A 72,089-nucleotide genomic window follows, 5' to 3' on the forward strand; every position below is an offset into this window, starting at 1 on the left:
AAGTTAGCCTGCAATTTAAGACAGGAAACTTTAAATTTCACACAAAAAATGGCACTTGTTTATACCAGCACATTTGGCATATGACAAGAGCACCAGCTGCGGGTTCTGAACGCTCGTCTGATTGTATCCTTTCATATTGTACATTTGAAAGTGAATATTCCAATGTTTAAAAGTGATAGCTCTGATAGTTTGCTTGTAAGCGGCCGTCTAAGCACATTATTTTATTAAACTTAAAAAAATTAGACAATAATCCACAAATACTAAAATATCCCCCATCCTCCCCATTCCCTTCCAAATGAGTTTGATATATGGCATAATCCTTTCATTTTCTATGAAGAAGCTTAGTGTCCATTTCTCAAAATCAACCAAAATTCACGTTTTTTACCCTAAAAACAGGTGAGACTCAATATCTTTAGGGTATAATGTGAATAAGGGTATTAGATGTACAAGTTCCTCAAGTTTCGAAGTGACAGCTTTGATCGTTTCCATGTAACTGACCTGAATGCAAAACTTAACCCCAAAGCAAGGATAACAATCAAGTGATGACAATTGCTGCTTGTCATTTTTTTCAATAATGTATAAATTTAACAGTGTTTATTAAAGGGACTAGACACCAGATGATACAATTGCAAAAAATAGATAACTGTCAAAAACTTACATACAATTGATATACTAGTGTATAGCTTTTAATCTTACTTTAATATCTATATAACATTGCTTAAGACACATAATTTCACAGCTTTTGCACATTTTGTCGATATGAAACTTTCTGGGGTGTGTTTACCACATATAATATCCCAGTAAGTTTAAAAAAGCATCAGTATATTTATCTGTATTCATAAATGGATATAATATAAACTTGGAAAACTTAATTCGCTATTTTTACACAAGGAAACCCAAATGAGTTAAATGATTGCTCTGTTAATTTTAATCATGTAATATTATTTATTAATATATACCCATCATTTATCCACACGTAATACATTTATCGCAAATACAGTAGTCTGTATTCCACTCAAGTGCACTACAGCCGTTTCTACAGCCGTTTTACAAGTGTCATTGCGTGATGTTAAAATGATGTCATAAAACAAAATAATGTGTCCTTAAAGGGACTGTGTCAAAGATTTGCACCAAAAAAAGTTTTTTCTGTAACGAATCTCAGGACAATTATCTAATAGAATGTGTTACGCTTTGATGTCATAATTGTAAAAAAAGTACCAAAATGTAAAAAAAAAAAAGATTGTGTCGGAGACCGGGTCAAACCCGCGTCGCCAAATTGAAGTCCAACTTCACATGATAACACCTTCTAGCCAATCACGCATAAGGAATGAATTCTACCTTATACACATACCCAGTAATCTTTTTAATGGAAAAATACGAAGTAACTGTTAAACTTAAATAAATTGTAAACTATGTCGTACTTCAATTAGTACGTTTCAATGCATTGTACACATCGATGCCAAGTTTATGTCATTTTTCGACATTTTGTTTTTTTCGCTATTTCATCATCTGTGAGACAGCCCCTTTAAAATGACATTTATTATGAAAACATGCGGCTTTTAAGTGATGTAACAAGTAAATTAGTAATTTATATATAATAAAAGGGTTATTAGTATGGCGTTTTGATCCAGGAGGCTTGTGCCTTGTGAAATCCGAATCTGCAAAATTCCACTCAAGTTAAATACAACCTCCCGGATCAAAACACAGTACTAATAACCCTTTTGTATTATCAGCCTTCTAAATGATCACATCGACAGTTCTAGGCTTATTTTGAAGAAATACTGTACTTGCCAACCTGGTGTCTAGTCCCTTTAAGTTTATGGCTACATTGCACACAAATAAAGTAGGTATGTTGCATGAACATAATCTTCAATAAAAAAAGCCTATTCAAAATATATTGTTGAAAACTTCAATAATGTTTCAAATCTAATGGAAATCAGCCAACTTGAGGTATAGTCATTCTTTTTTGAAACATTAACAAAATAAAAAGACAATAAAAAAGTCATATGCTCATTGACTTAAAGAATCCATGATAGCAAATTGATTGTTTAGTTTTATTCAATTACATAATTTAATCAATGACGTTCTAATGAGTAGGTCATATTTATGGAATAAGACAAATAACTATATCTTATACATGAGTATGTCAAAACTTTACATTCATATATACAAACCATTCAACTGTCTTTGGTGTGTGTTGCAATTGCAAGTCTAGAGGAAGATGATGATGCTGGTGTTCTTAAAGAGTGTGTTGCTGGTGTTCTTGTGGTTCGAGTATTTTTATTCGGGTAGCTGTTGTTGCTGATGTTTGTGTTTAGGATGAATTTGTTCTTGAAGCCAATGTTTTTGTAGTTGTCCCTACAGGAAGTGTTGATGTTCTGGGGTTGAAGTTGTTGTTCTTGAAGATGGGGTTGGTGTTCATGTTCTAGTAATCAGAGTTGTTCATAAATCTGGAGTTGCTTTTGTTTGTTTTTGTCAGAAGTATTGTAGTTCTTATACGCAGGGTTGTTCTTGTAAATGAAGTTGTTGTGTCAGGGGTTGTTTCAGGATCCTACTCAAATATGTCGAAGGCCTTAAAAATAAGAGAATGTGAAGCTGTGACAAGTTTTTTTAAATGACAAAAAAAATTAATTATATTTTTTATTATTAAATTTAAGTTAACATTTTATGCTAAAGTTTAGAATGTTACAGAATATATATATATCCCTCCTTAGTCGAACCACCACTTGAAAGATTAAAACTTAAATTGTCACTATCAAGATGTGTTTTATTACCCCCAATTAACCCCTAATTCCGTCCATTTGTTAGGTTTAGAAGTGTTACTATGGAGACCTTTAAAGCCAATATTCTTAAACTAGTATTTTCCTTCAAACACTTTCAACAGAACCTACCATAAATCAAGAGTTGAAGTGGGCCCCCAGGGCCCCTGCCAGCCTGAAGAAAGAACTTTACATTTGCAGGGCTTGTGGGCTTGTGATTATTTTGATCACTGATATGACAACATGGTCATAATAAGGCCTATACAAATCTTTGTTTACACCAATCTGAATTTATTTTTTTCTTCCTATATTATTTTTTTTGCGTTTTGATCAAAATGCGTTTTTTCAGAGACCTAAAATAATACCCTGATACAGGTCAATTTGCTTTTTAATTATGGTCATCCAAAAAAAAGCAATGCCTACCTATCTACCCTTTTTTGGGGGGATGTTAGTAGAAACTAAGAATATTTGTTTGGCCTAATCAAGGATTTAATTTGAAGACAGTTTTGCTGCATACTGTATATATTTTTACTTTATTACATTGCATTGTGTGGGAGTATGATTTGATATATTGGTGCAAGGTATTTTGATTATAACAATTCCAGGAAGTTTATCAAAATGCTAATCTTTATGGAAGATGTGTCATGTTTGGTGTCATTATTTTGCTTTTATAATTCACTTTTATATTGTATCAATGTAAAAGTTTAATTTTTATTACAATTAAGCAAATGAGGAAAATCAAAATAGTTCCTCAGTTGGTAAGATCCATCTACATTTCATGTCAGTATTTATCTTAGCTCCGCCCCTTTCACTGGACTTGACATTGCACCTTTTACTGATTTTGATATCTGATTGGCTGTGTGAGTTAAAGTGCCTTTTAATATTTCTTTATGAATGACAGTTTTATACAGGGAAAGCCTGGTTAATAATGTGACAATCATTATTCTGAAAATGGTGCTATAAATATGATTATGAATGGGCTTATAATTTATTTAAGATAATAAACATAATCTGCAGTTATGCACTTTAATTGGTCAAAATACGAGTCGAAATTCCTTAATTATGCTTAAAATATAAATCCTTATAATATTGGAAGAAATACATGGCTGTCAATTTAGAATTTAACTTCAATTTCATAGCATTTCACAGAATTGATTAAAATAATTGCTTATGGTCATGTTGATTAATTATAGGCTAATAGCAAAGAGGGAAAAAATAAGAAATATATATAATCATATGGAAAGGAAAAATTGAGGTGAATTTTATGTGAATATCTTAAATGTATAATTCTCCATTTTGCTAAAGTGGCTAATTGTTATTTAATTCAGATGTTGTTGTTTTTTGTACATTTCATTTTGGCATTTTGATATTATTTCAAGGATATTCTGGATATGCCGTTTTAATGTCCTTTGTTTGATTAAAAAATTAGTTTCTATTTGTGTAAGAAAAGCCAGACAAAACTATAATTATTGTTATTATTTGCAATTGTTTAAACCTGGGAGTAAGATAACATATTATTGGTCCCAGTTTAAACACAATTTGGCTTCAAGTGTAATTTATTCAATATTTTTACCAGCTTTCTTTGTACGGTGCACTGAAAGCTGCACTCTCACAGATTGAACATTTTGACAACTTTTATTGTTTGCCTTGGAACCAGCCAATTTTTGCAAAAATCCATGGAACCAGTTATATAAATAAAACTACTAACAAAAAATCCAAAAATCATATAATATGCATTTTCCTTAAAATTCATCAATTTTGCAAACAGAAAAATGTGAAAATCTAAGATCTGATTTTGTCAGCAATCTTATATCATAAATTTATTTGCAGATATCTAGGCAGAAATTTGCTCTTTCCAAGTCAAACAAAAAAAAGTTGTCAAAATGATATATCTGTGAGAGTGCAGCTTTAAGGTCATCTAACACCTAGATTTTAGAGTAATTAACAAGTCTTACTTTTTGTTTTTAATTTTAAGTTTAATTGGCTATTATAAGGGCCCTTTCCATATCTTGATTAAGATTTTTTTATTGGAAAAGTTTAATTATGTTCTCTCCTACCATTTTCTAATTGTGGACTTTTTGTTAATAGAGAATTTTAAGGGCATTAATGGTACAAAAATACTCCTTTAGCAAAAGTTCCATCAACGGATGGGGGTAAAACTCCCCCCTTTGGTTTCAAAATTTTGTTCAGTCACACTTGGGTATATATGTAAAGGGATCAAGCCATCATAGGGCATGTGCAGACCTTCATTATCTCAACAACAACAGGATCAGAGTGCCATAAATACAGCCACAGAGACAATTATAAACAAAAGACTTCTAAAATAGACCTGCCACATATGAAAAATTGATATAACTATACATGAAATAGACTTTAATCATACTGGATTTGCAATTGCAATTGTGTTATTTGTTATCGCTGATTTAAAAGGAACACTATTCTTAGAATAAAGGAATGGAAATCCTGAACAGAAGTCTCTGACTGTTGAAAAAACTACATCAGCCAACCTCAAATACTCTAAGGCTGACCAACAGTAATCTTTCAGTAGGGACTGAAAACAAGGAGGCACACTAGGGGCACTACTGTGCTATTCCCCAGTCATTCAAAGTACCCCCTGTGAACGCGTTAGCGGACTTGCGCCCAATTTATAGCAAAATATTGTGCATGAGTGTAGACATTAGACATATATATATATATATAAGATATATATAATCCAAATGTGAACTTATTTGACAGCTTCAAGGAACAGAGATAACTCAGCGGATTATTTTGTTTCGCCAAGGCATGTAGGAAAATGAAACCCATTTCATCATAAATTCTGTTTATTCCACACTTTAACAATAGTAAAATCTTCCTACTAAAAAAGATAATATCAGTGTCTGTAATTTCAGAGTACCATCCACTCATGATATATTATCATTTATCATGGTGTATTTAATTAATTAAGTCATTTTGACATCCTACTGTTAGTTTTAAAATAATATACTAAAGTAATAATTATGGGTACATATGTACATTACCATGACAGTCACGCCAATGGGAATACTTATTTAGGGACTGACATTATAATTCACCAGTCAATTGTAACCACAACCCCCCCAGGTCCGGGGAATAGCCAGGACTTTCGGTCCAGCCGACCCCAGGTAATATCCCCGCCCTCTGGGAACGAACTGATGGTTAAACCCCTGCCAAATGCCCCTGCACCCCAGAGACTCTATATAAGGCCCAATCTTGGCTTAATTTGGCCCTATGACAAAACCACCGCAGTCACCCTGCGGGACCACTTGGAAAGTAAAAACACTGCCCTTTTCCCCGGCTATCCCCGGTATACCCCCGGACCTGGCTGGGGTGGGCCGGTGCCGTGGTTACAATTGACTGTTGCATAACATTGACAATATAGAATTTAGTTATAATACCCTGACATGTACTGACATTGAATCACTACATGGGGACATTTATTCAGGGTGATGGACATAACATTGACATACACTATTGTAATAGAATTTCTGACATTAACTTTGAAAAGACACACACCATGAGGACAGTTCAATACAGGACCAAACATAATGTTCATTGACATACACTTAAGTAATGGTTATTCTGACATGAACATTGCAGAGACAGCCATGGGGAGACGTATTTAGGGAAATAACATTGGCATACAATTATATAGTAATTAGTTATCCTGACATGGACTTTACACAGAATCGCTACATGGTGACAGTTACACTGGGACGGACATTACATTTACATACACTATACTAATAGTATTTCTGACATGAGCATTGTAAAGACACACACCAGACACCCTTAAGGTGACTTAATTAGGGACAGACATAACACTGATGTAAAATACCGTAATTAATTATCCTGATGTGTACTTTACATAGAATCCCTACATGGGGACAGTTAATCAGGGACGGACATTACATTAACACCACTATAGAAATAGTAATTCTGAAATGAACATTGCAAAGACACACACTATGGGGAAAGTTTATCAGGGCCTGTCACACTAAATTGACATACACTATATATATAGAAATAGTTATTCTGAAATTTATGAACATTGCAAAGACATACCCCATGGGGACAGTTAATAAGGGACGGACATTACATTGACATACACTATAAAAATAGTTATTCTGATATGAAAATTGTAAAGACACACACCATGGCGACATTTTAGGGATAGACATTTCATTGACATACATTATAGAAATAGTTATTCTGCCATTATCATTGTAACAACAAATGCCATGGGGACAGTTATTCAGGGACGGACATTACATTGATGTATACACTTTTATAAGTACTAGTTATTTTGACATATTAACATTTTAAGACAAGCGCCATGAGGACAGTTATTCAGGGACGGATGTTACATTGACTAGACTTAATTGACACACACTATAGTAATAGTTATTCTTACATGAACATTGCAAAGACACACACCATGAGGAGACTTATTTATGGACAGACATCACACTTGACAATAACCATATACTAATAATTATCCTGACATTTACTTTACATAGAATTGAACCATTGGGACAGTTATTCAGGGACAAACATACATTGACTAAATGACATCATACTATATAGTAATAGTAATTCTGACATGTACATTGTAATGACACACCCAATGGTGACAGTTATTCAGGGACGGACATAACATTGACACACACTCCACAAATTGGTATTCTCAAATGTACCTACAAAGAATCTCACCATGGGGACAGTTATTCAGGGACAAGCATTACAATTACATACAATATAGTATAAATAGTTATTCTAAAATGTACTTTATAACAAAAAATGACACTATAGTGACATTTATTCAGGGACGGACATTACATTTGACTTTCAATATATATTAATAATCATAATAGTCATTCTAAAATGTATGGTACATTACAAAGACACGTGCCATGGGGTCAGTTATTCAAGGACGAACATTACACTGACATATACTATAGTAAGAGTTATAAGGACATTTAGTACAATGAAGAGATACACCCCATGGGAACAGTTATTCACGAACAGACATTACATTCATGTATACAACTTACAAATTAATAATTCTGAGGACAGGTACATTGAAAGTAATCACATCTTTGAAACAGTTATTTAGACCAACATAACAGTGACATATACTATAGTTATAGTTATAAGGACATTTACATGGAAAAACACACACCATGGATACAATTTTTCTGAGGGAAGAATTTTACATCTAACAAGCACAACTATGCTACCAGAAAGTCCAAACAGTAACAAAAATATGCACATACTGAGTCACAGTCATCCAATTAGACTTTTGGAGGTACAAGCCCAAATTCAAACACTAATGCTTGGCATTGATTTTTTTAACAAGCCCTGCTACAAAAAATTTGGGCTGGTGTCAATTTTGACCACTGCAGTCAGCTAAATATGTCATTAATATATAATTATCTTGCGCCAACCTGCAGATCATATACAGTATAGGCAAAACTGTTGTCTGTGTCATAAGAAGCTTAGGCCTAAAAAAAAAAATTGTTTGGTTAGGGTTACATCCTTAAAAAAATAGGTAGGGTAGGTAGGCTTTTTATTTTTTTTTTATTTTTTTTTTTTTATTAGGTTTTATATAAGAAAATAATTTTCATCATTGGAGAATGGTGTTAAAGCTATCTTCTGTATAAGCATTTAAGGTTTAAACTTAATATTAAAAAGCAATTTAAAAAAAAAACGAGATTTTTTTTTTTTTTTTTTTTTTTTTTTTTCATTTTTCATTTTTTTTTTTCAAATTGACTATAAAAACGGTAGGGTCGGCGCCTATTCCGTAGGTAGGGTCGGGTAACCCGAACCAAATGTATTTTTTTTTTAGGCCTTACTAAATCTGAAATCTGGGGGCAGATCATGACAGTTTATATTGCATTAGGATGTTGAATGCGCAATTACAGGCAAAAGACTTTCATGAAAAGAATAAATACTTTTAATAATAATGTTGTTTTTTCTGGACGTTTTTTTAGGAGGGTGGGGAGGCCGTGAATACCGGAGGCCTTACCTAGGGTCCTTGGGGTACTAGTCTAAAATAATAGACGTGTTATACAGGTTTCTTCCAATCCCTAATGTCTAAACGGGTTTGTGCAAAAACCGGAGGTGTTTATAAAATATTGAAATTGTATTAAGTGAAGTATTTTATGGTTGAAATTGATCATAAAGGTTTATATTCATAATTTACCATGTAAAAGAAAAGTTATTTTGCACAAAACAAGCATTTAATGCATTAAAACACATTATTTACCTTTCCAATAAAACGAAAGTTGACTCACACAGACAACAATTATGCCAAACGGAACAACTCGACCCAATTGTAATAAGTCGGCCACCTCCGACAAGCTTCGAGATAGACCGTCAAACTCATAATTATTCGTTGGATACTTATTTTTGTGTATGGAACTAATATAAAATAACATAATCTGGTAATATTACTTGTTTTTATGATATTTAATGGACGCAATATGCTTTAACCCGGAACAACTACCCACTTTTGGTACAAAACAATTTGTACATTAAGGATTTGCCATATCAAAAATCACAAAAAAATCTGTAAACATACAATTATTTGGACTACTTGGGGTACGGGATCATTTGGCAGGGATTTTACCCGCAGTTTGTCCCCGCAGGACAAGGATTTTACCCGGGCTTGGCTGGACAGAAAGCCAAAGTCCCCGCTTTTCTCCGGACCTGGGAAGGCTGTGATTACCGGAGGCCTTACCTAGGGTCCTTGGGGTACGGGATCATTTGGCAGGGATTTTACCGGCAGTTCGTCCCTGCAGGACAAGGATTTTACCCGGGCTTGGCTGGACAGAAAGTCCAAGTCTCGCTATTCTCCGGAACTGGGGAGGCTGTGATTACCGGAGAGTGGGTGTATACCGGGGATAGCTGGGGAAAATGGGCCTTTGCCCGGGCTTAGCTGGACCGAAAGTCAAAGTGCCTGCCATTTCCCGGACCGGGGGGGGGGTGTTGTACAACTGACTGTAGTCATTCTTAAATGACTACAACTGACTGGTGCATAACCAAGAGTTGTCCTACTTCTTAGCCACAGGTGCAAGTCACATAATCAATAATCGCCTTATATATGGGATATGTGTATTAAGATATTCTTATTAAAATTGTTTGTGTCAAGTAGATCTACCTGATACATATTCAACAAGCCACACAAAAATGCAATAGAATAAAATATATATGACTTACCATGGAAGTTTGGGATATATATCCATTTTGCAAAACTTAGTGTCATTCAGTCATTCTGATTCATCGTTCTGCAAAGCTCGATGATTTTGTTTATCTTCTATGAAAGACGAAATAATTCGTCTGACACATTCGTAATTTTCCAGCATGATACATGTCCCTGGTATTGATTATTGTAATTGTATGTTTGTGTTAAACCGGTTTAAAGTCAGATTCAAGTACCAATAATTAAACAATTTTAAGCAATATTATCTTTTTAACGTTACAACTCTTTAACGTCACATATAATTTTCATTCCTGCAGTATTTTTAAAGACGGTTATAAAAGGAAGATTTTTTTTTTTAAAAAGGTTACATTACACTATTTCATAAGTTTCGAAATTAGTTAAATTACCTTTAATAATATCATTTACATAACTAACATGGTTCTTATATTAAACATATAAGATACATATGTAGTAACATTTGTTTTTGCTTCAAATGAAGTGAAATAATCGCGTTTTAAATCATAAATAGTCAAAACAGGTATTGCTGGGTTTTTCTCCCGTAAAAAACACACATAGAATTTCTGTTGTTCTTTAATTAAAAAGCAAGTATTTCAAAATCCTTAAACAAGTGATAATTAACATCATAACAATAATATAATAGCTCAGAAGTGGGGGTTTTACGGATTTTGCATTATCGGTAAAATCTTGGAGTTTTATCCCGCAGGAGAAAAACCCCGTACTGAAAAGCGGTTTTTTTTTGTTTCGCGTTATTTCACTTCCGGTGTCGAAGCATAATGCTCCTTTTGATATAAGATGTTGTTTTGAGCTAAAATAACTTGAATCTTGTATTATTGAAACCCTGCGGGATTTTTCCCCAGCTTTTGAAAAACGGGAGAAAAATCCCGCGGGAGTGTGAAAAACCCCGTGTTTTTCTGCAAAAACCCCGCTGGGGCCCGAAGTTGGTGGGTCAATTAGACAAACTTCCAAAAACATTTCGCAAACAAAAAACACCAAAATCATACCTTAATGAAGCCTTCTAAATAAATTATAGGTCAGTATTTGATTACACCGTATTTAAAGGGTACTTGAGTTTGCGAAATCTAGGATTTGCAAACACAAATTGGAGGTCGTTTCAAAAGGAATGAAAATATTTAGAATCTGGGGCACGTGTTACATTTGGACTATTAAACATCAAGAGGAAATTGTGAGAATGTCAATACGGCAATTGAAAGGTTAATATGGGAGAAGAAATATGTCATAAAGCCGCATCTTATCGAGTGGACAAAATTGCCTTTTGTTGTCCGTTGACAGTAATGGCAAGTTATTGCAAATTTTCTGCTTTTATTGCTTTCCTTCCTTTTCTTATATCGCGACCATTGACATACATTCGGAAATGAATTAAGAATCGAGCTAGTTTATAGGGTATTTTTATGACAAGTCTCAAATTAACGTTTTTTTAGAAAGTCTGACTTATTGATTAGTTACGGTATTGCAAGCATTTGCGGTATATTTGTTTTGTTTGTAAGTTATTGGTCGTTTAGTGCCTTCGTTAAATGTCAGCATTACGGGCTGGAACCTGTAGTTTCAAGTGTATGAGTAAGCTTTTTTACTAAATAATACAAATTTGTACAAGTAACTCCTAATTCACTTGTTTAACTTGTCCGGCATGGATATTACTTAAGTACTTATATACATATATACTGAGCATGCCCTGAACATTTGAATGCCTTCACAACAAAAGTTGGATACCTTAATGGTACTACAATATTATTATAGTATACTATTGGAGTTTTAATTCTTAATTTTAGGGTATTACTTAACTTTAACAATTCACGATATTTATCACATGTATTCGATACCTAAAGATTGTGAATATATAAACTTTTTTATCAACATTATATGATTAACTATTTCAAAAAAATTCAAAAGATGACTAGCATCACCACTTAAATAAACAATGAGTACACTGAGTACTCTGAGCAAGGCTTGTCACTCAAAACTACTTGGAAAATGTAATAATATTGTAAAACTAATTTTTGAACAGCAAACAAATAATATTGTTTCATTCTGTGCGAAGCATGTAACTTGAAACTTCTTGAAAAATGTAATAATATTGTAATACATAATTATTAAACATCTACATAATTAATATTGATCAATTCTGAGCAAAGCATTACATTCAAACTACTTGGAAAATGTAGCTGTATATCATAATACATAGTTATTGAACATTTTAAGAAACATTGTTTATGTGCTCAAATATTTATTTCGAAGCCGTTTACAAACAAATATTATCTATTTGTTGCTATTGCTATTAAAGCTACAAACCCTTGTCTAGACCGGAAGCGCGCTAAGACATGTCCTTTAAAACACCCCATTTAGCGAAATAAAATATAGATAAAGGTTATAATGTAAAATTCAGCTATATAGTTATCGTGTGTATTATTAATACTTTATTTTTAGTCGCCAAACGTTGTAAAGCGAAAATAATACAGTGTTACATAAAACCATTCAAAAGATTTTGCCGGAAAGGTGGCTGCGAAAGTGTAAATAATCATACACTTTAATATAAACAACCCTCAATTTCTCGCCAAAATTACTTAGAGTAAGGAGTTTTAATTCCAACGTTATTATATACATTTTACCCATCCAAATTTCAGAAAGCTACATTGAAGTGCTCAATGTTATTTAAAAGACATTTCAAAGTAGTATCTGTATAAATTTTTGTGACGTTGTCTGACTGGCCATAATTATTTTGGATATTTTAAAATTTCCAGCCGTAAGCCAATTTCAGTTGATAAAAAACGTCCGAGAAGATAAGGCGAATTATCGAATAAAGAAACCAGATTCATATTTACAGTTCTATTGTACTTCCTAAGATGGGCGCATACTCTATCAATTGCTTTACTTTTTCGAAGAAAAGCAATAAACCGACGCTTGTTTCGGGTAAGACAGCTTTTATTTCGGCAAACATATAACATCGATGAAAAAAGGTCGTCACTGATTAAGCCGCTTTCAAACATTTTCATTTAAACTACGTTCAATTGTCTTAGTAGAGTCGTTTTTCAGCGCTACAGTAGTTGATTAATCAAAGGGAAATTTTGCAAAGCATGAGTGTACATTGAATATTTATGAATTGAGTTTCGACTGTGTTTAATAGCATTTGGACAGTGTACAGATACAAGCAAGTCCTTCTTAAGTCCTGACTTCATGAATCGTGTACTGATCTGAAGTTTTCATACATAGACGAACCCCAACAACAAAACATTTAATCCTAGACGAACGCCAAGCGCGGTAAGGCTTTGGCTTATTTGACCATAAAGATATCAGAGCAAGTACATATAAATGTACTTGTCCGTTGTTTATCGCCCCATGTACCCAATCTTTCCTGAATATATTCTTGTAACTAGCAGGCAGAATTTCTATTCAGTATTTGTGAAACTGTCAGATTGATGTCAATTATATGATATGTCGTTTCGGAGACAAGACTTGCATCCAATGCGTGGCGAAAATAATATATCAATATACATAGTTTATATGGTGCTTTGTCTAAGTGTTGTACCAATGTTTCCGTAGTAATCAACTAGTTCCTTATGTTAAAAGGGGCTATGCATCGTATTATAAAATAGCGAAAAAAGAGAACATTGTCGAAAACTGACATAAACTTGATATCTAAATTATATAAGTATCTTTCATAGCTGAGAGTGTATGTAGCGATGCCAAGTCGATTGTAGTAATCTCCCCTTATGAATCTCATGCATATTAATTTTTCACGGAAGGCGACCCAATGTTGGTACCGTTTTTATACACCCTTTAAACCACAGATATCAACATTTGCGGAGAACCATGTGGCTATTTATAGTTAATTAGATGTAAAATATTCCGGGAACCAGTCTGAGTTCACTGAAAACGTGGTTTTTCTAAAATAAAAACGAAAGTGAAAATTTCATTAAACGTTTTTTTTCATGTTTTAAGGCAAGTACAAAGGATTATTTGGTTTGTTTTTAAGCATGGGAGGGGTCTAGTTTTTTTTATCACTTTTAATACGAAAACAACTGGACTATGAACGTTCTAAGACCATTTATAGACTTCGCCAAAATGTAAACAAAAATCCAAAATGGCTGCCGCGATGCAAAACTACAGTTTTCACTCAGTCAGATCTTTGATGATTAATGCATGAAACAGTTGCTGATAGCTTCAAACTGCAAGTACACCTTGTGTAAATAGGTGTAAACATTAAGAATGAATGCATTTTATGTCTATTCTTTAAATATTTGTAAACACAAAAAAAATGTTTTTTTCACAAAGTTTGTGTTCGTCCCCAGTTTCGTACCGTTTCGTTACCAAATAGGTTTACAGTATGTAATAAAGACGTGTTTATATAATTTAAAGCCCGAGAAAAATGCCAGATTTAGGATACATCAGTAGTTTTCTAACTGAAAGGTTGTTTTCTTGTAATATAATAATTGGTTTGATCAATATCACATTATTAAATAGCAGTGTAATAAATAAAAAACTGTAATTGTAATTAATGTACAACTCGTTTCAGTTTGTATTTGTGTATCATGAGTATGAGTGATACGGAAGAAAGACAACAGGTTGTCCTATCACTATCAGAAGATTCCGACGAGACCCAGCCACCATCCAATGCAAGCACAGAACTACCATCAGATTGTGAAGAAAGCCAACAGGTTATTGTCCTATCACTATCAGAAGATTCCGACGAGGCCCAGCCACCATCCAATGCAAGCACTGAACCACCATCAGATTGTGAACTTGGCGACGGCATTGATGCTTTTAGTCAATCATTGAACTTCAGTTCCCAGGTACAATTTTTAATGATTTTTTTCCACTGGATTTTTAATCCCCCGCCACAGAATGGGGAGAGGATTGTAGGAATGCGCTTCGTCCGTCTGTAAGTCCGTATGTCTGTTGCATTTCGTGTCCGTGCTATAACTTACTTATGCATTGATGGATTACCATATAACTTGGCACAAATATTGACCTCAATGAGTGACCTTCTTATTGGAAACTTTTGTTGTGACAACATAAACATTTTTCCTGATCTCATCGATTTCATTATGTAAGTATTTAGAAAAAAAAATGTTCTAAAAAAACAATGGCGGGAATATAGCCATCCTTTGGACTGCCTTGTTTTATTACTTTTTTAATGCTTTATGCAATTGCATCATTGCAAAACTGTACATTTCGTTAGGGATTTTCAATATTTCCAGGCATTGCAGGGCCTACCATATGCCACACAACTTCTTGGACCAGTGTTTGAAACTGGGACTGGGAGCAGTTTTCTCGATCTTAGCACACAGGTAAGCAGTTATGTTTAAAAAGTGTTATCATTTAAAACTTGAAGCCTTTATAAAATGATATAGAAAAGTCACAGACGGTATATAATAAAAGGCTCAGTTCAGCAGTAGCTTGCTCACTAGATATTCATGTAGTATTCGGCTCTAGCCCATCTGTGATCGGGCCTGGCAAAATCCAATCGAGCCAAATACAACATTCCATTGATGAAGCTTTTTTTATAAGAAACCTATTTATTTTTCCAGGCTTTGCTAAATGTACCAATAAAAAAATATTATTTAATATATATATAGCCTGAAAATAACCAAACAAATATATTGTTATATTTTCATTGATTAATTACAGGCAAAATTTCAGATCGTAGATTTTTATATTTCCGTTCGAAAATTAATGTTTTATGGCTTAAACCTTTACTAACGTTTTAAGAAAAATGCATAACACATCATTTTTTTAACATATACATAAAGATCTGCGATCTGATTTTTGTCAGTAGTGTTAAATAACTAGTTTCCATGCCGTTTCGCAAACAATGGCTCGTTCCAAAACAAAAACAAAAATAAACAAGTTGTCAAAACGTCCAGTCTGTGAGAGTGCACCTTTAAATGTTTTCAAATAAATACAATTTGCAGCCTAAGGAAGATGCAGAACTAAGTCAGGGCTTAATCAAACAGTACAGAAAGACTAAAATCACTAAAACACCGGTTGTTGGTTCACTAAACAAGATCAACTCTGGCATGTTATTTTATGATGAACATGTCGACTGTGTAGACTTTCAAACCAAAGAGACTCAAACTGTTGTGTCTTGTTTCACATGTTCTAAGCAATAACCACATTGCTATTAATTGTAAGTTATCACAATGGACACTTATTGCAAATAAACTTGGCATTAACCTTTCCAGTATACTAGATAATGATCCACCACATGTATCAGAGCTAACTTATGGGAGTGTTATTGAAATATTTTCATTTTGCCATAGTTGTAAAATAGATATTAAAAATATTACCCAAATTTTAGGCAAAATTACTAATACTAATATTGCAAGTAAAGCATGTCTTACTAAAATTACTGACTAATAAGAAGTGATAAGGAGAAACGACGAATGTTAAAGAACAATACAGACAGCAGACATTTAGCCTGCCAACAAAAACTGCATTATCTGCACATCTCAGCTGAAAACCGATGCAAAAGATGGGGGAATAAAGCTTGATAAAGCGGAACATCTTCAAAATAATGGTAGAGAGAAGACAGAAAGTTGAACAGTTTAGGGAAGAAAACAAGCAACTAAAAAGGAAACTGAAAAGAAGAGAGCCGGCACTGCTAGCCAAGGAAGTAGAAGACAACGAGACAGAAATAACTATTAAAAGTTCACAAGCAATAAAAAAATGAGAAAAAGTATAACATCTGTTTGTACTAAAACTAAAAACAGCCTTGCAAAGACATGAATTTCAAGTCAGAATATTGGCGGCTCTATTTGTAGATCATGAAAAGTGAAAGAATTTCGGCACACTGCACATGTACAGAATATGCTAGACAATGAGATGTATGCCAGATACAGATATACTGTTAGACAGATGATTCTGATTACGTTGCGCTTCTTCGCCACAGGAGCATTTTTTAACATCATTGGTGATAGCATCGGCTACCACAAGTGCACTGTGTCACGTGTTGTAGCCCAAGTAACAGAAGCAATTTGTGGTCACATACATCAGTTTGTGATGTGGCCTGATGCCAATGCTCGAGCATGGAATATGACAGAATTTTTTAAGAAAGCTGGTTTCCCGAATGTTGTTGGATGTGTAGACGGAACACATATCCGAATCCAGGCGCCATCCGAAGACGAACCAGCCTTCGTGAATAGGAAAGGCTTCCATTGCATCAACATGCAGACTATATGTGACATCAAAGGTATAAAACTTTGAGTTTTCCACTTTTGTTTTCAGTATTTCCATCTTTTCTTTCGAACGCTTAACATAATAATTATATTGTCAATTCGGCCAAAACACGTCCGGTTAAAGGGCGATACTAAAAGGCTGACTGGAGCGCTGACAGTATATATAAAGAGGGAAAATGCTTACCAAAAATGTTATTAAATAGTGATTTTACATTTCTATTAATTAATACAATAATTCAAGTCGACGTACTATACTATTTATCATTTTTTTATTAAATAAATAACTCATAGACATAGGTAACATATGGTACCGTACTCAAAAATATTTTGTATACAGAGTCTATGCATACAGATTGTGAAAAAATTGGAGGGTGCAGGACGAAGTGAACCATTACCCAAGTGAACCACTGCCATTTGCGGATTCAACTCTGATTATTAATGCACCGTTTAATTGTTTAATCATTTTACAGGAAAATTTACAAGTGTAAATGCAAGCTGGCCTGGGTCGTGCCACGACGCGCACGTCTTCAGAACGTCGGGATTGGCAGCCAAACTGACCATTGAACATGTGGCGTTTTCAGATGGTGTCCTTTTAGGTTCATACCCAATGAACATGAAAAGTTTGTTTGAATCCAGTAAATTTCCAACTTTATATAGCGCAGTAACTTAGAGCTAAGGGATGTAACCGATACTTTGAGTTTTAACAGTACTTTCATTTAGTTTTTCTATGCGTTCAAATCGCTTTATGATGGCGGACGGCCAGGGGGGACATCGATCAAAAAATATTTGATTACCCTGGATATCGGTCGTCCAGGTGCTGGAAAAGTGCAAATTATTACAGCGAAATGGTTAGGGTCATTCAAGCCCAGATTCTTATAAAATTTAGGCTTGATCGACCCCAGCTGTGCTCACATATTGAAATGAACGTCAAGTTCAGTCGATGTAAAAACTGTTTGACGAATGGAAATGTTTATCGTCCAACTCCGAAATTACGTGAGAAACAAAAAATGTTTTTTTTAATTTCCAAGTACTCGTTATTTTTAATAGCTAATGCCATCCAAAACCCATGTGTTATGTCTCATTGTTTTCAATTTAATTTTCAAAACCGGTTTAATAATGCACCAGTCAATTGTAACCAAGCCCCCCCCCCCCGGTCCGGGGAATAGTGGGGACTTTGACTTTCGGTCCAGCCAAGCCCGGCCAAAGTCATCTCCCTGTGGGAAGGAACTGCTCGTGAAATCTTATGTTAGGCCCATTCCCGGGAAGACAAAACCACCGCATTCACTCGGCACTGTAGAGCCACCTAGAAGGTAAAAATACGGCCCATTTCCCTGGCTTTCCCCCGGTATACCCCCGGAACTGGGGGGCTGTGGTTAAAATTGACTTGTGCAAAAGTCATTGACAAATTTGTTCAAATGACAAAACATGTGTATCATACAGGATAAGACATGGTTGAAAAATGCCTCTGGCAATTATTCTTCACACTGGGGCAATTATCAACCAAAAGCCATGGTCAACCATGTATTATCTTTATAATTTACATACTAATGTAATAATTATAAATATATAATATTTTTATAATATTGATTTATTTGTCATCTTAAGTAAACCTCACCATGAAGTGTTCCCTTACTTCATAAACCTTGGAATATTTTTTTTTAATAATTTTTAGAATTATTCAATATGCCAGAAATAATACCTGTTTTCTGACTTAAGCAAAAAAAAAATGAAATACACATGAAAACAAAGGTCCTTATTGATATATACATCAGAAAATGATGCTTTTGTGATACTGTCGGATTACAGCTGATTAATCGGATAATGGATCGATCAGGGTCTCCGATTAATCGATTATGAAAATCCAAGCTGATTGCCCATCACTACTACATAGATAAGATTTATTTTGTAAAAGTAATAAGAATATGTATTAAAGGTTCTTTAATTGGATATATTACTTATTAATCAGAGACATCCATCCTTGCCAAGTTGCATTATTATGTCTTATTATATGCAGGTACGCCCTGAAGCCATTCCTCATGGCCCCTTTTATTAGGGTTGACAGTGAAGCAAAGGAAAGATATCAACATGCACACACTCGGACAAGGGCCTGCATCGAGAGATCATTTGGCAGGCTTAAGAGGAGATATCATGTTTTACATTCAGAGGTACTACTTGTGTATATGAATAATGGTTGTATATTAATTAATGTTATTTACTAGTGTTTAAACTACATGTTGTGTGCCTTACTGTTGCCTTCATTTAATTTCCACTTAATGTATTGTGCTAGTATTTAAATCATGAACATATTTTATCTTGTAACTTTTAATGTATCTGGTTATTTTTATAATCAAGCCTATAATCTTATTTCAACCTATGCATTTATACTATAACATGTGATATTATGATCTTGAATCTTTTTTGGTCTTTTGTTTGTCTGTTATTGGATAATCTATTATGTCGGAAATAGCTATCAGCTAGTGTTATTTATGATTATCATAACCGATTTTAAATAGGATTAATTTATCTTATTGTATCGTTTCTTAATAGTTATAGTATTAGTACACGCGCTTAAACAAACACCAAACCGATCATGCATGTACGCGCACACGTTCAAATATTCACCTTTTTCAATTAAATTATATAATTTTACAGATACGCCTCAGACCAGAAAAGGCATGCAAGGTAGCTGTGGCATTTGTAATCCTACATAATATTGCAGTGGACATGAACATGCCTATGGACGACGATGAGTTCATTCAGCCACAAAATGGGAATGATGGAGTACATCAAGATGGTGGTACTGGCGTTGCCACTAGAGACTTCATTGTGGAAAACTTCTTCTCTGTGTAGTATCGATATGGACTTATATATACCACTGCTATCATAAATGATCGTTATTCATCACCACTGCTCGTTCTTCATCACCACTGCTCATTCTTCATCACCACTGTTAGTTTATCATCACCACTGTTAGTTCATCATCACCACTGTTAGTTAATCATCACCACTGTTAGTTTATCATCATCGCTGGTAGATTATCAACATCTTCATACACCCCTTGAAGTAAAAACTAATAATTCTTACATTGTTTGCTCTTCATTCATAATTGTATGTGCATTGTGTAAAGGCACTTATTAATGAAAAACAACACCGGTTGGATACATGGATTTTTTACGTGCTCACTTTATTTTGGCAAGTAAGGTAAATCGCTCAGAATGGCCCAAATATTGCAGACAGACGATTCACACTGAATTAAAAACATCATGTAGGTAACTTAACAAGCTCGTACATAAATTGCAAACAGTCAAAAAATAAATAAACGCCATGAAAACCAGGATGAAATAAACCATATCACATGTTCATGTTTAACTCTCGAAGAATGTTGTCCGGATGAATCCGTCTAACTCCTCTGTATCAAGTTTTTTTTTCATATTTTTCCATCACTCTCAGCTTCACCCGATTGATTTCCTTCTGTAAAACAAAACAAAACATAATCAACTTTGCCGATTTGGTAATACAATCTTTATTCTTTGGCATAAATAATTCATCTAACATATAATTGTTGTGGTTTAAACCCCTTTTGCATTGAACTACATGTACATTTATACTTTTTGTAACATCCTCCGTACCCTTAGTCTTTTTCATACCTCTTGCTGTGCCAATTCCACCTGATTTTGAAAGTATATAATTTGCCAATCAATGAGTTCCTCTGCTTTGGTCTTCCTTCTCTTGACACTATTAACAATAAGGATTATGATAATAAGGATCATAATAATATGATGTTATAACAGTGAACTGAAACTATTGCTAATTGTGACAAAAATTATCAAATGACGTGTGGATTCAAACTGTTAATGTTGAAGTTTACTCTATTGGTGTATATTTCATAGATCGTATTTTTACAATGCAGTTGTTTGAATACATGGCAAACACTTACACACGTTCCTGTTTGTGTTCTTGGTAACTGCTCTTTGATGGTCCTGCAGTAGGCTGTGCCGCCATTATGATCTTGGATGGCTCGGGTAACTTTGATGACCTATGGCTTTCACTCTCCGCATCTTATTCATCCGTTAAATTTGGTATAAACGAAAGACCATCTGCGAAACACAATAAATGGTGTAACAATTAAGATAAGGGAGGCAACTGTGTTAACTAGAATTATAGTCAGAGTCGATTTTTTTCGGACGTTTTAACTTGGACGAAGTATTTGAAGGTGAAGGATGTGAACAACGAGGCACTTCTAATTTACATTGGAATAACGACTTTATAGCAAAATCACCGTTTGGAAATAGATTAAGGTAAGAAAACAATATCGTTTTATGCCTTCTAAATATGTATCTTAGCCTGTTACCCGCCTTCTTCAATTATAATCAATGTTTTCCGTTCGAGGATTTTGTTACTAAAAATAGAAACAAAATCTGTATACGAGGCTATGATTTGTTTATTTTAACTAAGAGATTCCCTTTCATGTATCAGACGACATTATGTTTTATATATCAAATTATCATGTTTATCACGAAATAACCTGGCTCATCAGAGTCCATTCCACCTACAACTCCATTGAAACTGGCATCAGCATGTATAAATACAATTCTATTGGCTTGATCTGTAGCCTTCTTTAGCGTGTCAGTACCCCGCCCTCTCTCTCCCCGCTGGAGCCTTTCACTGTTATGACACAAATTAAAGTATCAATAAAGAGTTTGAATAAACAAATTTAGTGTTCCTGGCCAAATTTTAAGCTTTACTCTGAATCAAAAATAACCTTTTCATTTAAACATGTATATTAAGTTGTTTTATGAATAAAAAATGCATTTAATTCAGTACATCTGTCATGCTGAATATATTTTAAAATATTAACAAAAACACTTTTTAAATATAATATCAGACTACCTTGTTATCTCAGCCTTGGCAATTTTTCGCATGTTCTGCCATTTAACACTGATTTCATCGCCAGTCCGAACAGCACACCCCAGGGCAGGACATTTGACACCTATTTCTTCCCATTTTCTTTTCTTTTTCTCATTAGAAATTTTATCTGTAAATTTGTTAGTCAGCATTTCCCTCGTCTCGAGGTCTCCCATACATTCCTCTATAATCAATGTTTCACTAGCTGTGAAATAAGGGTTTTTTTTCCTTTTTTGTTTTTCAGTATCATAAGCAGAAGACTTTGGGATGTCGGCCATCTTGGATGCTGAATGATGGTGACAGATGAATTATGGGACAGGAAGTTGGATTTTATTGACTGTTAAGCATTTAACGCTAGCGTTACTAAACGGCAGCGTTAAATAGCTATGAGCAACATTAATTAAACTGACCGTTAAGTAACAGTCAGTTATGGATTTGTTAAGGTAAAGTACTGTTAAATTTAATTGAGGTTTTGAGCAACCGGCCCCAGGAGTATACTAAACAAAATGTTGCACTGCAAATGGACAATGATAACTTGAATGCTTCTGTAACATATGTAGAAAGTTTGGTCAATGAAACTGAACCCATAGATTTCATGGACTCAGAGAAAAATGCATAATCAAATGCTTTGGTCGAGTGTGCCATAAATTTGACAAACTTAAAAGTTGCGACTAGGAATGTTGGTCCAGTAATTAAAGTAGTTGCAAAATTGTGCGGTAAAAATGTGAAGAATATCCCATCAAGGCAAGTAGTAGATACATTTGTTGACAGGAAGCTTGCAATTACACAAAAACATGTTGGAACAGCTGCAGCTGCTTCTTCTAATACAACTTTGTACTCTGATGAGACCAGAAAACATGGTTATACGTATGAGACTTACATTATCAGTGATGACAAACAAAACTCTTACATTCTTGGACTCCGTGAAATGGCCAACAAAAGTGGAGCCTCCACTGCCGAGACACTGCAGCAAATAATACAGGATATATCAGTGTACTGCACTCAAAGTGATAACTTGGGATTAGGCTATGATTTATTGACAAATATTAAAAACACAATGTCAGATCGAGCTAGTACAGAGAAGACATTCAATGGTCTACTTAATGCATACAGACAGGAATGTTTGACAAAGTTATTGACAATTATGATCAACTGTCAGAAGATGAAAAGAACTTATGTGGCCAAATGAATAACTTCTTTTGCGGTCTGCATTTACTTGTAACAATAGCTGATGTGTGTGAAACATCTACTTCAAAATTTGAAAACAATTATGAAAGTGGAGATTTAGGATCAGCTTCAGATCCCCATCTGACACGGTACCACAAAGCTGAGAGTGGAACTCTTCGATTATTGCGGACATGAAGCAAGGTGTGTGCTGTAGGCGAAGATGAAAGAAATGGAGCTAGTAAGCAATGGAAAACTTACTTGCAAACAAAGAATGACAAAAACCGTATCAAGAGATTTAATCACAACAGATACAACATAATGTTCATGGAAGGAAGTGCATTATTCTATCATTCTGCAGATATAGCTGACTTTCCGGATAATGTACATGGAGCATCAAATGACGCACTGAAAGCTGTCAGCTTGGACATCAAAGAAGATCTTTATCTGGCAGGAGCAAAGGCACATGGACTGATATCCAAGTTTAGCTTATCCCCGTTGTGGAGGTTTATAGAGGCCCCTGGTCATATCCTTGACATGAAGACTACATTTAACACACATATCAATTTTCTTGAACGTGCAGCCAGTGATCAATCAATGACAGAGCACTTTATTACAGGAGAAGTGTCGCCCTTTGAAACTGAAGTGAACGAGAAAGATGTTGTAATGAAAAAGTTGATTGAAAATCACAGGGTTGATGAAATAGTTATGCCGTTAATGCAGAATATTTTCATTGCAATCAAACAACTACTGCAGCGAATGATACCAGAGCATTTGCAAGGTGGAAAATGTTGGGAGCCTAGTGATGAACTACGCAAAACAACAAAGTCAGCCAAAAAACAATAAAATGCCAGAGTTTGTGTTTGGACAACTTGACCATTTAACTTCATACAGACCAAATGCATCAATCCTGGCAAATGAGGCTAACATCATGTACTCGTTCAATAAAACATCAAAATGGTTAGAAGAACCTCCTGAAGATGAAAGGAACCAGTACATAGAGGAGTCCAGGAAAGACGGTAGAAAAATTAGACAAACATTTAAGGAAAGGACCAGGGTCATTCAAGAGAAGAGATTGGAACAACTGAGACAGAAGCAAGTAGACCTGGAAAGAAGGGAGGCAGAAAGAATAAGGAAATCTGAGAAACTTAGAAATGAAGAATGTTATTATGGCTTTTGGCAGTCTAAATTACAAGTTGAAAAAGGATTAAACTATATGGATTCCAACAAAGAAGTAATGTCAGCTTTGAAGTGCCAATTTCAGTTTCGTAAAAATGTTCTTAAACAACAGTACCATGATAAAACAGTTTACAACCTGTCGAAAAAGGATGCAAATGGAAAATATATAAAACTGAATGCTGAAGTATTGAAGCAAAAATTGTTGTTGCTTGTTGAAAATGTTCCTGATGTTGAGACAAAGGAAGTGAAAAAGGGGAAAATACCACTTTTTGTTGGCTAGCACATAGACCACAAGTTTGATGATGGCAAAACACATAGAGGGGAAGTTATAAATGTTGTTCCAGGGTTTGGTGAATGGTATAACATAAAATACAGGGGAGATCCTGCTGTTTATGTTTTTAATTTGAAAGCAGACTATAAAAAGGGAGCTGTTCAAATAGTAGTTGGACAAAATTGATGTGGATGTAGTTAAAATAGAATGTTATATGTTGAAGATAGTGAATTCAAGACAATGTATAAATGCTTTATCAAGCATAAAGCACCTTTTAAAACCTTTTTTAGGATTGTAGGATGATGTATTTTTTGCGGTTGTTTAGAATGTTTTACTGTGTTTAAGTATACTATTGTAGAACTCTGGTGAAGGCCAATATTATCTTGTAAGCAACAGTTCAAACTGTTGTAAATTAACAAAGTTCAAGCTCTACTTATACTAATATGATACTAACACCGTTGGTTAAGTGGTTTCTAGCCAAATAGCCTTTGGTTGAATTATGCATGGGTGTTGGCGTTACTACACTTAAAGAAAAAGGAGTTTTCGGCATAAAACGTCCATTTCTGAACCTAAATATGGTCAATCTGTGAGAGTGCAGCTTTAATAGTTGCCTTCTTAGTTGCCTTTGATACCTATTTAAGTCACTATTTATAAATTTGATAATTAAGTAAGTTCTCTTTAGCATATGTAAAAACACTTCTTTTGAATATGTTATTTTGACAACTTTTGCTTAAACTATGCATTTTTTGGTGTCATTTCAAGTTTTCTGTCCTGTTTGACGACATATAAAGTCGTCTGTAAGTAAAATTGTAACACCTTTTCGATATTTTGTTAAAAAGAAGAATGTTTATTTCACTAACAATTAAATGCTCAATACTCATTTTGGATGGTTGAGTCCCAGAGTATGATTTTTATATTGTGAATTGCACAAAATATACAATTGTCACTAAAATGCACAACACTTATTTATTAACAAAAGGTCATTTTTGGGTGGTGGTGTTGAATATTAACCTTGTTTACTTTCAGCATAGAGGTTTAATGTAGTCTAAAGCTTTCTGTAATTAAATATTTTGGGTAAGCTTATAGTCAATTATTCTTGCAGGTGTTTGTCCATTACTTCGTACGAAAAATTGCTCGGTCGAAGGGATACTAGACAGAAAAATCCCCAAGCTGTGACTTGTAAGTACAATTTATGTGCTGTGTTTTATTCAGTTATTATGTTTGCATGTAGTAAAAAAGTATTTTGAGCAGTTCTATATGCCTTACAATGAAAATAAAAACTTGGGTCAGGATTTCGTGACTTTTCAGTTAGTGCATTTTAATGGCGGTGAAGGGTGGGTGCATATAAATTGCTATATCTTCACTTTGAAAAAAGATATTTGAATAATTCTTGCAATTTTATACTCACAAAATATGTATATTAACAGGAATGTAAGGTTTTTGCATGTCAAAATATTTAAAAAAAGTCATGTTGCAATGCTAGTGTATGATAGGTTCATTCTGACCCGAGCGTAAGGTGTTTTGTGGAAACGAGATTTACCGAGGGTTTGGATGAGATATTTTACACGAGCGGCTATGGTAGATAATTTGTCTCCCACCTCAGTTAAAGAAAATTAAGTAAAAATATATTTTTGCTGGAACTTTTTTGTGCGTTATGAAAATAAATGTGTATGTATATGCGATAATTCGTGGTTGCCATGTATATGCGCGAAGTGATTCAGATTATGCTAATAGTCAACTCGATCTTTAAATAGTTGTAGGAAGAGTGAAGCATTATTTTTTAAAAGGTGGATGAAAACTGTTTTATGGTGACGTTTGAAGCGAGAAATAATTAATTATCATTTTTAATAATGCCACAAGACAAGGTTTCCATGATGCTACAGACGACAGTCTTCAAAAAGGAGGTAATTACAAAGTGGTGACCATTTAAAAGGAGTTCCATACGGGTATTTTATCTTAGACCATGGGCAAGATTAGAATTTCTAGCATGGTCAAATTATTAAATCTACTTATCTGAGGTGAAAGAAAATTGACTTTTGGGATAGGAATATAGTTGTTATAAAATATACATAATGTTTGTGAGTAACTATTGTCTGTTGTTGTTTCTGGCCATTTCTTTAATATCTTGCTTTTATCGCTTTCCGTGTTTTATTATTTCCCAGCCATTGACAAACAATCAGAAAGAAACTACCATTCGCGTTTGGCCACGATATCATGTTCACGTCAATGCAAATCCATTACCAACACTTTGAAATGGACAGGCCAGATGGCCAACACTCATAGTAATACATTCTACAATGTATCAATATAGCCTTAAAGTTTTAAACTAGGGTCAGGATCATCACCTCTTTACATAGGAAGTAGACACTTATGTGCTTGACCCATTCTGCATATAACTGTTTATTCAATCATTGCTAAACATTACTTTCAATTTTCTCCTGTATAATTATGTTTCTAAATAGTTGTATGCCTCAGAATTCCCTATGCCCTTAAGAATTCTGTCACTATAACAAATTTTAGAGCTAAACAGGTCGGTGACGCCATTTCTTGGCATTACCTGTCGATTTCTTACCAGCTTTAAGAAACACACATTCATGGAATGTTATACTCACGTTTCATATTAGCTCCTAAACTATATCAGTTTTATTTCATGCATTTCGTACACTCATTACGCCAAGGAAAGAAAGTGTGCATGCGAAAAGTAATTAAAACATGATGAGTCACAAAAAATAGAGACCACATTAATAAAAAAACATGATTTCTAAAACAGAAAAAATATACATAATATTATAGTGGAAAGCTGAGCTATTGTTGAAGAATTCATTTGTTGTACTATTCTTTGGTTTTTAGAAGCTTCTGAAAAGCGAATCCACTTTTTACATTACTTTCTTTATTAGCGTCAAACTATGATTTTGGTAGAAAATCAACCACCTATGTTTGTAATGTTGCGCTAGTTTGTAACAAACAGTAGATATATTTAAGAATTCGTCATGATAATATTCTACGTCATTTAAATCCTGAGTCAAGGAGGTATACTCCATAAGTACTTAACTCCTATCTGAGTGTAATATAAACCAATAGTGCATTACCAAGAACCGGTTACATTCCATAAGACTTTTCAAGAACAAGCTATGTCTTTCAATTGTTTCCATATTCCGTGCCTTTAATGTATACTTAATGCCCAAAAGCGATATATTCCAAGTTTTCGCGTGTTCAATTTCCGAAAATCAAAATTTTAATCTTCTCAATTAACTTAAGCTTTATTCATAAATTAGTTGTTTTTTTTTCTATTTGGGATTTTGGATTCTTTGGATTTTGAAAGTTTTGTTTTAATATATTTCGTGTATAAAATAAATGTGTGCAATACTACATTAAGTTTTTCCTGGTAACAAATGTTTCGTAACAACATTTATCATGGGAAAGTTACGAAATGTTCTTTCTAATGTGTGAACATCCAGTACGTAAATTAATCGTTGTTCAAACGGTAACGTTTTTTAAAACATATGGATCATAGTATATCACTAGATAGAACATCTTGACTTCAAAACATAGTCCCATAAGACTTATCATAATACGGAACTATGCTTAACTAATTCATCAGTTACATTCACAATCATTCACCATAGTTTTTTTACATGGCCTTTTTAAGTGCTTTAAAACATGTATGCCAACACCGCATATAATTAACTGGTAGAGAAAACACAATGTCGACTTTAATCACGAGCTATACGGGCTCTTATACACACGACAGTAATTATTTACCAAATCGTTCTACTTGACAGTATGATTGAATCGAGTTAGTTCACACAGTGATCAGTAGGAATATCAGGAACATTTGCCAGTTTCGGCCGCAGGAGTTTCAAAAGATGACACCATGAGGTCAGTCTAGTATATTAACAGCTCATTTTTAAGTCTCGGGGCAGGGGAATTGAACTAAACTTCAAATTCCTTCTAAAGGTAAGTTTGACTAAAGGATACTCAGCACAAAAACTTTGTTTTGTACCTGTATCAAATTAAGTTGTTACTTCCTCAACAAATTGATGTTCACTGAAAACACTAAAATGTGATAAAGGATTGAAGAATTTTAACTGGAAGAATAAATATATGCAACAATTTATAAAGGGACAAAACAAAATTGTATTAATCCTATTGAATGTTGTTTTCAAGAGTGACGACGGTAAAACCTTCAGGAACCTGGGTTTTAACAAATCGATATAACTAAATTAGTAGTAAAGCCATAGAGCAACATCTTGTTATTGTTTATTTGAGGGCATTCGGCTAAAACTGAATTAGTCGGCAAATTGAATTTTCCACAACGTCCGTCAGTACAGACTTTTGTACCCAAGCTTAATATGTTCGCTGAGCTAAATTGAATAAAAAGCTTTCTTAGGACCAGGAATCTAATAGTTTTACATCGTTCCACTGTTAATATATTATTCTTTATTTTCATAATTAGGGACATATGCATTTTAATCATTTTTAGGAGAGTATTGATATTCTGGGCCCTCAAGTAAAAATCAAGTGCAGAGATCTAATAGTATATGGTCAGCTGTATTAGTCAGTTTAAGTGGACAGGTCCCAACTGAGAGATAAGGCTTTGACACATCAAAATCTAATCAGTTATAGACAATACATACAACATCATTTATGTTGCTGTATGCTGTAAGTGTGTAAAATTATCTCAAATGTTTATATTGTTGTTGTTGTTGTTGTTGTTGTTATGGTTGTTCTTGTTGTTGTTGTTGTTGTTGTTGTTGTTGTGAAAACTTTATTGTAAATAAATGGTGCGATTTGATATAAGCAAATCTTGACACCTTTATATGAACACTCAAAGGTCACGTTCGTGCATTTCAAGTCAATGTTTGCTAAAACAAAACAACTCGTGTATGACACACTGTGAACGTTCCTCTGAATTAACTTTTACAAAACAATCGATCATGAAATGACATTTCCACACCATGTTTGTAATACAAGTTATTTCCTTTATATTACTGCGAAAGCACTTTGTAATTCAATTTAGTCAGGTGTTCATCTGCTCTATTCTATTCGTAACTGTGTGAAGGCTCTTGTCTACCGTAGTGGGGGAATAAAGAAAATATTTTAAGAGTTTCTGATGTTCTGAAGAACGCCATTAATAGATTTTGGCTTGAGATAAAATTCAGAACGTTGAAGGTAACTCGGTAACATTATGATGCCTTGTAGGATCTTGTAGTACTAGTTACATTTATGAATTCAATGATGAAAATCTTTGAAGCGAATAAAATGTTGTAGAAATTCTAGATTATATGTAAGAATACTTGTACATCGCCTGGACAAGACAAGCATCCATCGTACACCTTCATCCTGAGTTTAAGGTAAAGAGGAAGTGGTGTTCTTCACTATTTTTTGTGAAATTAAAAAAAACCACTTCATCGCAAACGGTAGTTCTTCACACAAACATACTAAGAAAACTTCGACCTTATTTAATAACGCTTCGATCATATTAAGAAACAAGACGAGAAACAAACAATGCCCTAATTAATCAATCACATATCAAAATAACATAAGGCTTCGGCAGCAATAAAGTTTGGATCACAGTATTAAAATTGCATTGGTTAGTATAACCAATAGAAAAATGGGAATAATTCGGTTTACGACGACTTACGTTCGTTCTTTCAATTTTCTTTGACCTACTTCCATCGACTTTTAATGATGGAAATGTTGTCTTGTACGATGTAAATTTCATTAAGTATAACGTGGACATTCGTTTGGACGTTACATCATTGTTAGATATGGCTAGATGTTCGATACATTCCCGGTAAACAAGACGTTAATTTAACACAAGATGCAGTCATCTAGCTATTAAAAGTGACAAGATAAGATGTCAGGTTGGGTGTAATGCCTCAGTTTAAATGTCATCAATGTGTTGTATGTACTAGTATGCTGTCTACCAACAGGTTAAAAATCGTGAAGGAATTCTTATTTCCTTAATAACATTCAATGCTAGATGGATTTAAAATCGTCTGTTTTCTACAAGACCTTTTTCATTGCTCTAGAAAATTTATGCTAACACTGCATGTCATTTACAGGTCGAGAAACACAACGTCATCGATTTAACTGTCATGAGACATAAGGATATTTGATGAGAATAAATATTTGCTATAGCGTTTTGATCCATAGTTTAATTGCCAAATAGCATTAAGACACACATTTTTTTTAAATTTATTCATATTCGTAATTTGAAAACATTTGTCTACTCATTGAATTCGCACAACGTCCGTCAAATAATTATTGTAGATGCGCATAATGTGTAAGCATTGATCATGTTGAAATGATCAAGTATGACCTATTTGTGATATAGTTGTTAAGATTGATTTGAATTTGCTATTAAAAATGAAAATGCTTTCTTCTAGCAATACGCTGGATATTTAAAAGTTAAGATTCCGTTGTTAAACGTTTCGAGTTTAACAAGTCAGATTAAGGTTGATAAAATTTGATTTTGATAAAACATGCAAACCGTTTAAGAGCAAATCATCGAAAATTTCACGATCAAAAGTTTACAACATTGTTGTTAATCACGCTATTTACTTTAACAATCGGCCAAATGGGTTATATATTTTCTAAATTTGAGTTTCTGAAACACGCTGCCATTTCTCTAGAATTTATACGTTTTCAAGAATGAAATGTGTCTTTATTTTCGTTGTACTTTCAGCGCACTGATGATATCTCACAAGTGAGACACGTATTCAAATTTCGATACCCATGCACAGACCGTTATATGTGGTATTCTTCTGGGAAATCACAACATCACTTTATGTACAGATATAATGGATATCCCAACATGAGACACATGATAAGCAAACCCTAATTTGGTGTAATACAAAAATTGGCACGTAATGGCTATGAGTATCAGATTGTAGTCTGCCGTTGCGCTGGCCTAATATCACCCCGTTGTAAATTATCGAACACAAAGAACCACGCTCTATATCTGAACACAATGTTCTGCTGTATTGGTCAGCATACGTGGATAGACAGCAGCTGTGATTTGAAGGCATCGACGCATCAAAATGTTATCAATTATAGACAATACATGCATTGCGTGTAATGTTACTGTATGATGTTAGCGTGTACCATTTTGTCATATGTTATGACTTTATTGTTGTTTCTAGTTGTTGTTGTTGTTGATGATGTTGTTGTTGTTGATGGCCCTCAAACGAATGCACGTCAATTGTTCTTCAATTTGTGATTCAGATTATAGAAAAGGAGTATGATTGTTTATTTGAATGTTGTATACAGAATGCTGGTATTCGAACTTGTAAGCCAAATTCCACATCTCTAAAAATGAAACTAAAAGCTCACGTTGGTGCACTTCAGATTCCGATAAACTAAACCAGAACTCGTGTATGACATAATGAGAATGTTCCATTGCAGTTATTTTTGCAAAAAATCCCAAATGGAATGCCATTTTAGCATTCAGGTTTTTAATAGAAGTTATTTCCGTTCATGTTATTCAATTTAGTCATGTCACAAAAGTATTTATTCGCTCGTTTCCATTTGTAGTGGCGTGATAAAGCTTGCATGTGTCTGGGTGATGAAATTACGAAAGGGTATTTGTACTTGTGAAACAATTTAATGAATAGTATTAACACAATATTCTTGATGAGAGTAATGATATTTCACTACATGCCTTCCTAAGGAAACATGTCGATCAGTCATGTTTCATCTTAACAGTTTAAAAATAGATCTGTAAATAAAAATGTATAATTAGCACCTATAATATGCATTGCATAATGAAGTACAACACAAAGCACTTCACAAACATAAGAGCATGCTCAGTTTATAAAATGTTAAAATGGGTATTAAAAACCATTAATACAAACTATATTAATACAACAACATTAACAATGAATCACAAAACATATCAATGTCACATAAGATAAATCACTAATAAACACTCAGTATATTGAACCATTTCTGTTTCTTTTGTTTCGAAATCTAAATAAGGCCTGTAATCCAATGGAGTGTTTTTCTAAAGTTCAAAGTGAAAATTCCATAAATGAAATTATTTAAATCCCTTGGGAATTTATACTCCTACTCAATTTAAATATATTCAAGAGTCATTTACTGAAATGTTTGATTTTATCAGTAATCTTTATGACTAAAAATCAAAGCAATATTACATTAAAGTTTCTAATACTGAATCTTTTTCGTGAAAATTCTTCGCGTGAAGAGATGTATCGAATGAATCAAAACTACAACCGTAATTTAAATTAGAAATATAATAATGTAGAAAATAAAGTTCTTACATGAACATATTATTTTTAATTTTAAAAATAGAGTTTGTTCTTGATAATGCAATACATGGGGGCTATTGGTTGATTTCATTGTAAGATCCTTTTTTTATTTTACGAGTGAATGTTCGAGCAGCTGTTCGATATAATTCTAATTCTCGTCTGTGAATTGTACAATAATAAAGTTTTTTAAAAGGGCAATTGTTGTAATAGTTCTGTAATTAAACCATTGAATGACATAACCATTTAAATATTTCATCTGGTAGATTCCCTATGTTTCATCAACACGTCATTAACCATTAAAATATTTTCATTGTTTACAATAACACATGGTGATGTTGATGCGATAAAATGGCTAGGTGTTAGAAGAAGCATGCTTTGTTGATCCTAATATGGATTCTGTGTTTAGCCTTCACGCAACCTATGAAGATAAATGGAGTTATGCTAGTGAACGTGAATACACACTATTTACAGTATTTCCCAGTAGTCTGGTTGTAGACGTAGTTTTCTGTTTGCATTATTTATCAACATTTTCTCTATTTGTGAAGAATATGGCATTTCAAAGAGTAATGACCCACAAATAGGTTGAATTTGCAATTATAATGACAAATGTTACTCTCGTATTACGTTTGCATGAGTTTTTTGCTATATATTTTGAATTTGCATGGCATTTCTGCCGGTGCATATGTACTATCTAATCGAAATCGGAATACTGACAGGGGAACAGTTATGAAGCATGTTAGCACGCTATGATAACGCGACAACATGCTTATTGTAAAACATTTATATGGTGTACTGCAATTTCTACGTAATATTTTTATCGAAAGAATATAACAATTGATGAAATCCCACCGATTCATCAAATATACTAACGAAAAAGAAGTATTCATGAACATTATGAGTGGGGTTTTCGTTTAAAAAATTATGATTTGATATGTGTGTAAACCGGAGAGTAACAATTTTATCACAAAACAGAACGTAATAGGCTCGAGTCCCATAGCAAGCATTTATTGTGTGCATATGAATTCTTACAAAACCTTTACAACGAAACTTTCAGTCATGTATGTCTCGGTAAGTATGTGTTGTTTATCTTCCGACTTTGTTCCTTTTAAAGGATTTAAACATGCCAATGTTATCATAACGCATACTGCAGTAAACGGTCAGAATTGGGCAAATCATTTCATGATTGAATGATTGAGATTAGTACGTGATGGTATAAATGTATAGTTAAAAGGTCAAAACATCATTCACTTTTGTATATGTCATGGTGGCCTAATGGTGTAGATGTTGGTTTTATAGTTTTATTCTTGACAGGAGCATTTTGTAAAAAATAACGCACATAGAAAATCCAACCGGCCTAATAAGACACCTAACAAATGTTTTTGCCAGCCGTTGTGAGAGACGTTATATCTTCCTAAAGGTCCGATGATGAAATCTATTTGCTGTTGTTATCTTCAAAGTAATACACATTAATGGATTAAGTTCCATAGTTTCACAGCACCTTAATGTCTGTTATATTGTCAGGAGTATAACGAAAGCTACATTTTATAGTCCAAATCGTTACGTGTAAAGAGAACTTATTGAGCAACGTGTTAATTGTAAGTGCACATTTGCCAATTAATGTTCTCCAATATATTTAAAGGCAGCAAAGCCGAAATGCTTATATGCATGTAATGAAATTTTTATTCAATTCATCCATTTTCTATGCTTAAGTTAATGGTTTAAACTTAAACTAAATACATCGAACAATAAATCATTTCGATCTCTGTTAACAATTAAAAGCCTAAACTAGCCTAAACTAGTTTCATGGGGAAATTTGAACCATTTTGGATTTGATTTTTGCTTTTGAAGTACTTTTTAAATTAAACTATTTTGGCTTTAATTAACTTTTTTTGGTTTACCTATTAGTTTTGTTATTATTTACTCTAAAGTCTCTACAAGTTAATGCATACTTTGATGAGAGAGTGGTCATTTATGTTTTTACTTTATTCGGAATTGTTGTAAGTGTGAGGTTATGCACACAAACTTGTTTAAACCCCTAGTTAATATTCATTTAACTGACCGTTTCAATGCGGCACCTAACACTTTTTGATAACCCCCTAGTTTTCTATATTATAAAAGTGTTTTGTTTTTGGGAGTTTTGCGTTTTTGATCCGTGTTTCTGGTTTTCGAATGTTTGTTGTACTGTTCCGTGCCATTGGCGAAGACCCTGTTTCATATAACGGGGTTAATGTTCAAACTTATTGGACTTGTGTCAGAGGTTTTCAGAGATACTCCATTTTTGTGTCGCAAGGATATCTTTTAAATGATTTCGGCTACCTCTTAACGACTAGTAGACCAGCTTCCCATTTAAAAGCTTTTTTTCTTTTAAAGCTGTCTTCTTTATGTATTGAACGTTATATTTGGAGGATATTCTGTTAGTAATAATTTGGTCTTTCCTAATTCCGCTGAAGTTTGTTAATGCACATGAAAGCCCTGGGTTCAGAACCTAAACATAATCTAATAATATTCTTACATAATCATATATCGAATACATTGCAATGCAATACTGTAAGGTCCATTCATCTTAAGCATTTTAACCACATGGAAGAATAGCAGTGACGCTCGTTAGCCTTGGAATGCAATTAAAGCCTGTTTTCAAATTACCAAAACCCATGCCAATGTTTCTCCGCAAGGAAGAGGAAAGTTCGAATGTTTAGTTTGACGCTTTACTCTATCGCCATGTTTAATTGATAACAAATGTATTCAACACGCACCATTCATGCCTATCCATTAAAAACAACAGTTCTATCTCTGAAAGCTTATTGTCGGAAGCCTTCAGTTTTAAGAAGCATGGATGTCAATGGCGTGTTTATGTTGTAAGTGTTATAGCTATAATGAGACCCAAGCTGTTATTTTTTCCGTTTAAATCAAGAATTTAAGTTAATACGGCTGGAATAGGAAGCCTACCGGTGAATGAATTTTTCAAAAGCTATACATCCGATTTTCTTGATAAAATAAAAACTACAGAGGAATCTTTTCTTACAAACAACACCCAGTTTAAAGGCACGCGGCTAGGGCCAGAGAGACACATAAAGAGAAAAACAAAAAAGTTCATCCAACAGGGACACACAACGAACCCAATAGGAACGCTTGACCAGTAATTGTTGGGGCTAGCGTCTCGGAACGGTCAATGAAAGAGGAATTCATGTTCTTTTTAAACGAACAGCCTTACACTTGTTACAACAATTATTTAATTTTATTTCGATTTAGTTTACTTGCTTTGATGAAGACTCCCTTTCCGATGCCAGATGGCGTACACATTTAAAAACACGGTATGTGCTTCTATTAACGTCCGCTTAGGACATGCAATAGTAAGGGAATAACTGTATATAAAAACATGTAGTATATATGTATATGTTACATCTAGGTCAAGTAAAAGAAGATAGTTGGATATATATGTGGTAATGTTTTATTTATTTGTGTTGTTGGATACGTCCAGATCCATAACACAACACGAATCGTGTATTCTTAAAATCATGAGATTTTCGCATAGTTCAATAACATTTCAAAACAGCTAACGAAATTTTAAAAACACTCCAGCATTGTTTATTGTATGATTTTAAACAGAAGTATGTTCAATATTACAACACTGTTTGTTTATCGTCTAGCAGGAGTTTTATGCCAAGAAATTAAATTGTATTCCAAATTCTTTAATCTTGGCTTAATGTCTTTTATGCCTGTTTAATACCATTTCAGCAATGCTGACTAATGCTAGTTTTAAAATGATCTTTTATTATCACAATCAATAAGTATTAAAAACTGATAATCTTCTTGTAATCCTACAACAATGTAGTGCATTGGGCTCAAGAGTGGTTGGAAAATAGAAGCAATGCTAAAGCTTATATTTACGCTTAAACAGGTGCAATGCTAAGAAATCTTTGAAAAAGTTTATTGTAGAAATCAATAGAAAGTGGGGACTTAAAATAAAAAGAAACCACGTTTAAAGGTATAATTAATAATAGTTAAACACTGTCTATTTTTAGTGTACGACAAAGTTCAAACAATACTTAAAGATTGTTTTCTGAAACGTAAGTGAAGTAATATCGACATATTATGAACTTGTTCATATATGTGGCAAATTCCCTATAATACATTGCTTTATAACGTTACTGTCTATGAATGTAACGACACGTTTTAGTGTACCTTGTGTCAAAACTACCACCTAGAGAATATGTTGTGTATAATATATGAACATAAATAGTTGATATAATAGTCAGTTCAGTACTGTATCTACCTTTCTTTTAGGATATACCTTAAGGCTTAAAACCATTTGATACACTAATTGTTTTGCTTATAAACACTATCATATATGCGTAATTTAGTATGACAATCACTTCATAGCGGTCATTTAGATTAAATATTATATTTCGACACTGGATATGACAAGTTTCTAGCACGGTGATTGTTAATATCAGTCCTTGTACCACTTGATATAAGCCAAATAATTGTATGTTTATTGGTCACCTTTAATTAGAGAAGAAACAAGAAAAAAAATGAATTTGGCAAATAGTGCATTGACATTTAATGTTAATGTTGCCTGAACACAAGGTTTTTCCAGGAATCAATATCAACCGAAATATGATGAATGGCTTTGGGTGAGTCCTTGTGCTAAGCATAGAGCAATATGAACAGTCAATGGGCCAAAACGCTGATTCACCTTGATGTGCTTTTATTGGTGGTTCGCAATAGCTTCGAACAAAAACAAATGGTCTAGGCTTGCTATGATACCTTATTATTTGTTACAATGAAAAAAGGATGATATTCTCCTTTTGAATAAAACTAATTGTTGACTTTGCTGGTATGATTAACAATGTAAACGTACCACCCCATCAACACGGTTGTCATTGATAGACCACAACGTCGAAATCAATAAGCCCAAAGGAACTACCCAGTATGTGAGTTACGGGACTGCAGCTTGAAACAGTCAATGAATCCTTCATGGAAAGATTGTTAGGTGAAATCTTGAACAAATAGTGTATTGTAAGTAATGTACCAAAAAGTACCTGGTAAACAGTACAGTATAAATACACATACATTTTAACTGGTATCATTTCAGTCAAATGGACAATGAAACATCTTACTCCTTAACACTGACATATCGTGTTTCACTGTGCTCATATTCTTTCTCATTTCAAAAACAGTTAACGATATTAACGATACCACTTTGATATTTGCATATTAATCAACTATTTAGAGTGCGTCCCAATGAATTTAATATGTATCAATGAGATATTTTATTGTATTCTATAAAGGTTAAAAAGTCCATGATCACTTTTTTCATGATTGGAAAAATCAAGCGATTGAAGTCTAATCGTTCTTGTTTTTGTTGCTTTACTTACACACAGAGTATAATTTTCTATCATCTTGGAAAACATTAACCCAAGCTACCGACAAGAAACGGTAACATCATTTGCTTGCATTCATGGACTACATTGTACATTTGGTAAAATGTTTTGTTTTGTTTTAATTTTAAATAAATGGTAATAATTCTAGTTAGACCACGAAAAACAACTCAGGGTCCATTAGCAGTTAAACACCTATATTATGGTAAACTGGCTTCTTTCCCAAGAACAGTGAATATCATAGCGGTTTCCGATATTAGCATTGGTGCGTGTGTCGGTATGGAATAATCAGCTTCCTCTCTATAATCATGGCTAGGCTTCACAGTGTATCAATTACCAGTACAGTGACAATTCTTAAGACGGACATATTACATTACATACAGGGTAAGGATTACTGAAATGTGAAAATTTTTGTTGTATTTTTCATCTTTCCTTAGACTGTTGTAAGCTTTTTTTTATAAGAACAGTAAAATTATTATTTGTGATATTTCGTGAGAAACTCCGTTTAACAAATGACATTATTATTAACTGTTTTAGTGTCAAATTAAATTTGAACATATCAAAATGATATATCAACTAAAATTATCCGGATATTTAATTGTTACTGTTTTAATTGTTAAATTTATTTTCGAAAGTTTAGAAAAAGGCAAGACTATGATGATTGACCTTATGGTTACTACAAACGTATGAATCATGAGAATTTACTTCATTAAGTTAATTAAGCAAGTAACTTACCGCGTTTAAACCTTAGAGCAGGTTTATTCAAACACTTAGTACAAAAAAGAGTATAAGCTTGCGGCATAATAATGTCTGATCTCTTTTTTCATTTATTTCCACATTTAGTTTTACACTGCAGTGCTCATATATTTCGCATTCATAACATACTCTGATGACATAGTCAACATAGTATCCACTATCATTCAGGATGGTATAAAACAGCTTCTATTATATATAGTAAGTCTCTGCGAACTTGTTCACCCCTTGTCTGACATTTTCATGTAATTTTATATGCATATTATAATAATATTTGTATAATTATATAAATCGTTTTTCAAAATCAATACTGTTATCTTTGATTGACAATCAACATGTTTGAAATGTGAATGAGTCGTTTTCGTTTCGACTTCTGTGAGGTTGATTATTGACAGTAACATTATAAAAGACCTATATGTCAGACATGCCTAGTACCTAAGGACATGAATCATGAAATACCTATATGGCAGGCATTCTTAGTAATTTATTTTAAATGGATTTGTTCAAATTAAAGTGTTTCTTACAGTTGTTGGCGTAGAAATGTTTTAATTTGTCTACACTATGTACCAGCATACAAAGAAATTAAAGGACAACACAGTACCTTTAATATTTAATAGGAATTTAAGTTTTAGTTTAATTTACAAATATTTATATTTTGAACTGTCATTGATGTTTTAGGCAAAAATGCAACTAAAGATGATCCCAACTGCTGTTTATTTGTAACAGTTTAATGTTTGTAAGAAAACTACCGAAAAAAGAATACCCCTGATGAATAAGTTTGCGGCGAAGCAATACTCATGTATGTTTGCTCTTTAAAGTAAATTATGCATATGGCTTTCGGAACTTAATCCTTTAAAACAACTTAATTATAAGTATAATTACTGCAATAAAGATAAGCAAATAATACAGATTGCGATAAAAGAAGGAATAGTACATGATGGAGTGTTTGTAAAAATGTTTTAATTAATAACATAAGGATTGAACTATACATAAAATTAATGTTTAGTTTCTTTCTGAATAAAGAATCTAAATACACTGCCAACCAAGGAATCAATATCGCTCAAAGATAGTGATAAAAAGAAATATAACATCGTTTGTTATGTTGCATATCGTTAAATGATTGTGACGAGTCACGCAAAATCATTCCTGCTTTGTTTAGGAATCTATTGAATATATGCAGTTACAAAAGCCGACTGCGACCTTTAAACCAATTAGATTAAATATATTCTGCTTATATAACCCTTTTTATAACAAAGCATGTATATATAATGGCCAATATCTAATATTAAATGTATATACAATCTGACCTCTGTTGCTTTCATTGGTCGCTTACCGACAACCGTGTCACAATATATACACACCAAAATCGACAATGTGGCACGAAACATGTCTATGTCACTAAACAGAAAAGTTTCAATGCCAAGTGGTTACGCAAAGATGGAATTTGTTAAACGGATGTTGCTTGATGTAAACACTTAATTTGAATTTGTATTAAACCTCCTGAATGAGATAGTTTTCGTGCGTACACGTGGTCGTTTTTAATATGTTTGTTTTGCGTGTACTGAAAAGAAAGGCACTTTTCGTAAGGACGTTTACCAAGCGTGCAAGTCCAAAGAAAGAGCAACAGAAGGGTTGCAGATATATTCCAAAAATGACCAAAAACATCTTTTGGGTGAATATTATTGTATATATTTTTTTTGGTTTAGCCTATGTTTATTTTTTGTCGTTAACTAGATAAAAAGCTCCGGTGAACATTCCAAGATGGCAACCCCAAGATATGCTGATGCATGTGCAGTCTTGTCCTTCGCTATTTGTGGCGTTGTACATCACTCGTCTAGTGTCATTTAAACTATAAACTGTGTTTTCATTGAATGAATGACTAATGGACATACCCATGTAGTTCCCATTGCGTTTACAAACATAACGCTCGATTAAATAAAACAGTGCAGAAAAACGAAAAACGATTGAATTGGATCACTGAGCGTAAGTCCATTCACATCACAATTTTGTAAAATCGTGTTTGAGCGGGAAAGTACACAATAAGTCTCATGGGGACAGTTTCCATTTGATAGACAAGAAGTTGTCTAGTATTTGTGTCAATTAAATTATATTCCTCAAGCTTCGCTTACCTTTTGGTGGATTCACAGGATCTTTTAATGAAGGAACTGTTTTCATTTCTTGTCTCTTCGATTGAATATCAATACAGTATTACAATAACGCTTGTGTAATTAAGTTTTATTTTAGAATAGTTCTAACAGAGTAAGTGATTCCTTTGAAATCAACCGAATAGAAGAAAAGAAACCAATATCGAAAGCTGATAAGTGACACAAACATCTTGGTATTGTTCTTTTTGATGAAGGCAATTGGCATACTCATATTAACTATATTACTCTATACTCGCTGGGCGCATGTGAGCTTGGATCCTGGTCACAAAGCCGGACAGGTGAGTTTCCTCCGGGTACTCAGGTTTTCCCAACTACACAATATCACATACTCGCGTAACATCGTGCCAACGAGAGTGATTAATATAATATTGTAATAACTTGTTTCACAATCGTTGTAAAATAAATAAGTTTAAAGTTAACTAAACTAACTACATTAAAGAAAAATCTTGGTCTTGAGCTAACATCAATAAACATTTATATAATTGATATAAGGTATCAGGAGGTTATTTATCATTTTTTCAGTAGATACATCTTGGTGTATGCGGACGTCATCTAGGATAATTGTAAACGAATCAAAATAAATGATCATGACACAATTTTAAACGTAATACTATTAGTTGTACTCGCCGAGATTCTCTGCAACTACCTTACATTGAATCAGGCTTAGAGAGTTTTCACTGTTCTACAAATGTGAAAATTGTCTCTCTGCTCATTATCTTTCACGTTTGGTTTCTCTTAGAAAACTCACCAACTATCTTTAGCCTTCGTACGCACACGTCACTTTATATGAATTCATTTGCTCAACAATCGCAGCATGGAATAGTCTTCAAGTTCAAGCACACAACAATGACACTGTTTTTGGTTTTAAAGCTTACTTAAAGTCCGATTAAACCAAAGCAAATTATCTGTTCGATTATGGAAAGCCGATAACAGGACATTCAAAAGCGCTTACGAAACGAATGTAGTGTATTGATCCATCATGTTTTTTGTTTGAATATTGTTCCCTTATCCCTCTGCTCGTGTACAATTCAGGAGACAACGTATCATTATCATTTCATCTGTCCTCATTTTACTAATATAAGGAGCCTTATGCTCATTTCTGTGAAATCTCTCACTGACTTAACGCTTCGCAATTGACTAAACGGTGATTGTGCCCTGATAAAAGAGGAATAATCAGATATTGCTCGATGCAGTTCACCTCTTTATTCAACTGTAAGAAAATGATAGCCAGTGATCAGCAACATCCATTTACTAATAACTAGACCAGCCCTGAATCGTTTTCATTCCGTAAACATGTGATATTTAGCACTATCGATTGTTTCTCGGGCTCAGTGGAAACATAAATGCATGCTTATGAACAACATATGTTTAAATTAAAGAAATAAGTACCGAAGTTGATAAGAAGTTCCACTCAAGGATGTATAAAACTATTCGTATTAACCAATCACGAATATTCTACGAGACAACGTAATAATAACAAGTTCTATGATATTACATTTTTATTTGGAAATGTGTATCTTTAAGAATGGCGGCTAATAGTTTTCATTTCATAACATATGAATCTTCTAGTATATATTTATTCATTTGAGTATTTGCCTACCTGACAGCTCTCTGTACAAGCACTATAAGATCTTTTTTCAGTACTCGATTGGAAATATTTTGCCCCTAACAGAATGCAATGTTCACGAGGTAAAATATATTGCAAAATTATACTGAAGCAAACTTTTTGTCCAGTTAAGCCTGGTACAAAGTTGTCTTACAAGACATTTATTGTAATTTATCAGAACAACGTACCGATTTATTTGCACACATACTGAGCTTTCGGAAATAGCGCTGTTGGTATTGCGTTCTTGCCCTGATGAACAGCAGAACCTGCTAAACTTTCTAAACAGAAAACAATATCAAACAGATAGCTCACTCTTTGTTAAAGTGAATCATTATCTCATTTCCATGATGTATCCAATTTTCCGGAAAGCACGAAAGTTAATACTATTTGTATAATAATTATGTTGCGGATACAAAGTGTCTGTTTTTGTCGAGAAAATGACAGAACGATAAAATATTGATACGGTATTGCTATCGACACAAACGGTTTATATAATTGTATGTATTATGTTACGGTTAAGGGTTTCTTGTTTTGTAAGGTAAACGGAAGTTTATAAGCCTTTGTTATTGTCACAAAACGATAATTACGAAGCAAAGCGTCAGTTTCATTTTTTCTGATACATTTTTAATTTACCAGAAATGTTAGCGGCATGAATGCAAACGCAATATAATGAACGTTTGTAGACTTATTTTTAAGTGACCCTAAAAAGTAAACTCCTTAAATGAATTTGCAGGTCTAGTTTTAAAATATGTAGGCATGTCTTTACACTATATTAAAATACATTAGTTATCAGCAAGGTGTCAAATGCATGCACTTTCTCGATCACAGGGAGAGTCAGACTGTATAACGTCGCCCATTTATAACATAACACACACAGTTAAGTGTATAGTAAGTACATAGGATCAAATTTAACGTATACGCGGCAAAGATTTTCAACCTTTCCAACCTCTTACACTTATAAGCGAATTTTTCTTCCTGTTATATAAACTACCAATTGCCGCGAAAGGTGATAGCGGTTAACTGGCAATCAACTGCTTATTTAGTGTTCGTGTTTAAATGCATTTCAATCACGGATATAATTTGTACTTTCAGGCAAACAAGGACCAACAGTCGTTAATGAAAAACAGATAAAGGGAAAATGTTGATAATCAACTATAAATATTTTGAACTACTGGAAGTTGAGGAGAAAGTGGTGTATATTAATATTGGAATAACAGCTTTATCTTATCAATTGCGACTGAAAGGCTGAGGTGTGATTAATATGGAAGGAAAGTGAAAATGAAATATATGTGAGTAATTTGTGTTCCGGCGAAAGAACACAGGTACATTCGAATGTTAAACGTGGGTGGTAATTATACTGTATGTGCATTAACAATGCGTTGTGATGCTGAGGACCTCGCTCATTACATGCAAGCAAGTTACAGCCATGCGTCCATGCATATATTTATAACAATATCAGCAGTAGCTGTATTCATCGGGACCAGGCATGTATTCTCTAAAATACGAAACGAAATGGCCCATTTGACGGTTATCATTATTGATGCTGGACCAATCGGACTAACGTCAGAACTAATTGCAGTACAGTGTAAGGGGGTCCATCGACTGATTATTATTGAGGAAGAGAACCGTTCACGCGTAGAAAATCTGTCATATCAAATAACCATACTACCTTCTTTAGTTTCGTTCCTTAGAAGTTACGGAGTTTACTTTGATAATCTGGAAGGCATATGACAAGATGGTTGTTTCTACACACGTGTTGGCATCTATTTTGAATACATCATACAAGTTTTACCACTGTACAGAACTAAAACAGATATCGGATTTGGAACAAAGGTATTAACGTTACGAATAATTAAAACTTAACACCAATGTAAAACAAAACATGTGTTCATTATTTCGAACAGCATTCTTATAACAAATCGATGCAGTGAATATAGAAGTTTTATACTCTTCTTGCAATATAACCTGGTTATATAACTAAATACTCGTTAAACATTTTCCAATAATTGATAAATGTTTTACTTACTTGAACAATTAATTGAAGTAATAGCTTAACGGTAGGAAGCAAACGCTTAAATTGAAACAGATTTATACACTAGTTCCATTGTCTTAATCAACTATCATACACAAAATAATGCAGTTATGATGGTGAATACTAAGTCAAACCTCTTAAGTCTATTATAGGTAATCGTTAACCATTCTTCGATCATTGATGCTCTTTTATGAACCATATGTTGATGCATAAGCAGTTTGCAGATTTCAACCAATCAATTGGTATGTAATAAGTTAAGTGGGAGTTTATGTACAGTTGATGTTCAGTACTATAGACCATTGTGCAAAGACATTTTAAGGTACGGCGATATATAAAGTTCAAAGAGATTTCATCGCTTTTCTCAGTTTGTCTCGATGTCGTTATTTTCAGTAAAACCGTTTATACAACGTGTTGACACACTTAAAGTGATTGATTTCCATTAAATGCCTAGCGTTCAATTCAATATTCATCTTAAGTCGATATCAATCAAATAACTTCACAGACAGCTATACAGACAAAAGCGTGGTATACGCTTCTTATTTAGATGTTTTGCTTTCATGTTTTTCTCTTATTTCAAGGTAATCAATATTTGCTAGTTTTCATACTGTTTAATGCAACTAAACGCGACATAAATATGCTTATACTATGACAGTCAAATATTTATCTAACAGTCTGTAAATGAATTGTTTGTTACTTTTTACCTTATGCATCAAAAGTATTTAGTACATTATTTGCATTTGAATTAATGAACGAAACCATTCGCATTCGTGTTTTATTTTTAAATAAGATTAAAATCAAACAATTCATATCGAACCAAAACAGTTCATGGATATATTGTTTTCTTCTTCAAAACCTTTAAAATTGAATATATAGCATGTCGTACAGGTATCATCGCATAACTCTTGTTTTGTGCATATGTTTTATCCGCAACCACTGCATTGATCATTGGCAAACAAAAGACCCATTTCGATACCATCTGGCAAACAAAATCCGTCTTCATAAATCATTCAAGATCTGAAAGTGGAGCATGTTTTATATTAAAGTTCAGCTTGCTTAGTTTATGATTAGTATCCATCAGTCGACTGCTTTGTCCGTTATTTGACAAATTTAAAATTGAGTTTCAAATCGTTTTGCTTTCAATCTGACCAATAAAGAAAGAAGGTGTTTATTTTGTAGTTTATTGCATCTTTGTGAGAATGGATTTAAGTGAAAATTATCGACAACATTTTTTTATACAATCAGTTGTTCATTTCTTTGCCAAAACCGTACATTGAAAACAACATATTTTGTTACATTTGTAGTCTGAACTGCACACAGTATGGCCGACAAGCACCAAGCAGACACCATATCAATATTTAGGTTTAAAAATAAGCAAAAGTTATTGGCGTTGATCTTGTGGAATAGTTACTCTGAAATAGTTGATGGTATGCAAATGTTTATTACAATTAAATATAATTATGAACAATTACAAATAAAGCAAGTTATTTCTTATTGGCAAAATATTTTGTGATGTGATGTATTTTTTGGAAAAGGTTTGCATTGTTTCTGTATCATAAGAACTAAGTATTAAGCTGAAGTGTGTGAACTCCATTTGCATATTTACGTGAACATAATACATATAGACGTGTTGTCCACTGCAGTTCAGCCGTGACTGTAACGACACCATCGATGCCATATCAGGACGAAAAGTGGTGATATGCTGTGATGGACGTTCAGGCTTAGCGGGCCAGATGCTAGGTCTGAGTGATGAATGTGTCTACCATTCCACCGCGTCTTTCGGGGCCATGGCTGCTATAGAACGAAGCAGCCAAACTCTTGTGCCAAAATCTGAAATTCGGGTCCATAACATTGGATTTGACCTTTCTGCCTATGTTTCTTCAGAGTTTGAAGAAGATTCAAATTCCAAATTTACCTTGAAAATATTTGGAAACTTGAGATGTAGATTTCTTGCACTTGCTGTAAGGAAATCCGATTCTAAGATTGTTAATGCAATGAAAACAGTTTTGGACAAATCAGTAAGTGAACATTATCTTTGTTTTACATAAAACGGTCGGTTAAACAAGACATACGTGTTGTTAATTTCTTTGAAACTTTGTTAAAATGTAGACTACTGTTAGAAATCAAATACAATGTGCTAACCTTGATTGCAAACAAGACGAATGATGTCATTACAACGTTACACATGGTATGATAGCAAAACAAAGAAAGACATTGTCGCTACAGCGAAAGAACAGTTTTAAAATGAAAAGGGTTAGTAATGGAAGGTATATTTCAGAGCTTTATGTTTAGCCTATTAGTGAACAGGCGGTATGAGTGGTTATTATCCATTATTTTGTTAAAAACAAAAATATTTCCTTCGATGTTTTTTTTAATCATGATAAAGCTGGATCTTAATGACAATATATATGCAAAAAGCTACAGAAACATGCTCAGTAGCAAAAAGTTTAAACATAAACCAGGTTTAGTGGCAATGGGCAACGCTAAAAGACATAGAACACAAATTCACAAACAAGAAACATAGAACAGCACACAACTCTACAAACAGCACAGTGCATAGATATTATATATATATATATATAAATAATTGGTATGTTTATCAAGAATTCGTCATGTTATATTCAATATTCCTTTAAAACCGAATATCCCTCTTTAAAAATACCTGATTGTCCTATGAACATTTTCTCAATCAAATCACTACGATCAGTTATTTTCCTAATGATATGTTTGATATGAAAATATATTTGTAACAGGAGTAAACATGTGCTTTGAAAAAAAGCCTTTCAATTTCTGTTTTTTTCAGAAATGGATATAAACTTAGGAATAAAAGGTCTATCATCGCTAGAACCATTTATAGACAGAATCACAGTGGCAGAAACAGAGTACAACATCATGTCATCCCTTATATACACAATAGAACATTCCGATAAAATTTGCAGAGAATTTGTTAAACATGGTTTAAAAGAATATTTATTTTTATGACTGGCATTTTTGTAAATCGAACGAACTTATGTCTATCATATTGTGCTAGATAAATACAAATGTTTCAACACGCGTCGTTTTTGTAATGTTAAAATACCAACTTTGCAAAGCTGTGTTTCTATTGTCAATTTATAAGTTTTCATAACGAAATGTCTTATTTTAGACAATAAAATTCTTTAAAGTTACTTGTTATTCACCCAAGACGTTGTTGGTTCGATCCCCATAAGGTCGACATTGTCCTAGTTCTATAGATGTCATCTAGTGCTATTGTTTTCAGCCTCTCACCTTGGGTAGGGGTTATGGAACTGATCTCCGCCAGGGTTAGATAAGCATAGTGGTAAAGATGTCGGTCTCCTGTCAATGATTTAGTGGTTCGAGCTCAACAAGACTGGGAGTGGTCTGTTGTTAACTGTCCGCCACTCATCCAAGAGGTTTTGGGTTCGATCAAAAAAGCGTTAATGCTATGGTTGTCGATCCTCACCAGGTTTACTATCATGCCTATCAAAAACACCAGTACTGATGTTTGTCCTGGAAACGGATTCGAGTTTAGTTCCTATCAGATCTTATCGATCTTCACAATCAAACACAAATAAAGTAGTAATATCTGAAACATTGTATTAAATGCCTTTTAAGCAGATAATCACGACTTTTAGTGACTCGATTAATTAATTAAAAGTTATTTTATTTTTTAAGGAACGATAAAGATACAATCGTTTCAGTGTTAGAAAGCAAATTGTTTTTAGAGCTTATCCGGTAAAATATACAATATTTTTTCATTAAGTATGTAATAACAACACATTTTGCTCTTTTCTAAAACAGCAATAATCCTTTAGGTAATAGATGCCTGATAAGAATACGTTTTACAACTATTATAAATCTTCGAAATTCTTTACAGCCGTAATAATGGTAGAATGATTGTTATCACAAGCTAGACCTTGTTTCCAGATTTATAGAACCACCACGTATCTTAAATGTATTGCACTTGTGTTAGAAAACATTGCTTTTTTTCTATTAGTCAAATAGTATATCTTTCAGCATGTTTATAAACAAATTAAATGCCAAATATATTTGCTTAATTGGCAATATTTTAGCAATATTTATATAAAAACTACATACGTATGACTAAAGGTCGGACGTTTATTTCTCATCCTTGACTAATTGGATATTGCAGAATGATACTGTCAATAATGAAATCAAGTACTTGTGAAGGCCGTTTTAGATCCTTCAACATCACAACACAGGTTCAAAAAAAATTATTTGTTAAAAGACTAAAACAATGTACCTTTAGGATTACTCTTTCAGAGTGACAATAATGTAGATAACTGTTTTTTTTACCAGGATTTTAATACTTTTTACAAGTAGTTGGTGTATCATACTTGATACATAATAGAAGTTAATTTAAAATTGTACTACTTTATTAGATAATGATGCAAGTGGGAAACATTTGCTCAACTTCTCGTCAGTTAAGATATAGCCAAAATGATCAATGCTTCTGAAATAAACAGTAAGTTCCAAAATTTTAGTAAAGGAACCTGAATTTGTTTCTAACGACCGAATTAGATTAAGCAGGAACACTATTCCATATGAAAGTAATTAATATGGAATGTCAAATGCTGGAATGTTCGTGATAGACACAAACTTTTTCGGCATTGCCTGTCCACTGGAATAAAATGAAAATTTCTTGATGTCTCTTCCGATGAATGACAGAAATGTTTGACTGCTCGATTATTAACAGCGGGATATTATTTCAATGGAGGAACTCTAATAAGTTAAATGAACGAATAAGACCGATAATGGAGGTAATCATAAGCTATATAATGTCCCTGAAGGTGACATTTGAAACTGTAAACATGCTGGTAAATTATACTCGATAATTTGATTGTATTCTTGTAAGCCAACGCATGCTTTGCAAATGAATAGGTTTGGTTTACGTTTACGTTAAATGAAGTGGGGAAAACACTGTTCAAGTTCATCTAAGTATTTTTACAGTAATAGAATGCTTTCTGAAATAAGCCATGTGTGTTGACCTTTATATGTGTAAAATTTGGTTTAAAGTATTCAGTATTCCGTTTCCTTAAACGGCGAGTCTTTACTACATGCTAATGTTTTAGGATAATCCCTGCAAAGTTTCAAAGACTCTGTTTTATTTTGGGTTTTTTTAGCACAGATATTTGTGCAATCATGAGAGTCCATAAATCTGTTAAATGCATTCAATGTTATATCGATATACAAATTGCACTTGCCAACTCAAATGATGCTATTTAAGACATAAACCATTAAATAGCAGTTATACATACAACGCATGTTGGTTCAAAATTATATACAGTATTATCCTTTATTGTCAAATCACGAAATGCAAACAATACAACGAGATTAAATACAGATTTAGAAATCTGTCAAAATAACGAACAGAACAAGCTTTCAATTGCTGTTTGAATATGAAACGAGTTTATGCCCACATACTAACTTAATAAGAAGATACCATGAAGCTCCAGAGCCTAGTTTCTTACCACAAGACTCCGCTACCAGAAATTGTGAGTAGACGTTTTACTTCTTTCTTATTTAACCGTTAAACTTATTTTGGTAAGGCAATTTCGTTCAGAAAGTTAATTGTAGTAGTTTCCATAAAATTCAAGTAAGTAGATATACATACATATCTGAATTTAATATTTCATTTAGAAGAGTCCTTCAAGCTGTACAGCAGCTACCAAAGAACATAACATAGTACAATAAATATACCGGTCAACAATTGTCATGAAAAGTTCCATAGAGGTCAGTTGGCCTTGTTTTACATTTCTTACTAGATGTAACGTAAAACTGATTAAAGCCTATTCGAGGGACGTCTTGTGATTATTTTCTTGCTTATATATTAAATACCAAACGTTGAATATTATTCTTACACGTGTACACGGTTTCGAATGACATATTTAGTGCATTTGTATAGAGCATGCATTACTATAAATATCAACTGTAACAGTATTCGTTCTATCAGCTTATTATAGTTTTTCAAATGAAATCATATCAAGCTAGAATTAAGGGAGCAATTAATCATTCTTGTGAAACATCTGTACATTTCCATCTTATACTAGTTGCTGGAAATTTTGGATGTTGTGCCTGTCATAACAACTTCAGCATTATACATCTTATATTGGCTTTTTTAGAATAGTTCTAATAAACGCTACTTTGGCATATCTATCATCTGTACGGAAGCATACATCTTATTGCAGTAGCATTGGTTATATCGGCTTTATCATAAGAGCCAAAACGTTGATCTAATGCCTTTCATTTTCTATTTTATTATCATAAATAGCATAAAATTTCAACAAAAGTTACAATTTTCAGACACAATATTCTGAAGATAATAGTATTACAATCCTTGTAATACAAATATCGAGAAAACAAAACAAATAAGATATTGTACACATCATATGAGACATCATATATCACCAACAGCAAACACTCACATGTGCATGTCTCATTTTTAATTATATTATATCACTCATTTCCGGAAATGGTTTTCCATCTCGTCCCCTATGGAAAATTATATGCAGAAGTCGCAAGACAATCGCATAAATGTTTTACTATAACCAGAGTTCCGTGTAACCATCGCGTGCTAAAATGCGTCATCTGTTCTCTTCAAATTATATTCAAATTACGTCTGCAAATCATTCCCGGATCGGCAAAACTGCCATGCAACCTTCACATTGACAGCACAACAAAATTGACGAAAATTTAAAAACGTTATATCGGGGGTGCTTTTGTCACTTATAGATGAATATTCAAACTACTTATAATAGTTGTTGGGTTAGCGCAGTGGTTCGCGCACTCGCTTCTCACCTAAGCACCCTGGGTTCGAATCCCGGCCTGGGTGCATGGGGTCACCAAGTTTCAAGTTTCAAAGTTTATTGGCAGATCGGCGTAAAATAGCCTTTGGCCATTAGCAACATAAATATGGCGAAAACATAAATCAACTATAAAGAGTAACGGAATAATAAAACATATTCATCATGTAATTAGATATGACAATATCAATTGTTAAACACTTAGAAGGAAAAAGCAAGCTAGACTAGTTGGTCTCCTCTGCGAACCTGGTTACCCCCACAACACAAGATGACACTCTCGCTGAAAATGGTGCCAATGAGAGTGATAAATATATAACGTTTCAATAACTTGTGTCACAATCGTTTGAAATGGTTTGAAACGGTTGATAAACACTGCAACAATATATCATTATCATCTTCAATACATTTTATTGTAATGTTTCAGTTCGGTTAGTGCATACGTTTTCGTGTACATTCATGTATATTTCTATAATTTTCTGTGGATTGCCAAAGATTGTCTTAACATTTAAGATATATCGATTTAGAAGTAGTCGAAGGCTGCACATATTAATGGTAATGAAAAAAAAACTAAATTAGACTCAGTTGTGAGCTTAATTAAACGTTGTCTGAAAAGTAATGCCTATAGTCATTTATTTTATTTTCCTTGTATACCAATGACCCTAAAGACGTTAAAAATGTGATAAAGGTATTGGGACAAGTATGTGAACCCCCTGCAAATACTCGCGGACGACAATCCGATTACATGACTTATTGCCTAAACATACATTAAATATACTTATAAATTTTGCTATGATCCTACATAAATGTATTGCAGGTCTGTACATAATGGGAAAAACACTTTGTAACTTCGCTACTCAGGCAGAAATGAACGCGGTTTCCAGTAATACAAAATATCATCTGCATGAACTGTGGATGCAATTTAAGCACATTGTGCTGCAAGATAGTGTTGAAAGCTATATAAAAAGGGGAGACATGGCTTCATTTGTCTGAAATAAAATAGACGTTCTTTACCTCATAGTTTGCTTTATAAAATGGACGACATAGTTCCAAATATTTTCCCACGTATTTTGGTATTTTTAAAAAGTGGTCATGTTAGTCAACAATTTGTTTTATCTAGGAATACATAAGTTGAAGCTATTTTCGTACTCTGTCCCCTTTAGAATAAATAAGATAATGGCGACATATGTTAAATTTCTATTTTGCATCATGTTTAATTTCATGTTCACATGTTACCGATTCCATAAACTTACGGTTAAGTTCCTTATTAAAACCTTACCTAGTAAACCAGGGTCATCAACGATTATCTAAGGCTCCAAAAAACAGCATATGACAGTTAAACGCATTTTAAGTAGAAAGCTGTCATAGTATTGTTAGAAATATATTTTGAGATATACAATAAGGTATGCGTAAATAATAAATACAAAATTATTTAATTTGTTACCATATTTAGGTTGTAATTTTCAACCCAGCGTCTAGTGGTCAACGTGAAACTCGTTTCGGCTTGTGAATATCTTTATCGCTTCCACCAGGTTCATTAAAAAATGCCTGACGTCGGTAATTAGTATTTAAAATTAAACGATGATTTTCAAACAAGTTTGTTATTTATATCAATACAAACGTTAAATACGCATTGTGTTGCATTATCTACTACCTTTGTATTTGTTAACCTTAATTTGTAACACCGCTCATCCGATATATCAATCCATTTCACCTATATACTTACAATTGGTTATGTTGATACCAAACTGGAGTCATGGTGATGATTTTGGTTAAGAGACATACACCGCCACTCCACCTCTGTGCATGGCTAATGTCAAGCTCGATTGATATTTCCGCTAGGTCCAAACATTATATAAGCCCAATATATGTCTTGATATGCTGTTTGTGACGAACAGTAAAAAAGTGTACGTATATTTATGTATATATAAACAAAGGCGTGTAAAAAATTAAAGGTATTTCAGTCTCGTTAATTACGAAAGATTTGTATTCCCAGAGTTTACGAGAGAATATGAACATTCGAAGTTCAGAATACCCAGTACTTAACATTGGAATGTATCATCCATTCATTAGCATGCTTTGGCTACTCTTGTACTTACTACGCGCATATCCCAGATATTTACGTCAAAAACTAGTACGACAAAGAGAGAAAACATTAAGAGTCTACGGAACTGTTAAAGGGTCGTTCTTGAAAACATATCATGCAATATGGTCGTATAGCGACATTGTTTTAAACACGTATACATGTACATATGAGTTAGGAATATGTATCAAATCGGTAAGATAAAAGTCCTAATTTACTTCTAAACCTCTTGCATTTCCCTACCCTTATCACATTTATTTGGCCAAACATCTAGTAACATACCTCTTCTGAATGAATACGTTGGAATCAAAAAAAAAAACTGGACAGCTACTGACCACTCCGTAATCGCTTTAAATCTATATTGTTTCACTCGATATAATCAGTTTACAAATTTACAATTGGTATTTATTTATAGACAATCTGTTGAGTTAAGTTTATGTTCGTTTTCTATTTTAAAGTACTTTTTGTTAAGTGATTTTCTACCTTATGATCTGAAACAACTTCAAAAATAATTGTACAACTGTGAGGTTGAAGTAAGCTTACTCCGCCAATGGATTCCCGTTTCCATTACTTTTCATAGGCTGTAAATTGACTTAAAATAATGATTTATTTATTAAATATATTTCAATGTCTATATTTTCTGCCTTTGTTGTATGCTGACTATTTCTGTATTGTTAGATCCTTCTAAACGGGATCCCTGTAGTCTCCATTGTAATATCTGCGTCTATGAAGAATGTTTGTATACAATATATAACGATTGACTACGGAAAATTGTCTGTTCGGTATGTTAAGTCTATTTGGCTGCAAAAAACGGCGTTCGTTTTCTGCTTAGAGTTTACTTCTTTCAGTAAAACATGAGCAACTCTATGATAGGTCAATTTCTTTGTAAAGGTAGTAAGCGTAAAGTACTTTTACCTATTTAGCGGATTATTTTATAATGTATATAATGTATATAATGTCAATTTATTCAGTCATCACTTATTTAGACATTTCCGTATTCTACAAGTTCACTGTTGTTGCAGTTGTCTTCGTCTACATAATATGACAGTTGAAAGTTGATATTAATAATCTTCGAGTCCCGTTCCTGGGTTGAACCCAGTGCTCTTATACTTTTTCGAGCTTCCATAGAAAATAGTATGGACTCTAACAAAAATGCATGTCATAAGAACAAATATTCTTTTAAGCCATATTTAAGAAAGTCACTGCATATTTTATCGGAATGTTCCATTTTGTATATTAGGGATGACATGATGTTGTACTCTGTTTCTGCCACCGTTATTTTTTCTATAAATGGTTCCAGAGATGACAGACCTTTCATTCCTAGGTTAATATCCACACCTGAAACACAAAAACAGAAAAACATGTTTATGAGATCATAAGACCTATAAGAAAATAAATAATTTTAAAAACAGAACAGCTAAACATCACTTTTATCTGTGACTTGTCTGATCACTATATAATTTCTAAGTCTACGAATAACCTTATCTTTTAAAACAGTATATTTTGATTGAAATAACAGGACCTATTTGAAAGGAAGAAACTACCCTAACCCATCGCAAATTGATTGGAATTACTTTTGACCAAACGGCCTACCTGTGTTAAAATTGAAAGATCTCGATGCTTCCCCTTCAGCGATAACAAAAAGGTCACAGTCGGATATGTAGGCGGCGCTTTCTGTCTTCTGAGAAAGCCGTATTTCATAGAGACGAGGACTAAACTTCATGTTGTTAAGACAGAACGAATCGCTGATACTGGATTCCTCAGGCCGTTTGTAGGTGTTGAAACATTTGAGAAATATATTGCGCATCATCTGAAATAAACATTCCATTACATTTGGAAACAATATCTTTGTTATACTGACATTATTTGAGGTGGTTTAGTAACATTTTCAGTGTAGTGTAGATATTGCATCGTACGTCTTGTCAATTTGCATGCAAACAATAAAATAAAGTAAAATAAAGATAAAGCGCTTACGGATTTGTCCAACACTGTTTTCAACGCTTTAACAACTTTAGAATCGGATTTTCGCACAGCAAGTGCAAGAAATCTACATCTCGAGTTTCCAAATATTTTCAAAGTGAACTTGGACTTTGTATATTCTTCATATTCACAAGACACATAGGCAGAAAGGTCAAATCCAATGTTGAGGACCCGGATGTCAGGTCTTGGCACAAGAGTTTGGTTGTTTCTTTCTACAGCAGCCAGGGCACCGAAAGCCCCGGTCGAATGATAGACACATTCATCACTCAGACCAAGAATCTGGCCCGCTAGGCCCGTTCGTCCATCGCAGCATATCACCAACTTTCGCCCTGGTATGGCATCGACCGCGTCATTACAGTCACGGCTAAACTGCAAAAGACAAACTATGAATATATATATTCAGGGTTTTTATATAAATATATGCTGTGAAATTCTAATTTACATTTGTTGCACTTAAAAGTCACAATTCGTTCAGATATAATATAAAAACCAATATAAAACTGCTACGTAAAAATGTTGCCGTATTAAAATATATGCCTTACACATTGTTGTATATATGTATATATTATATATTATTAAGCATTTCTACGGTTTGAGATATTACTGAGCTATATTAGTAGATCAAAAGTAGGGAATTGTTTTCCCAATACCATTGATATAAACAAAGTAAGTCGTCAAGACGCATGTGAACTAAAAGAACGCCAGTTAGGACAACACAAATTAAATCTCGAAAGGGATTATATATTGGATTATATATTAGGCATTGGTGTGAGAAACTAAACAGACAGCCTATTTTCTATAATTTACGTCATTCATTGTCAATGGTGACATGCAAGAGAAACTAAAATATTGTAAACGGATTTTGAAATATGTCGAAATAATGAACACTTCAATGTATTACTGGTTGTTGAACATGAAACAAATGAGTTTACTGCTCTCTCCAATTGCGTAATTTAAAGAAACATGAAAAAACACGGCTATGAATATAACGCATATCAGAAGCAGCACCAGCTTGCGTGATTAAAGTAAGCTTAACATAAATTTGAACCGAGCGCGACTTCCAGAACATAAAAATTGTTCGTACTTGAATCTATTTAATGTTATTTGTGTCTGTTTATGCAGATCTAGGAAAACGTTGTGGTTTACTTAGTATTTAATGGTATAAAGTTATAAAATAAACATGCAAAGATTTCTATATGAAGCGAAGGAGAAGGGATTCGAGCTAGGAACATACATGTTGAGGCACTTTTCAAACACAATTGTAATTACTGTTGTTTTCATTCAGTGTAAGAATATGTCAATTGATTTCTGTGCATAGCTGTTAGTTGTACCAACTAGTTGTACTACACAATTATTGTTTAACATGTCACCCTATGTCGGTCTTTGGAACCATGTTTGTCAAGTATCACATCCAAGTTTTGCCGTTAATTAGTGATTGCAATTAGTTTGTCCTTCTTATCTGATTTATTATATAAATGATGGTTGTATTACTTGCATGTAATGTTTTGTTCTGTGTTTCTTTAAATCAGGTTATTGATAACGATGTGTTATGTATCTTCACATTGGAGTAAATAAAGACTCTCTCTCTCTCTCTCCCTCTCTCTTCCACTCTAATCCAGAGTCAGAATTTGTCAAATCAACACAGTGCATAGCTGTTAGTTGTAAATATTTGTACAAAAACTATTGTTTAACAAGTCACAATACGTCAGTCTTTGGCACAATGAATGTCAAATATTAACATCCAGCCGAATAGTGACTGTTATCAATTTAAAAAAATAGGGTTAGTGTTAGGGTTAAACAGATATATCATTCATATATGTTTGTGTCTTGCTCTCCTTAGAGCGGCTTATCCAAACGCAAACACAAAACAAAAAGCACTTCTATAATCGAACTTTGGTCTTTTAATCTTAAGTGATCAATAAAATTATGGCGGAAAAGCCTGAGTGCTAAGTGAATAGTATGCACTGGTTTCTATTTGACATGAGATCTTTCATCTCACCTGAAAGGATATCGAAATCAAACGAACACTAAATATATTAAATCCACTCTATTTCTTCTTGGTTGATTGCATTGCATGATACGAACCGTAAATATAAACATTCGCGAATGGGAATGTGATTATTTTACCATATTCATCTCAATGCAAACGATTAGTTTCATTTGTATTACATTAGGGTACACAAACACTACGTTTGCACACTAAACGATTAATAATAATCATTTGAAGTGTATAATATGGCTTTATTTATGATGTGTTAAATTGTGTAAGTATTACCTAAAAATAGTGAAAGGTTATATAGCAAGAATAAGTGGGATCAAAGAAATTAATCAACGAATGAAATGATATCATTTGGCTTACAAAATCGACAGAAATAGAAATTAGTAAGTCTGCTTCTGAATGAACACACGAAGTCTTCAACAAGAGGGGGAGGGGCAGTGAAAAAATAAGAGGGTGTGAAATTTATTTTTACATTGTTTAGCAATAGGAATAATGGGGCAATATTGATCTGGATAAAAACACTAAAATAAAGTTCATTCTTTCTCTTCTATTTCTGCCTAAAGATATGCTTTACGAAAGAGCAAATTACAAACTTATAAATGATTTGATTTCATTAACCCGGATGGGTTTATAGCTTCTGATAATACTGTATCTTTTCGTGTGAAAATGTTATTTGAAATAATGTAAAAATTATATCGATCAGTTCCATTTCCAGATTTCTCAACTATACCTTCAGCTTATGGGTGAATGCATGTATTATGATAGGATACATAACACATTTATCAATGATTGGAGAATGGTTTACGATCCATTATAACATTGTTCAAAGGTGTTCGATTCAAGTTTCATTTATCATGCTTGTATTGAAGAAGATTTTATTACCACTGATATGACTGCACCATTTTGTTTTATGAATGTTGTTTGAATAATGAAAATATCATTGTATTTAATGTTAAATTACAATTGTTCTTAACGTAAATACCTTTGTTCCAAATCTGATATCTGGTTCAGTGGTGTACAGTGGTAGAACATGTATGATGTATTCCAGGTAGATGCCAACACGTGTGTAGAAACAGCCATCTTGCCACATACCTTCCAGATTATCAAAGTCAACTCCATAACTTCTCAGAAACGACACCAAAGAAGGCTGTATGGTAATTTGATATGACCGATTTTCTACGCGTGAACGGGTCTCTTCCTCAAAGATGATCAGTCTATGGACCCGCTTACACTGTACCGCAATAAGCGCTGCCGTAAGTCCGATTGGTCCAGCGCCAATGATGATAACAGTCAGATGGGCCATTTCCTTTCTTATTTTGCAGAATACATGCCTAGTCCCAATGAATACAGCCACTGCTGATATTGTAATGCATATATGCATGGAAGCATGGCTGTAGCTCGCTTGCATGTAATGAGCGAGATCATCTGAATTGCAACTCATCATTAATGTACATACAGATTCATTAACGCCAATGCTAAACATTTCAAATTACGAATCCTCTAACAGCTTATAACATACGATTCATGTGTATTCCGTTTACTATTTTCGGTAAAAATATTAAATATCTAATACACAAACATAAATGCATTTCATAGAACTCTAGTTTCAATTAATCTTTAACACTTCTGTCCCGTTTATTTCCATTAGTTGCAGATTTCTAGTTGGTAATTAACAGTTTTCATGCTTTTTGCATTTTGTTTCCTTCATTAGTGTTTCATAAACAAATAACTGTCCTTGTTTCCTGAAAAAAAATCCGTGATTAAATGAGAGTAAACATGATATCTAAAGCTACATCTAATGAATCACTCTCAACTTCCGCGTATATTGTAATTATGAAAGGAAACAAATGATTAGTAGTATAGTATATTCTCTTTGTGTCATAAACGTTTACTTTCCTCCATGAAAAGAAGTTACGATACACTTTATTAGGTGCTTTATGTGAGGTATGTGCGATCTGTGATGTGGTATACAGTTTTTGTTTAGATCGATAACATGCAAACTGATAGCATACTGACATTTACAATGGTAATAAAATAGAACCTAGCTACATGTGTTAATATAAGACTTGCACGTCTATGAATTGCGTTCTATAACTCTCTATGGAGGCGTTTGAAAAACAAGTCGACAAGGTTTGAAAAAGTTGGTGCTTTTCCTTCCCGAACTTTTTATCACGGTAATACATTTTTAAATATATGTAACATAATTACATGAATGCTTATAATGTTAGTCGTAAATTAATATAGTGTGTCAATAGTCAATAACAGAGCCCTATAAGATTCTGTTCCATTCTTACTGAAATTCCTAACCTGTAACATGATAATCATATGAATATCAACATTTTCTGTAACTAGCAATACTTTATCAATACTGTAGTTCGCATTTTACCACTAAATAGATAATTATCATATTAATGACTCATTATACTCTTTTGTTATAAATCATGCTCCATTAAAAAACGGGCTGTTATGTAAGTATCAGGGCATATATTTCTTCGATACACAACATAATGTGACATATAACTTTCAAAATTGAAACCAAATCGGACAGGTTCCCTTAAGAAATAACATACATTCAAACTTAGTTTACCATTTAAATATAAACTATTGGAAAAGCATTTCCATGCTTATTAAACAACACAAAAAAAATATCATTCCGTGAGGGGAAAATAAATATTGCATGGAAAGTACTTTGTAAATATTAGTACAAATACGTTATTTACTACGTAGAAATCACCAATTATGTGTGGTGTATATAATCAAAGGATATAATGAACGGAGATTTTGTAAACACAAGAATTAAACTTATACTTGAATACTAAGAAATGAAATACCGTATTAACGTGTATATGATTGCAATGTTATATTTTATCACAATTGTTTTTACAATACATTGGAAACTACAGGGGTAAGCCGAGATGATAATCATGTAAAGAAGAAACAGTTTCAGAAAACTGTGTTATTTGTAGAGTTTTGTGTTGTTGTTCCATGCATTTTGTTTGTGTTATTTTGTTTTTGTGTTCTATGATTTTGAAGTTTACCCTGTGTCATTAAACGGGGTTAATGTTTGAACGTGTTGGCTACTTTGCTTGTTTCTGTAGTTTTTCATATAAATATTGGAGACGGAAGCTTAAGGCCTAACTCACTTAAATGATAAGACTACACATTCACGATCACAGCTTGTTGCTATTGCCTTGTAAAGGTCAGCGGAACATGTGTGCACCGGGGTTATAACCTACATGTATGTCATGACCTTAGCATAAAACATAGGCAATAGAACAAAATAAAACGATTAAACTATGGTCCAAAAAAATAATTTAATGTACAAACCCGGTGCAATTATGAATATACAACGTGTTTCCATTACCGCCAACAAACTTTTTGTATTGCTTTTGGCACTTGCAAAGTCTGAGTGATAAACGATCAAATGGACGCCCGAAAAAAGGCATCGATCCTAAATGAGCTCGAAAGTTAATGATGTGTTTCTCTCGAAAAAAAATTCAGTGTTACTTTACCAAATGTCTAGCTATTAGTTGAGTCTTAAATTGACAAGTTTTTGTCGAAAGAGAATTTCAAACATGATTCAAAATGTAGAATCTCTTACAAGTACAAAACACGAAATTTATAATATATTTTACAACACGTAATATCTAGTGTCTGGAAAAACTAATATACCTTAACATGTTTCGTTTGGTTTTCTCATAAGTGCCATTGACAGGGTTTGTGATTAATTTTGATTTCTCTACTGATAGTGTGAAATTTGAGCTAGCAAAGCTGTTAGATGTCTGTGCATGATAGCTTAGCTTAATGACAGTAAGAGATTTAATTGTATTGATTATATATACATCAAAGAACTCATACTGGACACATTACAGACATACATATTTTGTTTTACAACAAGTTACATCAGCGGTGTTGTTTAAAGGCTTGTATTAAGTGATCATAGTTGGCTTCCGTTTTTGTATATGATAAATATCAGATTCAATAACGGGCGTGAGCCGAGGTTGAGATTGACGTTTGAATGGTTAACATAATATGCTATCACTGCGCGCGAGGGTAGAATTAAATGTTATCACATGAGGCATGAAAAATAATGATGACTATAGGTATTTTTATACAGTCAAAGTCACGTGAGGTATACTAAATAATTATATAGAGTTTTAAATCAAACAAAAATTAATTCTATGCAGTGGGAACTGATGGTGTTATTTTTTCATTATAATAAGTCCTATAATAGTGGTTTCAATGTTGTGAATGCCACGAGAGTTTATCATGAAAGAGACAAAATGAACAGCATATATTTCAATCCTCATGCAGTTAAACAACTACTTTGTAATTACAATCTATCAGATCTTAATAGAACAAATGCACATGATACATACTTTAATGTTTATAGATATAATTTAAACTAAGATTACACTAAAATATTGAGATCGTTTCAGCCGATATATCCTTATATTAAATGAATGACAATTTAAATTGACGATGGCACCTATATAATAAATGCTATTATACATAAATTCAAGAATCATTAAACATATTTAAATACAATGGTATGTACTTTATCAAATTTGATAATAAAACAATTATGTTTCTATTTCAATAATCTTTACCTTCAATCGAAATACGTCCTTCTCTCAGAGAAAAGCCATACAATCCAGACGTGTCACTGTACTGGCAGATGACAAACACTAGAGAGAAAGAAATACAATCATACGCCCATACGCATCAATGCTGGTATGGGAAACAGCAAGAATATCCAATGTTCAGGCGACAGTGGGTCGTTTTCCAATATCATTCTGGCATGAAACTGTTAATGAACCTTATGTTATTTTTTCGGACAAAACATGATTTATAACCATTTTTTTGCAATTTACAACAATTTAAGAGCGTTTACCAAATGTACCATGCCGTCCTTGATTTGGGACATATAACATTACTGTCTTTTGGTGGTAGTTCCGGATAATAAATGCATTCCAAGACTAGAAAGATACTCTTTCAGTAAAACACACAATACTTATCAAATTGTAGGTTTTAAACCTTTATAAAAGTACGAAAATAGTAATCAATGGTAAAACAAATTGTAAATGTGTATTTAATAGCTGAAAACACACAACTATTAAGAGACTTGTAAGTTCCAAAACATTTACAGCCATCAACTACCTTCTCATAAGGTGAAAAATCCGTGTTTCTGCGCCACTCTTTCAAATTAAACACGGAATCCTTCATAAGAAACAATGTTTCCGATATTTATTCATCCTCGTCGGCAAATAAAAACAATTATATGAATAATAGTGCTGTTAATTTTGGAGTAAGATTGCATTATATATGCAAAAAGCTACAGAAACATGCTCAGTAGCAAAAAGTTTAAACATAAACCCGGTTTAGTGGCAATGGGAAAACGCCAAAGACATAGAACACAAATTCACAAACAAGAAACATAGAACAGCACAAAACTCTACAAACAGCACAGTGCATGAATACTATATATATATAAATGTAAATTTAACATGCATGTTTAACTTTGTCTTTAATGGAAATTAAAGATCGTTATTCAAATTACGGAAATCCATACAGACTTGTCAGACAACTTACGAATACTTTTACAAACCCAAAAGCTTTTAGGTGTTTACACTTTAGTATTTGTCCGTACGATGAAATAGGCAGCTGTCTCGAGAGTGCAATTTGCGGTTAACATTCTGAAATGAATGTAGTTCTTTTGTTTACTTTTGTTTTCAAACCAATACACTTTTAGGGTTTATTGCGATACTAACCCATGATATAAACGTCTTCTCTTTTGCCAGAAATTCAACGGAGGCTACATACTCGTATTCACATCAACATAATATAGGATATAGTAATAATCGTTAAGTATAAACACGTTCATTAAGCTATATTTTTTGTAGTTTGTTTAATAAGCTACCTGAAAATTCTTGTTTTAAAGCATTCCATGGAGCAGACCGGATGCTGTCTACTACTTTTGACATGTGGACGTTCTGTCTGATGGTCATTCCGTCGCCTATAACAACTCCACAAAAGTCCTTTATTTTGCAAATAAGACCCAAGGCACTGAAGATAAACAACGTATTGTAGCAAAAGCATATCCCAGATTTGTCGCATGACTTTCCATGTTTCAATTATAAGTCAACCATCTCGGGTTTTTATAACTCGAATTGATCTCGCCCAACTAATTAAGCTTGAAAAGTTTATCCCAAAACATATCAATTTTTCAGGCAAAAACTATGTACACTCTTAATATCGCCTCTTCCGGACGCATGAATATAGAAAAGTAAACAAGTTTACAGATATTTATATTAACAAAAATACATAAAAAAATAATTAATTAAATATGAACGTTTGTGTTCAATTTAGGATAGCTTTTGGCAATTTGTATCTGTATTCGGTCTGTTTTAATTGGCAAAAGATATAATGATTTTCCAATATAAATTCGTAATAAACAAACACGAAAATTTTGAAATAATTAAAATACAATATAAAGATAAAAATGTTAACAGAATAGTTATTTGTATTAGATGCAAACGGCATACACTTATGGTGTTTTATCCGGGTACAAAATACAATATAGAAGAATCCTTATTTATAAGAAGGGAATGTGATAACAAGAAACATTAGCTTAAGTCCTGAATAATTTTATAAGCGGTTCTCTATACCTTAATGGCCCATCTTGGATACTTTTAGACTTTCTGCGCATGCGCGCAGGTAGTCTTAAGTTCGCGAACTCCAAAGAACTACTTCTTTTAATGTCGTTTTAAACCATTTTTTTGTCTCAATGCGCTCTATGTTTAGAAAAATGACGTCGAAACCATAAAAATAGATATGTTGTATTGCAGTCCGAGTATGAGTTTTTGCTTGTACGGCTATTTCCGCGCTGTAATTCTGCATCCCGGCGTTTTATTTTTAGCAGGATATAACTTTTTTTAGAGCACTATATTTATCAGATTAATGTGGGTCAAAATAATAAAGGCTCTGGTAGAAAGGTAACACAATGATATTCACTCTGAGTTTAGCCCATGATGTTCTAGAAAATATTACCTAACCGCAAGTGTCCCATCGCCTGCAGGGTTTGTTATTATAACATGACGTGACCCTGAAGCACGCTTATTTGTAATTGTGCATTTCTTATTTGACTTTAATGAGATAAGAAACAAAAATAATTGTCCGAGTGTCAAAATAGCTGTATCTCAGGTTTCGCGTTGCTAATGCTTCAAATACTATAATTTACCTGCTACACAATAACAAGATACTATTCATTTTATGAATTTAGGCGTTATATTTCTAATGAGATGATATTTTAATTCAAATTATTTTTTTTGCATAAAAGCTTCGTTCCGGTGTAAAACATCCAAAGAGTACGAAGCATTCATAACAGCATGTACTATTTCTACATAAAACATAAATAACATTAAATTTATCAACAAACTTTTAAAAGCACAATCATAATTATTATCATTCATAGAACAGACAAGTTCCGATAATCAAAATGACCGATATTCTAAACATAGTTTCTACATACATTAACTGACCATATATTTGTCCTCACCGCGGGAAAACGGCCATGTGATAAGTTCTGCATTTTGAAAGGAATTATTGCTAAATTTGTTCGTAAAATAAAATAATTTTCCTTAAACTATTAAAACGTGTATGTTCATAAAACTTGCCAAACGTATGATATCTAATCAAAGCACTGAAATACATTTAGAAACGATTGAAAGGGGCTTGCATTATAACTTCAAATACATGGGGATGGGAGATACGTCGACTGAAGTGATAAGCTGTGCATTTGGAAGAGGATTTTATCTGAAATTGGTTTTAAACAAATGATTTTCTTTAAACAAAATTTGTATGCTCAAAAAAGGAAATGGTATATATGATGTCTTATACTTTCCTATCGTATGATATTTAATCAAAGCAACGAAAAACCTTTAGAAACGATTGAAAGGGGCATGCATTGTAACATGACATACATGAGGATGGAGGGCTACGACGTTTAACAAGTGAACAAGTGACGTTTACATATACAAAATGACACCAGACGCCATAACATAGATACTGTATAGATATGTTTGTTACCGCGCCCAATCTGGGCACAAGCTCTCTTAACCCTCGGCACAGTTTTCACTTTATCTATGTGCCCTTCACCCATTTCCCATTGTTTAAATAAAATTTGCAACTCTCACATATTTGCCTGCAGATAGTCTTTCAGCGCATGGCGCTTTGATTTTGTCTACGCTATTGAAATACTATCAAATCTATTAAATAACAAAATTCTTAATTCATATGTGATACAAATACTACATTGTTCTTTTAATATAGGTGTATTGATGAGAATTTGCATGCGTGATCAAGTGTATTCATTCTCTGAGCCCAGAACTTGTCGATCATAAAACTGACTATTTCAAACATTTAAAACAAAAGTGTTCAGCTATGTCGGGTGTAAACAAGTCTCAATGTGTACATATTATATAGCATATATATGCTGAAAAGTTGTTTTTATAGTCATCATCATCATCATCATCATCATCATCATCATTACTAACTTTTGCCGAGAGATATATAAGTATGGAATATATATATAAAATTGTGTTACCGCATTAATACAGTGAGAGAGAACGAAACGTATTTATCCGGTCGAGGCGGATAACGAGAGCTAACACTCATTACTTTTTATCAATTTATCAATTAAAATCCGTAAAAACGGATACGCATTAAGATACCGGATATGACAGTAACAAGATACAATAAAGACAATTACGAGACCTTTTGTTCAATGACGAGTTTAGTGTTTATGTCCGGCTCTCATCAGGATTGTTTAGCAATTGAATTTCATCATTCATTACTTTACCTAAAGTTAAAACAAACGTTCAATACTAATCGTATGTGTGTGATCATGTCGAATTTGAAACACCTGTTATTCGTCATTCTTGGAGGCATAGTTCTTTCAAGTAAGTCCCTTTGTTTTTGTTTTTAATGTTATTGTTATCGAGTCATTTTCTAAAAAAAACACCTTATATGTCTTATATCTTACACATACAAGTGCATTCTGAATTAGCGATTCTCCAGAAGCATTTTCAAAAATGAAATATATATCAGTCCATAGACAGCACTGTTATTGCTATTCGCCACCCTAAACAACAACATTCTTGACAAACTCTAAATTAACGTCCTATTAAATGACACTGAAGGACAGACACGTATAAAACTACACTATGGATGAAGTAAATGGCAGCAACTAAGACCACCACATGACTATATAACAGTTGTAGTATAAAAATAAATATATTCAGTGGTCAAAAGTGGAATATATACGTTTTTATATACACGAGTGAATCCTGTGTCAATTTAAAAGTGACCATATCCGATTACTCTAAAGTATTTGTAGCTGAGTAGGAATTTAAACATCAGACATAACGGTATATACATTATTTATCCTAATTGAAGGTGCTGATGCTGTGGGATCCGACACCTGCTACAAATGCGTCAACTGCAAAGATACTCCGATTGATAAGATACATACCGTCCGTTGTTCAGGAAGTTGTTTCAAAATGCATGGGGAAAATGACGATGGACATGAAAGTCAGACATTAATTGATTCACAAATAAAGTTACGTTTAAACATCAGTTCAAAAGTATTGTACATCTTCTTTGACTCTGAAAATTCTAAATCGCGAAAACATTTCTCAGGCACGCCTATTTAATATTATGAAACTATTACTAGTATTACGTTTATTGAAAATTTACTAGTATCAATATATCCAAAAGACTGTCTAGGTTTATACTTGAGTTCGTGTTAACACTTTTTCAATTATCAAACATCGTATAGACGAACTAGATGAGTGTGTTATTGTCTTTTTATATTAAACACACTTTTTGGATAATAAATTGAACTAAATTATGGTTTTCAAATATGTTGCTCAATATTTAAAATAGATATTTAATGCAATTAGAGCTTCTTTAAATGAACAACAATGAATTACTCACCTTTTTGATCAACAGTGTGTATTGGTACAATGTAAACTTTATCTTTAATGTGTATTGTTCGAGTTTTAAAAAATGTTTTAAATAATAAATAAAACACATAAGAGAAACTTAACCGAAAATTCATAACCTTAATTTCGCCTCTCCGCAGGCTTTTCTTGGTCGCCGTTACGATTTGAGCTATTGATTGACCGCTTACCAACTAGTTTTTACATAGTTTTCACTGACCTTGCAAAGTGGTAACTCCAGCATTTTCTATAACGGCATTTCGAAGGTTGTGTAATGTGTTTGCATAGAGTTCTGTGTTTTCTTTGGTCTTGCTCGGGTGCTTTCAAAGAGGTTCTATGAACGTGTATAAGCTATTTGACTCTCTAGTTGTTATTCTTTGTTAACATAAGATTAACAATTTGAGTTCGCGATATTTGTAGAAATCGCACGTATATGAATGTCTTACCTTATTTAAGATTACCATTTTGTAATTAGGTAATTATTGTTTTCATTTTTTTCAAAGATTCGGTATTACAATATAAACACGTTTCTTGCAGATGTAAATCGCGGCTGTTTGACCCTGTTCGAAGGCATGGCGTTCGGAGCCGAAAGCGCCACCTGCCTGGCTGGAAAAGTCGGGAAGTCCTATGGAGAAATCTGTATCTGTAACGGCGACAAGTGTAATACTGGGTCATCTTTGGTTGGCAGTATAAGCCTGATAATCTCGGTGATAGCAATGTGCCTTGCATAACAACTAGTCTTCTAACGGATATTGAAATGTCAATTATTGATATCAAATGTTATTGCGAATAAAACATGTAAACAGGCATATTATATTAAAATATGCATTTAAAGAATAATACCTCAATAAAAACCATATTAAAGATATAGTACATAATAACAAAGTAGAAAACCGGCCACCAGTTATAAGACAACGAAAAAAGGTGAGGTTTAATCTACGAAGTCGATTGCAGAATATCTTTTTCTCTTAACGGTTGGCTCATCAACTCTCGTATAAAAGGGTTGAATCATTTTTTCTACCGTACTGTATTAAGGTTGTATGGCGTAGACCATAAGTTTTATCATTATCCTGTATGACTACATGTAACTGCATGTTTAAAACTTGTACACAGTACCTGGATGATGTAGCAATATGTAAAAGTATTTAATCGCAGTCTCCTTTATACCACGGAAAACGCGTTGCAGCGTGATTATGAATTCTTTAAAGCAATTTGTTTCTAAATATACCCTTGATTCTGAGAAAAAAACATGCGTGTCTCTTGTTTATCGTCCTGATTACTTTGCCCACTGATTCTTTTCATTCACGATTTGTGTTTGACCATTTTGCTTCTCCCTGTAGTTTCTATCGTAAAACAATTACTTTTCCTTTTATTCCACATACTTGTCGACATTATTATCTGAGTTATAACGATTTAAAACACGATTGTTTATGCAACGTTGATATTCAGAATGGCAACTTGTCAACCCTTGTCAAATTACCTTCAACGGATTGTTTTTTCATTAATAAAAGCAGCCTAAAAAAATGACACAGGGGAAAAATATTTGTCGTGATCAGTATTTTCATTGTAACATATCAGGAAGAGAAGCTATTAAGTGTGCGATTTATTCAACTTAAATTGTTTTCATTTTCCAGGATTCCTTTAAGAGGCAATTTATCTCCATTTATCAATCACTTAAGACAAGCCTTCAAACTGTGTAGATTAATTGGTTCGTTGATTCAGGAGACCCTTAAAACGGGGGACATGACTTGAATATCGTCGACGAATTCAAGTAACAGTTCACTTAACAAACGAGGGACATGACTTGATTATCGTCCACGAATTCAAGTAACAGTTCACTAACAAACGAGGGACATGACTTGAATATCGTCCACGAATTCAAGTAACAGTTCACTAACAAACGAGGGACATGACTTGAATATCGTCCAGGAATTCAAGTAACAGTTCACTTACAAACGAGGGACATGACTTGAATATCGTCCACGAATTCAAGTAACAATTCACTTACAAACGAGGGACAAGACTTGATTATCGTCGACGAATTAAAGTAACAGTTCACTTACAAAAGAGGGACATAACTTGAATATCGTCCACGAATCAAAGAAACAGTTCACTTACAAATGAGGGACATGATTTGAATATCGTCCACGAATTCAAGTAACAGTTCACTTACAAAGGAGGTACATGACTTGAATATCGTCCACGAATTAAAGTAACAGTTCACTTACAAACGAGGGACATGACTTGAATATCGTCCACGAATTCAAGTAACAGTTCACTTACAAACGAGGGACATGACTTGAATATCGTCCACGAATTCAAGTAACAGTTCACTTACAAACGAGGGACATGACTTGAATATCGTCCACGAATTCAAGTAACAGTTCACTTACAAACGAAGGACATGACATGAATATCGTCCACGAATTCAAGTAACAGTTCACTTACAAACGAGGGAGATGACTAGAATATCGTCCACGAATTCAAGACAGTTCACTGACATGTTCCAGAGCCAGACCAAATTAACAATCGGTTATATGGTAACGTGTCTACATGTCAACGATTTATTTCTTCATTCGTTTACGATGTCAGTAAATCATTGGTAGCAGAAAACTACAAAAATAACTAGAATTTTGTATAACGAAATTCCCATTCTACCTGTGCGCTTTCTTGTTATCGATCGTAACCGTTAGGCGGTAGCCGCAACATCAGATGGTCTTCGAATCCTTGATGTTATTGTTATTAAACAGGGCAGCAATGTATATCAACGAGCAGGCAAAACAATTCATTCCAAATAAATGTCTGTTGCTGTCATGGATCGTAAATGGTTGTGACTTATTCATTGGCAGTTTATTCAATACTTAAGCGTGTGCATAATAAAGTCGTTGAAATATATCTATATTTCAATATTTTCATCGTGTATAATTGTTGTACAATCGCCCATAACAAGATGCAGCAACGTAGGTGTTTGTCTTTAATTAACTTAAAACGAGTTCTGTATAATTTTACGAGATCGAGGAAACCAAAGTTACGTAGTATTCCGTACATTAATTTATAAAGGTAAGGCTAGTATATCTATATCTTTTCAGTTAATATCATTTGGATAACGGTTATTTTGACATTTTAGCTTTATTATTATTTCTGTTCGGTACATAAGAAACCAAAACGGCTGGAAAGCCATATATGTACACTTACTTAAATTGTCTAAACGCTTACGAGATACAATATCGACTTATTTTCAATCTGATGACATGAAAGTTGTAAAGAAATATTGACTAAAATGCTGATAGATAATCTAGAGTGGGTAAAAATCAACAATGCACGATGCCTAAAAGGATTCACGCACTCTTGATAAGGTCAGCCATATAAATATGCATGTGTTGTGTGAACAAAGTGCTTGTAACGAATGTTACCTGTCAAACATGTCTCATAGTACGCCCGTACACTTTCGCTTCTCGTTCAGTGTTGTTCGGGCTCTTAACTCGTGCCTCAAAAGGTTTATACTTACCTTTCTCCCTTCTGTCCATGAAGTTTGATTTTTTTATCATAAGATTCATTTCTTCAATTACTTGAAAATGCCTTATTTGTCGGAGAGCATAAATAGTGATCAAATTCCGTCTTAAAAGTTACCAAAGCTGTTCGATGGACAATTGTTTCTGTCAGTTGCTGTTTGGTGTAAGCATATTTAAATGATTTAAATACGTGATTTAGAACAAAGTTTGAAAAAAATATCGCCAAAACAAACTATGAGGGAGTTCCGTTAAAAGTGAAACACTTATCAACAATCTCACGATTACTTTTTTTCAAATTGGTAGTTCCAAGGAGTGCATCAGTGGTCGTTTCTTAACATTGCAGCTGGAGATGCTCAGATCGGTTTCGTGAATCAGACATGTCTATCAACCTGTATGACATCCGAAAATTGATGACTGAAGGGAGTATCCTTACAGCAATGAATCGTGCACAATACATTGACATTTTCGTCGACAAAGACTCAGTTTTATCAATAGTAAACACATGTTTCTTGCAGACCTATTTTCCACTGTTGTCAAGAAGATTGCAAGAACCTGAAAGTAATATGCAGCAACTTGTGGTATGCATTGTTGACAGCCACTGGTGTGATCTTGTTTTATGACATATATTTCTTGTCGATTTTTAAATAACCAATGGCCTTTTTATCATCACTCTTTGTGAACGATTCTGCATTTAATCTGGTATTTTTTCCACCAAAACAAATCTCTGTACATTTGTACATTTGTTCAGTTCACTTTTCCCCACCGACAAGTGTGC

The 72,089-nt window shown here is 33.4% G+C and overlaps 4 protein-coding genes, 1 long non-coding RNA gene and 1 pseudogene across 6 annotated transcripts; 3 read left to right on the plus strand and 3 right to left on the minus strand.

Moving 5' to 3' along the window:
* The first annotated feature begins 16,824 nt into the window (after nucleotides 1–16,824).
* Nucleotides 16,825–20,042, plus strand: LOC128242958 (putative nuclease HARBI1). Its single transcript, XM_052960416.1, has 4 exons — nucleotides 16,825–17,206; nucleotides 17,663–17,816; nucleotides 19,207–19,357; nucleotides 19,845–20,042. The coding sequence occupies exons 1-4, from the start codon at nucleotides 16,825–16,827 to the stop codon at nucleotides 20,040–20,042; spliced, it is 885 nt and encodes a 294-aa protein (XP_052816376.1).
* Nucleotides 20,043–20,600: 558 nt separating this feature from the next.
* Nucleotides 20,601–21,201, minus strand: LOC128242867 (uncharacterized). The gene is made up of 3 exons (XR_008262730.1): nucleotides 21,130–21,201; nucleotides 20,840–20,927; nucleotides 20,601–20,663 (listed from the first exon to the last, which is right to left on the minus strand). It is a non-coding gene; the product is annotated as an uncharacterized LOC128242867 (long non-coding RNA).
* Nucleotides 21,202–21,688: 487 nt separating this feature from the next.
* Nucleotides 21,689–22,375, minus strand: LOC128242959 (uncharacterized). Its single transcript, XM_052960417.1, has 2 exons — nucleotides 22,083–22,375; nucleotides 21,689–21,857 (listed from the first exon to the last, which is right to left on the minus strand). The coding sequence occupies exons 1-2, from the start codon at nucleotides 22,373–22,375 to the stop codon at nucleotides 21,689–21,691; spliced, it is 462 nt and encodes a 153-aa protein (XP_052816377.1).
* Nucleotides 22,376–44,221: 21,846 nt separating this feature from the next.
* Nucleotides 44,222–48,225, plus strand: LOC128242960 (uncharacterized; annotated as a pseudogene).
* Nucleotides 48,226–54,418: 6,193 nt separating this feature from the next.
* On the minus strand, nucleotides 54,419–59,539 carry LOC128245013 (uncharacterized). The gene is made up of 4 exons (XM_052963204.1): nucleotides 58,784–59,539; nucleotides 55,797–56,171; nucleotides 55,416–55,632; nucleotides 54,419–55,160 (listed from the first exon to the last, which is right to left on the minus strand). The coding sequence occupies exons 1-4, from the start codon at nucleotides 59,282–59,284 to the stop codon at nucleotides 54,982–54,984; spliced, it is 1,272 nt and encodes a 423-aa protein (XP_052819164.1). The 5' UTR covers nucleotides 59,285–59,539; the 3' UTR covers nucleotides 54,419–54,981.
* Nucleotides 59,540–66,656: 7,117 nt separating this feature from the next.
* On the plus strand, nucleotides 66,657–68,609 carry LOC128242137 (uncharacterized). 2 transcript variants are annotated; one of them, XM_052959193.1, is made up of 3 exons: nucleotides 66,657–66,761; nucleotides 67,258–67,420; nucleotides 68,340–68,609. In XM_052959193.1, exons 1-3 carry the CDS (start codon nucleotides 66,695–66,697, stop codon nucleotides 68,449–68,451), a joined length of 342 nt encoding a protein of 113 aa, XP_052815153.1. In that variant the 5' UTR covers nucleotides 66,657–66,694; the 3' UTR covers nucleotides 68,452–68,609. The 2 variants fall into 2 exon arrangements, with proteins under 2 accessions (XP_052815153.1, XP_052815152.1); XM_052959192.1 differs by having other exon boundaries at nucleotides 67,258–67,392.
* Nucleotides 68,610–72,089: the final 3,480 nt, after the last annotated feature.

The sequence above is a fragment of the Mya arenaria genome, chromosome 8 (genome assembly GCF_026914265.1).
Source record: "Mya arenaria isolate MELC-2E11 chromosome 8, ASM2691426v1".
Lineage (NCBI taxonomy): Eukaryota > Metazoa > Mollusca > Bivalvia > Myida > Myidae > Mya > Mya arenaria.

Coding starts and splice junctions, on each gene's coding strand:
- LOC128242958 (XM_052960416.1), top strand. CDS start 16,825: ATGCTAGACAATGAGATGTATGCCAGATACAGATATACTGTTAGACAG. Junction 17,207..17,662: donor GACTATATGTGACATCAAAG/GTATAAAACTTT, acceptor ATCATTTTACAG/GAAAATTTACAAGTGTAAAT. Junction 17,817..19,206: donor CCAATGAACATGAAAAGTTT/GTTTGAATCCAG, acceptor TATTATATGCAG/GTACGCCCTGAAGCCATTCC.
- LOC128242959 (XM_052960417.1), bottom strand. CDS start 22,375: ATGGCCGACATCCCAAAGTCTTCTGCTTATGATACTGAAAAACAAAAA. Junction 21,858..22,082: donor GCCAAGGCTGAGATAACAAG/GTAGTCTGATAT, acceptor GTGTCATAACAG/TGAAAGGCTCCAGCGGGGAG.
- LOC128245013 (XM_052963204.1), bottom strand. CDS start 59,284: ATGTTTAGCATTGGCGTTAATGAATCTGTATGTACATTAATGATGAGT. Junction 55,633..55,796: donor AAACAGTGTTGGACAAATCC/GTAAGCGCTTTA, acceptor TGTTTATTTCAG/ATGATGCGCAATATATTTCT. Junction 55,161..55,415: donor ATCTTTCAATTTTAACACAG/GTAGGCCGTTTG, acceptor TTTGTGTTTCAG/GTGTGGATATTAACCTAGGA.
- LOC128242137 (XM_052959192.1), top strand. CDS start 66,695: ATGTGTGTGATCATGTCGAATTTGAAACACCTGTTATTCGTCATTCTT. Junction 66,762..67,257: donor TGGAGGCATAGTTCTTTCAA/GTAAGTCCCTTT, acceptor TCCTAATTGAAG/GTGCTGATGCTGTGGGATCC. Junction 67,393..68,339: donor AAATGACGATGGACATGAAA/GTCAGACATTAA, acceptor CGTTTCTTGCAG/ATGTAAATCGCGGCTGTTTG.